The sequence below is a fragment of the Emys orbicularis genome, chromosome 5 (genome assembly GCF_028017835.1).
Source record: "Emys orbicularis isolate rEmyOrb1 chromosome 5, rEmyOrb1.hap1, whole genome shotgun sequence".
Taxonomy (NCBI): domain Eukaryota; kingdom Metazoa; phylum Chordata; order Testudines; family Emydidae; genus Emys; species Emys orbicularis.
This window is the reverse complement of record NC_088687.1, coordinates 78,490,039-78,562,127: the sequence shown is the minus strand read 5'-3', so window position 1 is coordinate 78,562,127 and position 72,089 is coordinate 78,490,039. Positions and strand designations below refer to the sequence as shown.

The 72,089-nt window shown below is 40.9% G+C and overlaps 1 protein-coding gene across 2 annotated transcripts; it reads left to right on the top strand.

Annotated features, from left to right (window-relative positions):
* The first annotated feature begins 53,822 nt into the window (after positions 1-53,822).
* On the top strand, positions 53,823-70,386 carry AGA (aspartylglucosaminidase). 2 transcript variants are annotated; one of them, XM_065404962.1, is made up of 9 exons: positions 53,823-53,852; positions 58,096-58,249; positions 59,130-59,242; positions 62,406-62,518; positions 63,582-63,699; positions 64,854-64,929; positions 66,017-66,124; positions 68,208-68,341; positions 69,208-70,386. In XM_065404962.1, the coding sequence occupies exons 1-9, from the start codon at positions 53,846-53,848 to the stop codon at positions 69,306-69,308; spliced, it is 924 nt and encodes a 307-aa protein (XP_065261034.1). In that variant the 5' UTR covers positions 53,823-53,845; the 3' UTR covers positions 69,309-70,386. The 2 variants fall into 2 exon arrangements, with proteins under 2 accessions (XP_065261034.1, XP_065261033.1); XM_065404961.1 differs by having other exon boundaries at positions 53,846-54,008.
* Positions 70,387-72,089: the final 1,703 nt, after the last annotated feature.

Genomic DNA, 72,089 nt, shown 5'->3' with positions numbered 1-72,089 from the left:
CAGTTAAGTTTATAAACTGTGATGTACTAACTCTATAAGAGAGCAGCAGACATAATATCTTCTGTGAATGTACAATTATAGTGGCTGTGCATTATAGAGAAACATATGAGGAGCTCAGGAGCTGGAATTCACTGATTGTTACCTGCCAGGCAAGTTTTGAGCCTTAACTAATTAGATTGTGATGAAGACAGACTCATGTTGCAGGGAGCTGACACAGTCTAATCTCCAGCAAAGGTCACTGTTGAGGCAGAGCAGTAACAGTGACTCAGAGCTCTGGGTGTCCCCAGCAGAGTGACAACATCCTATGCTAAGATAAAGTGTAACAGCAATTTGATATCTTGTTCACTTTATTGTGAGATTATTACTGTACCTGCAGGGGGATTGACTCACTAATACAGAAGTTTTATTAATCATAAGCATCAGCAGGCATTTTCCATCTCTAACTTCTATGAGCCTTTTATATCTTCTCTCTTTTACTCATTCTCTCACCTTATCATAAGGCAAAAGCAATGCACTTATTAAAAAATAACTGCCTATAGTACTTTTTATTTTCCTATAATTTTCTACTATAGAAGATTTATTCAGCTCTAGATTCTTTTGACATATGCAATAAAGTCTCCACTAGTAAATACAATTAATACTGTACAGTACCCTATTAAAGCATACTAACATAGTAAGGCTCATTAGTATCTAATTATGCTCAACTGCTCTTAAATTCAGCATATCCCTTTGGGAAACAACATGTCATAGGCCAGTAACAACAATCATCTCAATCAAAGCAATGTTTATGAAAAAATACTGTATTTGTGATGGTAGCTTGGAAAAATATTGATAATAAAAAGATACATAGTCAATAAGCATATTTGTCCATTCAACAGTAGACTAATACAGAATATATTCAGGCTCATTAGTTCAACATGTCTGTTCATATAAGAGAACTGCAGCAGTATCACTCTTTTTATGATGTATCTGTGCATATGTTTTGCCTGCAGAAGACAGTTCTCAAGTTCTATTTATTCTTATGTAACTATGACATTGCAAATATGATATACAAGTTAACAATCTTTTAATGTAAACAGGATTCTTACAATAAAACTGCTAACATCACTTGGCAACTAGACTAACAAGCCTCTATTCTGACTGCGTTATTGTTCTACGTTGAAAATTCCAGCCATATTTTTAAAGTGGTTTGTGCACCCGAAGAGGCAGGGAGCCAAGATTGTGTGATTAATGATTTTGTGTGACCAAGAAGAGATCCCTTAAAGGGCCTGACTTTTCAGGGTGGAGGGGGCTTAATATTGAAGAACCGGCACGTTAGGTGTCTCAAACTTCAGAACTAATGTATGCAGTGTAGCCATGTTGGTCCCAGGATGTTAGAGAAACAAGGGAGTGAGGGAACATCTTTTACTGGACCAACTTCTGTTGGTGAGAGACAAGATGTGTGGCTCAAAAGCTTGTCTCTCTCATCAACAGAACTTGGGCCAATAAAAGATATTACCTCACCCACCTTATCTCTCTACTTCAGAATTGAGGCATTCAGCATTACTAGTCACTTTGGAAATTTTAACCTAATAAGGTGCATGTGATGTAAGTGGCATAGGTGCCCTTAGTATTTGTGTATTGTGTGCCTGGTCAAGTGGTTAAGCACCCAACTGGGATTTTCAGAATAGGTAGGTGTGTTGGGTGCAGGAGGAGTAGGGAAAGGGCACTTTGCCAGAGTTAGGCACTGGAATTAGATCAATCTAGTATATGTCTATATGGGCAAGCGCTGGTTCACGTTCCTGCCCTGCAAGTGATACTGCTTATGGGAACATTAGAAAGTATCTGCTGAGGAAGGAAAAGGGTTAGTGCAAGAAACACAAAGACAAACATCTGGGTCAGTGGGGCAGCTGAATTAGGGGTTGTGGTGCCACCACCAGAGGTGGTCACTGAACTACTCATGCATGAATGGTTTTCCAGGTAGCCTGCATGCATCTAGAGACTAGGTGAAGAGCCAGCTGATTTGCAGACTCCCTCAGGTAAACTTGTCAGGGTCTCCGCTGCAGTATGCAGAAGCCAACCACACTACACTGATGTTCTGTACACATCCAGGCCCACTTTACCAATTCTGTGAGTACCATCTATTCTTTATCCTTTGCTGAGCTTCTGCCTAGGCACCTAAGTTAGTGCAAGACACCAGCATTTCATTCATTAGAGGCAAAACTACTTGAGCAGGTAGTGCTGTGCCCAGCCTGGCACGTTCTACAGGACCAGAGGCTGAACACGGTCCCGGTGTTGTAGCAGAGAGACCTGTTGCTCTTCCTTGAGGATGGAGGTGACTGCCGCAGAATGCTGTGATGAGGTGTTGACAGTATGTTCCCCCTACACATACCCCCTCAGGTCCAAAGGGAGCTGGGACTACTTTTCTTTTGGGGGCTGAAGGGTTGGTGAGGGTAGAGTCAGCCCATAAAGAGCCCCCAAGAAACTGGGTTCCATGTGGCATAGAACTGCACAGTACCCACACAAGCTTCCCAAATCTTGCTCCTTCCCCACCCCATGCAGACTTGGAACCACAGCAGTTCTGCTGCTGGATAGTCCTTCACACCAGAGGAAGGAGGATTAGGATTTACCATCTAAATAGGCTCTAGACAATAAACAGTTCAGTCATGTCAATAGGCATATATGGGATAATCCACTATTGCATTCTGGATACAGTATGTGCAAAATGCATCCAGGGCCGGCTTTAGGAAGTGCGGGGCCCAATTCGAACATTTTTGGCGGGGCCCTGGCAGGGATGACTAAAAAAAAAAAAAACATGTAAAAAAAAGCCTTTCATTTCTTAGCAACCAGTTCCCTATAAAAAGTTCTGATTTAAGGGATGTGCCACAGTATATATTTTTTGTACCAATAGGGTTAACATACGTCCGTATTTTCCCGGGAGAAATTTTTAAATTTTTAAAATTCCTCCCGGACGGCGATTTAAAAACCAAAAAGCCTGACATGTCCGGGAAAATACGGATGTATGTTAACCCTACCTAAAGTTCTTTTTTAAAAAGATGGGCTTGAACTAGAAATGAGCTCCGTTTCACATGTGTGGGTCCCCGCCACTCCCTGGGGGTGTGCTAGGGTGACCAGATGTCCCGATTTTATAGGGACAGTCCCGATTTTGGGGTCTTTTTCTTATATAGGCTCCTATTACCCCCCACCCCCTGTCCTGATTTTTCACACTTGCGGTCTGGTCACCCTAGTGGTGTGCACATGTGTGGGTCCCAGCTGCTCCCTGCCTCCCTCATTGAAGCAGGTGTGCAGGGTTACTGCCCTGGGAACTGCAGGGCACCACTGGACATGGGGCTGGCTGGAGGCAGGGCAGGGGGTGCGGGTCTGGCTGGAGACAGGGGTGTGTGGGGTGGGCTGGCTGGCTTCAGGCAGGGCCGCAGCGGGGTGCGGCATGGGTTGGCAGGGCTGGAGACAGAAGAGTGCGGGACTGGCTGGCTTCAGGCAGGGGGGTGCAGCAGGGGTTGGCTGGAGACAGGGCAGGGAGTGCGGGGCTGGCTACAGGCAGGGTAGGGGGTGCAGGGCTGGTGCGGACGGGGGGTGGGTGGGGCTGGCTGGCTTCGGGCAGGGCCGCACGGGTGTGTGGCAGGGGTTGGTTGGAGACAGGGCAGGGGGTGCAGCAGGAGCTGGCTGTGGGCAGGGGGTGCAGGGCTGGCTACAGGCAGCAGCAGGGCGGGGGGGCGGGGCTGGCTGCGGGCAGGGCAGGGGGTGCGGGGCTGGCTGGAGATGGGCTGGCTGTGGACAGGGCAGGGCAGGGCAGGGCAGGGCAGGGCAGGGGGTGCGGGGTTGGTGTGGGCAGAGGGTGCGGGTACAGCCCACCCTGTACGGTAAGTGCCCCCTCCTCCCTCCCCCACTGGGGTAGCAGCAGCAGCCCGGGGCTATTTAAAGGGTCCGGGGCTCCCCTGCTTCTACCGCCCCGGCCCTTTAAATAGCCGCGGGAGCCCTGGGGAAGCGGCGGGGCTCCGGCGGCTATTTAAAGGACCGGGGTGGCAGAGGCAGCTGGAGCCCCGGCCCTTTAAATAGCCCCCAGAGCCCCCCATTATCCCCGGGCTCTGGGGGCTATTTAAAGGGCCCGGGGCTCCCCTGCTTCTACCGCCCCTGCCCTTTAAATAGCCACGGGAACCCTGGGGAAGCGGCGGGGCTCCAGTGGCTATTTAAAGGGCGGGGGCGGTAGAAGCAACGGGAGCCCCGGACATTTAAAATAGCCCCTAGAGCCCCGCAGCCCTTCCCCAGGGCTCCAGCAGTGGGGCTCTGGTGGCAATTTAAAGCCCCTGCTGGGAGCCCCAGGCCCTTTAAATTGCCCCCTGGGGAAGCCGGGCCACCCCGGTACCAGGGCTTGGGTGCGGGGCCCTCTTAGGGGCGGGGCCCGATTCAGGGGAATTGGTTGAATTGGCCTAAAGCCGGCCCTGAATGCATCAGCATATTCAAGACAGACTGATCTCTAAAATGTGGAATTTTTTAAAATGTAAAAAAACCACACCTTGACGGAGAAGAGGTGTGGGAGACATTTGCTCTGGGAGCTACTTGTGCCAGCCAGAATTTTCACAGAAAAATTAACTCCTGTTCATGTTGGATAGAATGTTGCCAGACTTAACATTTTCACAAACTCTTCAAAAACTGACAATGATAACTTTTAAAATGCCACTGATCTCTCAAAAAAACCCAAACCCTAGTGTGGCAGAAGCACCCCCTCATGGCATGGTGATCCACTGCAGCAGCTCTCCTCCCTTCTTTCAGGTGGACCCCAGCTGCCTTAATGCCCACCAACATGTGCCTGGTAATAAACCAAACTAGCAATTTATGTCAGGTCTATCCTCCCACAGTTAGACTCTGCCCCTGTCTTCAGTCTTGCCAGCATAGCTGGGCAGGGTTGATTGAGCCTACAGCAGTTTTACCCTTCTTAGCCGGTGTGGGTTTCCTGTAGCCCATCATACTGAAATTAATAAGGAATTTCAGAAGGAGATTAAGAGATCTGTATACAAATTCAAAAAGCATTAAAAGATGGAACCATAATATGTAGGGAGATGGAATGTTGAGGTAATGGGCTAGGCCAAGCTTGATGAGACAGAATTAATGGGGGAGAAATACTGAGCAATTTAGATGGGAGAAAATAAACGGGGAGTAGTTGTATGTAATGACAGAGAGCCAAGTCCTGCTCACCTCACTCAAATAAAACTCCTATAGATTGAATGGAAATTGTGAATAAATGAAGTAAGCAGGATTTGATCCACAATGTTGGCCTGATCTTCCTCCCATTGTATTCAGCGGGGTTTCATTAGAATCGGGATTGGAGCCTTCCATGAGTAATTGAAATGATCTTCTGGGAGAAGTTCAAGTGAGGGAGAACAAAAGCAGGGTCTGAAATTCAGAATTATAAAGGGAACAGAATATTAGACAAGCAATAAAATGTTAAGATATAAAATACATGTAAGAGGGTTGTGAAAAAGAAAAATCCCCTCAAGGCAATGATAGATTTCAAGTAGCTACCCATGCAGTGAAGTGAGAAACATTAAGTGGAAGGAATAAATCAGGCAGTAATATACCTTACACAGAATGTGAAAGGAAAATTGGAAAAGGAGCAAGGCTTGGTTTAATTTTGAGTAACACAGAAGACATGCTTGGAGAGTACACTGGAGGTGGAGGAGTAGTTAAGCAACAGAAACCATAAACAAGTAATGTTTGTAATTAGGACCAAAATTACATTAAATAGGTGGAAATAAAGGGACTAAACTGAGCAGAGCAAATTTTGTAGGAATAGAGAAAATGCTGGGTGGAACTGGATGGGATAAAGCAATGAAGTGAAAGGATACAGAAGGGAAATGAGAAGTACTCAAGGATAATTAATATATGCCCAAGAGTTATGTGGCTCATCTAGCAATGAATAAACTACAAGCTAAAATAGACTAGCTGATGAACAAGGAAGCACAAAAGTAATCAAGAGTAAGGAAATGGCATTAGGGAGGTCTGGAAAGATTATAGAGTTAAACTGAGAGCACGCGTGCACACACACAGGGGGAGTCAGATGATGGGAATAAAAAGAAGATCACACAAAAGGTTAACACAAAGCCTTTTAAAGTTAATAACAGGCTGACAATGTTTGCCTATTATGCCACACCCTGTTCCAGGTGTTGAGCCTGATGAGAAAGGATTCAGTGGGTTGTACTGACTCTGCAGCAGGTGACTCATTACCCCACACAGATAGAAAGAGAAGGATTTTTCTAGGGTGTGAGCTAAGTAGTTCTGAGGTAGGAACTATTAAAATGTAATGGTACAAAAAGAAAAAAAATATTTTCCTACTTTTTCATTTGTTTACTTTGTGCATTGGACAGCACTTGAATAATCCAGTTCACTGATTTGTTAACAGTAAACACTCTTCCCCGGGCTCTGCAAAAAAGGTATTTATCAACAATAGCATCAGCAAAGATGAAACTGAAGAGGTAGCAGGCAAAATGCATAATGTAGAGAAGTTTAAATGATATATGCTGAGAAAGTTAGGCACAGAGTAAATACAAGTTATCCTCCAAATTGAGCACCATGAAGTTACTAAGTGAAATATCATGACATCACTTAGATGTAAGATGGTCAGATCCCACTAAGTCACCAGCCATAAAGCTGAAAAGTTGTCACTTGTGAAGAGTTGGAAGTGAGAAAGCTAATGCCACTGAAAAAATGTTGATAAACTCAAGAAAGGCCTGAACTGGCTGGTTTAGGGAATGGGGAGAAAAGTCTGCCCTGCAAGGTTGGAGGGTCCCAGAACCTAGGCTCTAGAACAAGCCTGAATGTCTATACTGCAATTAAACAGCCTGTTACCCCGAGCCCCAGTCAGCTGGCATAGGCCAGCCACAGGGTGTCTAATTGCAGTGTAGACATACCTTACGTGGTTGCTTCTTACATTAATTTTGCTCCAGTTTTCAAATATAGAACACCATGATGGTCATTTAAGAAGGGAGAGACTCATTCCCTACCCAAGAGGATGCTAATTCTTCTCCCTTCCCTAGTCCATCCAATAATGGCCCTTTTCTTAGTGAGGACATGAGATTTTCAGCTTACAGCTTCAAGAATTGTAACATTTCAGCCTTTTGAACATATGGCTGTTTACGCTAAGGGCCACTGATTTAACAGGATCTGACTATGCACAGAGCCCCATGGCACAGGATGATATATCATGCAGTAATTTGCAAGTTAACTCACTAATGTAAAAAGACTGAGGTAAAAAGCAAGAAGATAGTCAGTGATCTAGGGCAAAACCCCTAAAACCACTGGCACAGAGCTTAATAGATTTGAAAATATGTAATACATAAGCCAAGAAATCAAATATAAACTGGAGAAAACAGCTCTAGTGTAAATAAGGTCATATTTTGACTAATGGGCAGAGTTCTGGTCACCTTATTTATAGAGGTGGACAAACCCCATTGGCTGACATCGGTCACTAGGTGTTTTTGGATGTCCGCCTGTTTCTTCCATTATTAATTCTGTGCCTGAGGGCAAATGCCAGTAGTGCTCATTTTAGTTTTTGCCTCCTGCTGCCATTTCAGCTGTCAGAGAGGCAGCAAGAGTCAAAAATGAAAGGAGCCACCTTAAAGAAATGTGGTGCCACTATGTCATTTTTAAACTGACAGCTCAGAGAAAGAAAAAAGGACTTTCATTTTCACCTCCCACTGCTGCTTTGACAGAGAAAGACATTCACCCATGTTTGAATGCTGGTGGGAGGCAAAAATGTAAAACTGTGGCAGTGTTTGTAAGTCAGCTTTTCCTGCCCTAAGGAAGTATAAGCTGATTTGAGACAACTAGAAATCTAACCTTTGCTTACCATGTGGCAAAAAAAGAAAAATGTGTCCACCTGACCTTAATGCAACAGAAGTAGATTATGCTGTAGAATATAAGTGAATGCAGTGATACAGGAATTCAAAGATTTTAGTTCATCAGAAGTAAGAAACGCTACTAGAGCAGATCTATGTTCCATAAGAAAATGGTAGTTAAGAAGAAATTTCACTATGTGTCTATAATAAATTGATGAAAGGGGTGGGGGGAAGAGATACTCATTTTGCTAGTGCAAATACAAAAAAAAAAAAAAAATCCCCAAAACATGGCCTCAGAAATTAAGCTAAAAAAGAATAAGCACAAAAGAGCATGAGGAGCATTTCTTCCACATAGTGTAGATAATATAATAGGATATAAAAGACAAAATATTTATGCTAGTGGAAGGAAAAGTACTATGGGATGAAGAGACTAATTGAAAGGTAGGAGTGTATCTATGAAAGATCCTCCTGCCATACCAAACAGTCTTGCTCCTATGTAATATTTACAAGAGACAGAAATTATCCATCACCCTATTCCTTTATCCAGTTCTTCATTTAGAGATTATCCCTTATATAAAGCTATGGTGCCCTGACTCCAAATTAATTGGAAGCAATAACATTATTCATGCTGATGAAGTTAATCCAATATCATTTAAAACTTTTTACACTATTGCTAATCTTGTATTCTTGTTTTGCGTCTTCACTTCCAATTGCGTCCATGACCTTGTATGCACCTGACTAGTACATGTAAAATGTTTGGCTTCCAAGGACAGCATTGTAGAGTGGGGAAAATATTGCCAAATGTACTGTTAATTGAGACTAGACAGCCAACAAAGCAGTCCTCTGAGAAACATGCATATTTACAAAAGGAAAAAAGGAAGGAGGTTGGGAGGTTTTGTGTGAGAGTCCAGAAAGCTGTGTCTTATAATGAAAGTGCCTCTTCAGCTATAATTTTAGTACCGAGTCCCTGCCATGAAGTTTAATTAATATCAGAGCCTGCCTCTGAGTGTTTTTTTTTTTTTTCATTTATAGGGTAGCAGGCTATCCCTCTTGAATTGAGCATCTGATTCAGGTTTTATTTTGTTTGCTTATAGCAGGGGTGGGCAAACTTTTTGGCCGAGAGCCACATCGGGGTTGCAAAACGGTATGGAGGGACGGGTAGGGAATGCTGTGCCTCCCCAAACAGCCTGCCCCCCGCCCCTATCTGCCCCCTCCCACATCCCTCCCCCTGGCTGCCCCCTTCATAACCTCCAACCCATCCAAATCCCTCTGCTCCTTGTCCCCTGACCGCCCCCTCCTGGGACCCCTCACTCCTGACCGCTCCTGGGACGCCACCCCCATCCAACACCCCCTCCCTGTCCCCTAACCGCCCCCTCCCGAGACCCCCTGCCTAGGGTTACCATACATCCATATTTTCCCAGACACGTCCGGCTTTTTGGTTCTCAAATCGCTGTCTGGGAGGAATTTCCAAAAAGCCGAACATGTCCGGGAAAATAGGGAGGCATGGTAAGTCTACAGTTACCTGCAGGAGCTGCGTGTCTGGGATGCACGCCCAGCCCCACCTAAACGTGTAACCCGCTGTGCAAGGGGGCGCTGCGGCTTTGATGGGCTCCGGCCGGCCAGGAAGTGATGTCATTCCTCTTCCCGCCCCACCCCGGCCGGGGGCGTGGCGCTGTGGGAGCGGGAGCCATGCGGGCCACCGCCTGGCCCTGGGCATGGGCCCTGTTGCTGTGCTGCTCCCCTGGCCCTGGGGCTCCCGCAGCTGCTGCTGCCCGGCGGGTCCCCGGCTGCTCTGCTGGCCTGGGCTGAGTCCTGCTGCTCAGCTCGGGCTGCTCCGTGCACTGCTGCCCCGAGCCGCTCTCCCCGTAAGTACCCGCCACCCTGCCCGCAGCCAGCCCCTGTCTCCAGCCCCTGCCGCACCCCCTGCCCTCAGCCAGCCATCCCCACACACCCCCTGCCCTGCCTCCAGCCATCCCCACACCCCCTGCCCAGCCCCTGCCTCCACCCATCCCTGCATCCCCTGCCCGCAGCCAGCCCCTTCCGCACCTCCTGCCCTGCCCGCACCAGCCCCGCACCCTCTGCCCTGCCTGCAGCCAGCCCCTGTCTCCAGCCCCTGCCGCACCCCCTGCCCTGTCTCCAGCCAGCTCCGCACTCCCGGCCCTGCCTCCAGCCAGCCCCACACACGTCTGTCTCCAGCCAGCCCCTGCCGCACCCCCTGCCCTGCCTGCAGCCAGTCCCTACTGCCAGTCAACCCATGCCCTGCCTCCAGCCAGTCCCGCACCCCCCTGCCTCCAGCCAACCCCGCACCCCATCTCCAGCCAGCCCTGCACCCCCTGCCTCCAGCTAGCCCTGCCCCATGCCCCTGTCTGCAGCTGGCCCCACATCCACTGGTGCCCTGCAGTTCCCAGGGCAGTAATCCTGCACACCTGCTTCAATGAGGGGGACAGGGAGCAGTTGGGACCCACACATGTGAAACGGAGCTCATTTCTAGTTCAGGCCCATCTTTTTAAAAAAGAACTTTAGGTAGGGTTACCATACGTCCGTATTTTCCTGGACGGGAAAATAAGGACGTATGGTAACCCTATTTAAATATCTAAAAATGTCCAGGAGGGCAGCTGCAACATAAAGGTTACTCCCCCACCCCCGTGGAGTGTCCTCTTTTTTGAATGTTGAAATATGGTAACCCTAGCCCTGCCCCTAACCATCACCCTGGGACCCCCCCGCATCCACCCCCCCCCAGCCCCTTTCGAAATGTGGCCCTGCGAACATGGGCGGAGGACTCAGGAGGAGCAGGGACAGCTGCGCAGTCGGAGAGAAGCGGCGGTTTCCCCTTCAAAGCGCCGCTTCTCTCCGGCTGGCTGCACCGACGCCCGGTGCTCCTCCTGAGTCCACTGGCCGCGCTCCCACCACCCGCACCTCCGCCTGCTCCCCTGCAGTGCAGCCCCTCCCCCCCTGTGGGGGATGCGACAGTGCTGAGCTGCCCGAGTGCCCGGCCCTGAGGCCCCCTGTTGTTGGGGGGTGGTGCCAGGGCACCCTGTGTTCACCCCTGAGCCATGCCGCCTGGCTGGAGCCAGCCACGCCATCTCACTGCTGGCATGGTGAGCTGAGGCTGCGGGGGTGGGGGGGACAGCAGGGGAGGGGCCAGGAGCTCAGGGGCCGGGCAGGACCGTCCCGCGGGCCGGATGTGGCCCACGGGCCATAGTTTGCCTACCTCTGGCTTATAGCGATTCTGAAAGGCCAGTTCCTTTAAGAATGTTTTATTTCCTGTTTTTTTTTATTCCTTACATTTGATAACTTCACATGCAAAGTTCCTACAAGCTGAACTCTCCCTGCTATTCCCCAAAACACTCAACTGCTGCCATGAGGCCAATCATCCTAAAACAATACCCCAAGGTCAGTCCTTTGCACTGGTCTGTCTTTCAAGTCTCATTTCTACCCAGTATCCCAAGACAAATGGCCGTTCCACAACTTTATCCTACTGTGCTGGCTTTCTGCCTGGATAGTCTCTTGCTTTTAGTGCTACTGGGCAAGGAACTGATCCAACCTCCATTGAAATTAATAGAAGATTTTCCATGGATAAGGCCTCAAAGGTCTATTTATCGCAACTGTTCATTATCACCACATTTAACCTACAATTAGGCATCTTTGATTCCTTGTTTGATCCCCGATGCATAAAGCTAGTGCCCTAAGTATTCCACAGTTGCAGAATTTGCTATAGAATTCATCCCTTGCTGCAGAATTGTGCTCCAAAAACCTCAGCTTTCATTATATATATATATATATATATATATATATATATATATATATATATATATATATATATATATATATATATATATATGTAAATATATGTAATATATATATATATATATATATATATTTCTAGCCCTTGCTGTTGCAAGGAAAAGCCTGGTGACACAAACCAAGCATAAACAGATGTAATGGTTTCTTTAGAGGTTTGCTGACAGTGTGAAACAATAGCAATTTCTTTCATACCAACGGGCTATTGACTCAAGCCTTACGATGACAATATGGGGCATATGAAAACTAAAACATGTAGGACCCTGTTAAATAAACTTTAATGTAACAATAAGTTATATGGTGGCTATTGTATTGATTGCACTATTCATTTTCATATTTCATTCAACCACCTCATTTAAGAACATTTATCTGAAGCTGGTGCATAACTTCCAAAATTTCTACCAGAATGCAACAGCATCTAAGAGCCTTGTGCAGCAGAATTTGAGTCCAGCTTGCTGAGTGTATAGAGCATACGGTAAAGAATGCTACTGCAGGGCTTGTATTCAGCCAGTATGCACCAGTTACAGCATACCAGTACCTCCTTCATGATGCCTTCTTATTCTCCAGAATCTAAGCTTTCATTAAAAAAAGTCTATGGTTGCAGAGATAGCCTTGAATCTCAGATAGTAACTCAGAGGTGTTAGCTGTCCCATTAATCTCAATGGGAACCAAAGCTCAGATACTTTAAATGGTAACAGTGTCATTGGGTATCAACTATTTCACTGTTCAAAGCATGTGAGAAAGGAGAGGGAGGATTATATTATGAATATCTGCACAATCTGTGAGTGATAGCTCATTTTAGCAGCACTGACCAGCTGGAGTACTGTGTCCAATTCTGGGTGCCATGCTTTAGGAAAGATGTGGATAAATTGAAGAGAGTCCAGAGGAGAGCAACAAAAATGACCAAAGGTTTAGAAAACTTGACCTATGAAGAAAGGTTAAAAAATTGGGCATGTTTAGTCTTGAGAAAAAACTGAGGGGGGACCTGATAACAGTCTTCAGATATGTTAAGGACTGTTTTAAAGAGGACTGTGACCAACTGTTTTGGATTCTTTGACCATGGGATAGTGTTCCAAAAAGAAGGAGTGCTAGGCAGAGATGGGCTCCCCCTAACGAAGAGAGGGAAGAGCATATTCACAAGCAGGCTGGCTAACCTAGTGAGGAGGGCTTTAAACTAGGTTCACCGGGGAAAGGAGACCAAAGCACTGAGGTAAGTGGGAAGTGGGATACCGGGAGGACGCATGAGCAGGAGAGCGCAAGAGGGGAGGACTCCTGACTCATACTGAGAAAGCAGGACGATCAGCGAACTATCTTAAGTGCCTATACACAAATGCAAGAAGCCTTGGAAACAAGCAGGGAAAACTGGAAGTCCTGGCACAGTCAAGGAATTATGATGTGATTGGAATAACAGAGACTTCGTGGGATAACTCACATGACTGGAGTACTGTCATGGATGGATATAAACTGTTCAGGAAGGACAGGCAGGGCAGAAAAGGTGGGGGAGTTGCATTGTATGTAAGAGAGCATTATGACTGCTCAGAGCTCCGGTATGAAACTGCAGAAAAACCTGAGAGTCTCTGGATTAAGTTTAGAAGTGTGAGCAAAAAGGGTGATGTCGTGGTGGGAGTCTGCTATAGACCACCAGACCAGGGGGATGAGGTGGACGAGGCTTTCTTCCAGCAACTAACAGAAGTTACTAGATCACAAGCCTTGGTTCTCATGGGGGACTTCAATCACCCCAATATCTGCTGGGAGAGCAATACAGCGGTGCACAGACAATCCAGGAAGTTTTTGGAAAATGTAGTGGACAATTCCCTGGTGCGAGTGCTAGAGGAACCAACTAAGGGCAGAGCTCTTCTTGACCTGCTGCTCACGAACCGGGAAGAATTAGTAGGGGAAGCAAAAGTGGATGGGAACCTAGGAGGCAGTGACCATGAGATGGTGAGTTCAGGATCCTGACACAAGGAAGAAAGGAGAGCAGCAGAATACTGACCCTGGACTTCAGAAAAGCAGACTTTGACTCCCTCAGGGAACTGATGGGCAGGATCCCCTGGGAGAATAACATGAGGGGGAAAGGAGTCCAGGAGAGCTGGCTGTATTTTAAAGAATACTTATTGAGGTTGCAGGAACAAACCATCCCAATGTGTAGAAAGAATAGTAAATATGGCAGGCGACCAGCTTGGCTTAACAGTGAAATCCTTGCTGATCTTAAACACACACAAAAAACACAATCTTCCACTTACAAGAAGTGGAAGATTGGACAAATGACCAGGGAGGAGTATAAAAATATTGCTCAGGCATGCAGGAGTGAAATCAGGAAGGCCAAATCACACTTGGAATTGCAGCTAGCAAGAGATGTTAAGAGTAACAAGAAGGGTTTATTCTGGTATGTTAGCAACAAGAAGAAAGTCAAGGAAAGTGTGGGGCCCTTACTGAATGAGGGAGGCAACCTAGTGACAGAGGATGTGGAGAAAGCTAATGTACTCAATGCTTTTTTTGCCTCTGTCTTCACAAACAAGGTCAGCTCCCAGACTGCCACACTGGGCAGCACAGCATGGGGAGGAGGTGACCAGCCCTCTGTGGAGAAAGAAGTGATTCAGGACTATTTAGAAAAGCTGGACAAGCACAAGTCCATGGGGCCAGATGCACTGCATCCGAGGGTGCTAAAGGAGTTGGCAGATGTGATTGCAGAGCCATTGGCCGTTATCTTTGAAAACTCATGGCGATCAGGGGAGGTCCTGGATGACTGGAAAAAGGTTAATGTAGTGCCCATCTTTAAAAAAGGGCAAAAGGAGGATCCGGGGAACTACAGGCTAGTCAGCCTCACCTCAGTCCCTGGAAAAATCATGGAGCAGGTCCTCAAGGAATCAATTCTGAAGCACTTAGAGGAGAGGAAAGTGATCAGGAACAGTCAGCATGGATTCACCAAGGACAAGTCATGCCTGACTAACCTAATTGCCTTCTATGATGAGATAACTGGCTCTGTGGATGAGGGGAAAGCAGTGGATGTGTTATTCCTTGACTTTAGCAAAGCTTTTAATATGGTCTCCCACAGTATTCTTGCCAGCAAGTTAAAGAACTATGAGCTGGATGAATGGACTATAAGGTGGATAGAAAGCTGGCTCCATGTCTAGTTGGCAGCTGGTATCAAGCAGAGTGCCCCAAGGGTCGGTCCTGGGGCCGGTTTTGCTCAATATCTTCATTAATGATCTGGAGGATGGCATGGACTGCACCCTCAGCAAGTTTGCAGATGACACTAAACTGAGAGGAGTGGTAGATACGCTGGAGGGTAGAGATAGGATACAGGGGGACCTAGACAAATTAGAGGATTGGGCCAAAAGAAATCGGATGAGGTTCAATAAGGACACATGCACAGTCCTGCACTTAGGATGGAAGAATCCCATGCACTACTACAGACTAGGGACTGAATGGCTAGGCAGCAGTTCTTCAGAAAAGGACCTAGGGGTTACAGTGGACGAGAAGCTGAATATGAGTCAACAGTGAGCCATTGTTGCCAAGAAGGCTAATGGCATTTTGGGCTGTATAAGTAGGGGCATTGCCAACAGATCGAGGGACGTGATCATTCCCCTCTATTCTGCATTGGTGAGCCCTCATCTGGAGTACTGTGTCCAGTTTTGGGCCCCACACTACAAGAAGGATGTGGAAAAATTGGAAAGAGTCCAGCGGAGGCCAATAAAAATGATTAGGGGGCTGGAGCACATGACGTATGAGGAGAGGCTGAGGGAACTGGGATTGTTTAGTCTGCAGAAGAGAAGAATGAGGGGGATCTGATAGCTGCTTTCAACTACCTGAAAGGGGGTTCCAAAGAGGATGGATCTAGACTGTTCTCAGTGGTACCAGATGACAGAACAAGGAGTAATGATCTCAAGTTGCAGTGGGGGAGGTTTAGGTTGGATATTAGGAAAAACTTTTTTACTAGGAGGGTAGTGAAGCACTGGAATGGGTTACCTAGGGAGGTGGTGGAATCTCCTTCCTTAGAGGTTTTTAAGGTCAGGCTTGACAAAGCCCTGGCTGGGATGATTTAGTTAGGGATTGGTCCTGCTTTGAGCAGTGAGTTGGACTAGATGACCTCCTGAGGTCCCTTCCAATCCTGATACTCTATGATTCTATGATTCTATGTTCTCCGTGTCCTCTCAAGGGAGGACAAGAAGCAATGGGCTTAATCTCCAGCAAGGGAGATTTAGGTTTGATATTAAAAAAAAACTATCCTTACAGCTAGAAAGTTAAGTACTGGAATAGGTTTCCAAGGGATATTGTGGAATCCCCATCATTGGAGGTTTTTAAGAACAGGTTGGACAATCACCCGTCATGGTTTAGGCTTACTTGGTCCTGGCTCAGCACAGGGGGCTGGACCATGACCTCTCAAGGTCCCTTCCAACCCTACATTTCTGTAGTTTTAAGATTGGGAGATATGCCTGTGAAGAATGTAGGAATTATCTGCATTAATTTTATGATTATGTGATTATACATGGGTTTGATGAATAAAGTTTGTTAAGTATTAAAGTGAGATCTGGTTACTTTTTAGGTTGCAAGAATCAAGTTAATGATTGTAGACAACCTTAACAGGCTGGTGCTCAATTGGACATTACCAGGAATCCACCACATGAAACTTACCCCCAACCCCACTGCAGAATGCATAAGCCAATCTGGTCAGATGGGTACCTTGTTCCAAACCCCAGGATATCCTAAAGTGGGGATTTTGAAGGGCATCTGGTCACGTAGAACCTATTTCAACTGGCAAGGAAAGGCTAATTTTAGGTGAGACGATATGCATATAGGCTTGTTATTTTTAACCCTGTTCTCTCTGCTTCTTAAATTTCTATGAACAAATACATCACTTATGGTATGTCTTCACTACCCGCCAGATCGACGGGTAGTAATCGATCTATCGGGGATCGATATATCGCGTCTCGTTAAGATGCGATATATCGATCCCCGAACGCGCTCCCCGTCAACTCCGGAACTCCACCAGAGCGAGCGACGGTAGCGCAGTCGACGGGGGAGCCGCGGTCATCGATCCCGCGCCGTGTGGACCCCCAGGTAATTCGATCTTAGATACTTCGACTTCAGCTACGCGTTGCGTATCTTAGATCGATCCCCCCCCAGTGTAGACCAGCCCTTATTTTTGAAAAAGCCGTTCTCAGTCACTTCAATTCCATGATTGTAACAAGCTCCCAAAGAAAATGCTAGAGCAAGGGCCAAACCCCTGGGACCTACTGGAGGTTAAAATGGTTGGTAAGCAAGGGGTGTTGTAACCTGGTTATCCAGTCTAAAGTGGGGTAAACTGTACAGTTCCACCCAGAGAAGTAAATGTAGAGAATTTTCAATTGATTCAAGTGCCCATAGAGACTGACAGTTGCAGCTCACCCTTGGGACTGTAATATTGCCACTTTTCCCCAACCCCAGTCAAGAAAAAAACAAACCCAAGAAACCAAGAAAAGCATGAGAGTCCCCCGCAAAGAGGGGTCAATTTCAAGAAGCCCAGAGCAGAATAAACATCTCCAAGGTGAACACAAACACATGGAGCCAGCAGAGCCCATGGGTGTTGTCACACTCTGTTCCCCAAAGCAACACCCTGGCATCCTCATATTTACCACTGTCAGATAAATATGATATGTTTTGTACAAAATATGCATTGTGGGGTATTGTTCTAAATGTCTTGATCTGTTAAACATTAATGTCTCATTGGATTGTATGTGCTATCATTGTATGCAGATTTATGAATATTAACTATGTATCTGTATTTCAAATGTGGTTACACCTGGGTGATACCCAGTAGTCAAGATGCTTCCAGTCTAAACAGCTGATTGTGAAGGGTCAATTAAAGGTAATTGGACATTAAGGGAAACAATAGGCCTTAGAAGAAGCTTATCCCCCACCTGGTGACCCTTCCTGGGAACACTTCAGACAGCCTCTGGATAATGGCTGCTATGACTCAGCAAGGTATGCAAGGGCATGTTACCAGACCACATGACACTGAACTCCATGTTGGTACCTTTATTTTTCCACAAACTGGGCTGGGGACTTAGCTTGAAACAGAGTCTCACCATACAGCAGGAACCCTTCATAAGGTGGGGAGTGACATGATGATTTGTCTTCACTCCCCCACAATTCAACAGCTGAAAGAACCTCTGGAAGACAAAGGACTTGGAATGTGGGAGGGGAACCCAAGCTACAAAGCAGATACAACTTGTGCCTCAAGAATCTGTAAGCCTGCTTGTATCATCAGGGTGAGATATTGTATTTCACGGTGAGATATTGCTAATTCAGATCTTATCTATGTTAGTTTGCCGTTTTGTTCAGGAGCGGCTCTATGGTTTTTGCCACCCCAAGCACAGCAGTCAGGCGGCTTTCGGCGGCACGCCTGCGGGAGGTCTGCCGGTGCCGTGCCTTCAGTGTCCCCGCTGCCAAATTACCGCCAAAGCCGCGGGACTGGCAGACCTCCTGCAGGCATGCTGCCAAAGGCTGCCTGACTGCCACCCTCACAGCGACCAGCAGGCCGCCCCCTGCGGCTTGCCGCCCCAGGCACGCACTTGCTGCGCTGGTGCCTGGAGCCGCCCCTGGTTTTGTTTATTTACTAGGTAATCTGCTTTGATCTGTTTGCTATAACTTATAATCACTTAAAATCTATCTTTCTGTAGTTAATAAACTTGTTTTATGTTTTATCTTAACCAGTGTGCTTTAAGTAAAGTGGTTGGGAAAATTTCAGCTCAGCTAGCAAAGTCTTGATGCATATCTTTCCCACATTGAGGGGGAAGTGAACTATATTAATGAGCTTGCATTGTACAGATCCCTGTGCAGTGCAAGATGGTTTCATTCTGGGTTTATACTCCAGAAGGGGTGCAAGGCTGGGGAGCTGGGAAATTGGCTGGTGCTCTATTATTGATCTATGAGTGGTTTAGGTAAATCATTCAGATTCCTCAGTTGGGTGTGTGGCGCCACCTGCTGTCATGTTGGGTGATAACAGACCCTGAAGACAGTGGCTGTGTATCATTAGCAGAGCAGCATGAGAAAGGCCAACCCAGCTGAATTGTTAGGGGGCACAGTGGTTCCAATGGCTCCCAGACTGCACCCCGGGGGTACAACCAGCCACAGGTGTATTTGGGGGAAGCCGAGCTCAAGGAGTCCAGAGAATATGCATGATCATATTTTGAACATTTTCACAATCTACTGTTAATATTGTCTTCTGTGAGCAAAGCTTATTTTATGACTGGTGCTTGCAAGAGTACCACCACTTTCCCTCACCCTCCCCCCACCCACCCCTGCAATCTGGCCTCTGGATGCCAGTACTCCAGAGAAACAGAGAGGTTTATAGAAAGCTGGATCAGATATGGAAGGATTTTCTGGGGTCACAGAAGGGGGAGTAATCAGGTTTGGAGGAACAATTGTTTCAGAAGTGGATCTCAGAAAGGGCTAGTGAAGAACTTAGGTATCTTCAGATGCAGTTGGGTGGGGGGAAATGGAAATAGGTTGGTCTTAAGTAATAGCCTTAGGAAAGATTCTTACTATTGTGAAGTAGTGAAAGCTAGGTGTGAAAGTTAACTTTTTAATCCTCAAATTTCTAATCCAAACTCTTGGAAATTTCTGATTGGGTTCAGTCTGGCTTGTCCCACCCATGCCACCATCTTACTCATTTACCCTGAATTTTGTACTTGTATTGTTGTTCCATTGACATTCAATGAGATTTTAGCTCATAAGGGCTAGATCTACAAAGGGACTTAGCACCTAAGTCCAGCAGTTAGGCACCACTGGCATTTACAAAACCTCTGGTGAGCTGCCACCAAGCCCTGCAGGCACCTATATTTCCATCAGAGTCCAGACAGCAGGTTGCTCAGTGCCCTAGTTCAAGCCTAAGCTCCTGAGAGATTTTCAAACTAGACATTTGCCTATCTTGCCGCGGAGCCCTTAGCATTTTTCACTAGCTAGCTTAGGTGGCTTCCTCCTCAGCTTGCTGGCTTCTGTAAATCCCTTCTTAGGCACCTTATTCTCCCCATGCATTGTATGGGAGCCTGGGTGCCTAACTCAGAGACGAGGATACCATTGGGCAGCAGGGTGCCGAGGGGGTAGGCATTGCAATGCCTAATTACTTTTGTAACTTTAGGCCTAAGTGCCTAAATCACTTTGGAATTAGGATTTAGCCATCTAACTCACTTAGGACCAGATTTTTAAAGATATTTCTAAACCTAATATGCAGATGGGTGCTTTTGAAAACCCCAGGAGATACCTATCTGCATATTTAGGTGCTGAAATGCCTTTAAAAATCCAGCCCCAACATCTTGCCATGCTGAGTGGAGCAATACCTAAATTTGTTTAAAGATCTGGGCCCAAGTCAATAGTCAGTCTGTGCTCTGCTGCTAGTAATAGCAAAAAAGAGGAAGAAAATATTGACACAATATTGTTTGCTGACCTTGCATAGACATGATAAGAACTTTAACTCATATGATGCAAAAATTTCATAGTATTACTGATGCCTAGCAGCATTTTTCTGATTGACTAGAAGTTGGCTCATGATCTATATACTCTATATACTGTTTTACAGGAACAGCATGAATCTCTGGTAGCAAACCTCCAGTAAATTCTATCTCTTTGTTTTCTTCATCCTTGATTGTTGAAACCCTAATTCATTATTTTAAATCTTATTTCTATAGTTCTTTCTTAAAATATAAACACCTTCACTTTCCACTTAATCTCAGGTGATTTCATCATGATTTCCACTTATTAATAACAAATTTGCCAGCTCTGGACCTCATCTTGTAAACTCTCCTGCACAGAAGTAATCCTACTAGTTTTAAGGGGACTATCCCTGGAAGTAAGAATTACTTACTTGAGTGAGGTTTGCGAGATCAGGCTTATGTCTGGCAAATTGGTCAGATTCTGTTATTAAAAATAAGTGACATATCAACTGGCAGATCAGTAGTATGAAATAACTTCAGTAATATTGAGCCCAATCCATCCATGGTATAACTCCTGTGATTAAACTGCTGAGCAGTAATAGGGCCGCAGAAACCACTGACACAACAGTTAAAGGTCAATCAGCTGCTGATCTTTTCCGCTGGCTGAAGAGGGCAATAGCTGGAGCCAGAAGGGGGCAGTTTGTGGCAGCTAGGAGTGGGTTACAGTGGTGTCCAGGACCCTGGGAGGAGCACTGTGCTGAAGGCAGTTGGGGAGTGCATATTGGGATGTAACAGATGTTAGAGCCCATATAACCTTACCAGTTGAGTGCCTATAACACTTGCCTAAGGTTGGTATATCTAGAGCTTTAGAGGGTAACCAAGGTCTTCCATACACCATAAGGAGTCAATGATTACCCTCCATATTTCTTCAAGAGCAGGGCAATCCTTCCACAGCACAGACTGGGCCCATAGAATGCCATCTTGTGAGGGGGGATAGCCATGCCACAGAAGCAGCTTAGTCCCTCTTTTTTGGGTAGAGATCCAAATGCAGAGGGTTCCTCATGTGTATGGATATTGGAGGGATATTTGGTCTTGCTATGGATGAATTAGGTCACATAAAAGAATCCTCTGCTTCCCTGAACTTTATCCAAAACTGGAACTGAACTAAACACCTTTGAGTGATTGTTAAACATTTCCCCATTAGTCTTCCTTTCAATGTATTGCTCTTTTTCTGGGTTTCAGCCAGACCTCAAAGTGTAAGCTGCAAACTATGGAGGGGGGAGGGAATAACTAAAAATACAACATGTCACAGGGTTTTCAGGGGTTGTTTGAGAATGTGGAACGAACTCCCCCAGGAACTAAGTATCACAAACCTCACCTCTTTCCACTCCAAGTACAAGGCATATTTCTTTGACCTAGCCCTCTAACATGAACACATAGCAACAGGTATATTTAGCTAACAAACAAACAAACAAACAAAAAAACCAGTAAAAAACAAGATGATACAGTACTCCACTCCACACACTTCTGCCTCTGGGGAGAGGCTGAGAAAACAAACATGTGACAGAGGGTCAGTCACGTTGCTGAATGCAGCACTGGAAGGCGCTCAGATAGTATGGTGATAAACACAGTATAAAACCCTATATAGAATAGATTGGACCTTACTGAGGTCAGCGTAATACTGGTATGTTTGAAACAGCAGTACTTGAATATATTGTAATAATAAATGTTTCTATAGCACCCTTCATCCCAAATGATCCCAGTTTTAGAAGTCTTGTTCAGGCACACACTAAAATAAAGCCACTTAAGGCTGGAACACAAACACATTTCACAACAGTTTACAATATGGTGATGAGTACAATATCAATCTGATATTGCAGGGAACTTATTTAAAAAAAAAGGTGGGGAGAATTGGGCCAGGTCTAGAAGTTCCTGTGAGAAGTCTTATATCTTTAATGACCAAATAAGGATCTCAATTCAAAGACTTCAGTTTTGTACATCTTTCTTTCATATATGTACAAGAGATTCCAGCAACAAAGCAATTAATGTTACTTCCATATTAATAGTTAATTTCTAATTAAGCCAGAAAAAAGCCCATATTAAAACTAATCTGCAATTTTGTAGCATTTACTGGTCAATGTATGCCACAATTTACTGAGAAATTATACCAGACACATTGTCTACTGAGGCATTTTTCTTTGTACGGAAGTCTGGAGTCTGCATAAGTGCTGAAAGCCTTCTAAAAATGTTCTTGGTCTCAGAATATTTAAAGTCCATTGTATCTTTATTATCCCAGAAAGAAGAACCTTGGGAACACGTGATTGTTTATTTAGTATACTCATACTTGACTAATACATATAGAAAAACATACACATTCTTTGAGCAATCCAAATGAAGATAGTATTTTTTTGGAATCATATGTTATAAGTAATATTTCTAGGAACTAAAGATATAATTGATATGCTTATTTTTAGTCAGTTTTAAATATGTGAGGACATAAAACTGTTGCACAATTTAGTTGCTATCTTTCTCTGTAAGCTTCCAGGCAGTAAGACAAAGATAGCATTAGCAAAGTTTTACTATTTTAAATCAGTTGGAAGCTTCTGTGGTAAGTTTCAACTGCTGTGATGGGTTTGATGAAAATCTTAAAAGCAATTGAGTACTCTTTCATGCATTGTTGACTTTCATGCATTTGTATCACACATTTCACTTTGAAGGCTCTTTACTTGGGAGGCTTTGAACTGCCATTGTTATGCTAAACCTCCTGTATTTTCAGATAACAAATTAACTTTTCAAGGATTCAGTGGTCTGGAAATTAGAAAGTTACTTAAGAGGTTTAGTTCCAGGAATACATTAAGACCCCCAACCCTTAATTATTGGGAGCAATCTTTATTTGCTAATTGTCCATCTAAACACAGTTCTGTTCATTAGTGTTCTTCAAACAGATAGTCTAAGCTACTTGTGTGGATTAGTTTGACATTTGTTTTCATGGAATTTTATGGATAATTTGATTTTGGTTTTGAAAGTTGGTGGTGAAAGCTAAGGCCTTTGCTGTATTTACCTCTGTGGATCTGTGTCTTGTAGCTACTCTTGTGCTGTTAATGACATGGTGTGCTTATCCCTTTTAGATTTGTTGTTAGTCTCTTCAGTGGTAAAATGTTTTCTTTTAATAGACTCACAGACTTTAAAGTCAGAAGGGTCCATCATAATCATCTAGTCTGACCTGCACATTTCAGGCCACAGAACCTCATCCACCCACTCCCACAAATTAAGGATCCAAAATCCTGTGAGGTGGTGATTGTTTTCAACTCCCATCAAAGTCAATGGGAGTTGAGGGGGCATAGCACATTGCAGGAGGCACCAAACTCAGGACTGGGCTCTGACTCACTTAGGAAGATATTGAGGGCTTACTTCACACAAACCAGTTTTTACATAGGTGATTTACACCAACATAACTCAGAGGAGACAGACTCACAATTTCAGTTTCTTTTATATGACATGGATTTAATAAATTCACAGGGTTCATTGTTTAATTAATTGCAGCAAAACTGCTGTTGCAATGTTCAATTAGCCTGGTAACGAATTACTGTAGATGCTGGATAATAACTTTTGGTTAATAGAAACATTTTGCATGGAACCTATAATGTCCTACTGATTTTAATTGTAATTGGTCTGGATATTCACAACTTTTTTATTGAAAACCCCAGCCAAAGGCAGGCATGCAGGGCTACAACCAGGAAGGAAGCTCTGGGATGTGTTGAGCAGCAGCTGCAGGCAGGTTTGCGGGACCGCAGCAAGGGAAGAAAGTGCTCGGGCTGCACGGTACCTCTCCCTGCACTCTCGAGGCTGTACCCTGCCATGGCATTGGGGCCCAGGCTTGGTACGTCCCAGCACCTCTTTCCCTGTCTGCAGCCTCGCAAACCTACCTGTGGCCACACCCTCCAAGGGGAGCAAGCCGCTGGGACATGCCCAGCCCAAGCCAACAGTGCCTGGGCAGGACACAGCCTGGAGAGAGGTACAGTGCAGCACCACAGACCCCCAGTGCCCACGGTCCTTGTTGAAAGCCCCAGCACTTGGGCAGCAGCCTCCCTTGTGGCTGTTGCCCTGCTTGGGGCTGCAGCCTACCCTAGGGTCCAGGATCAGCATGTCCCAGAGCTTCTATTCCTGGCTGCAGCCCCAAAACCTGCATTTCACTTATTGGCAACTGTCAGGTAATGACATTTTGCTGTCCACTCAGGAGTTGCCAGTAAGCAGAATCTACTGTACTTACATGTTAATTACAACTAGGAGAACTGGGGAAAGCTTAGCTGGAGGCTCACTGGGTTCTGCTCAGAAGGAAAGATGAAGACCATAACACAAAGGTAGGTGGGTGGGTTGGTTGGTGTCACAGGGTGGTCTCCCAACAGTGCTCAGGGAAGAAGGAAACTCCATCCTCCCACTCAGGTAAAACTATGTCTCTTCTTCTTTTCATCTCTTTGGGGTAGGACGAAGGCGGGGGCGGGGGGAGGTAGAAAACTCCCATTAGACTAAAAAACATTTTCTGGAACCTTTTCTACTTCAGAACAAGGAAGCACAAAAGCCTTAAAATAGGCTGCAAAAAAGTTCTTTAAAGTTCTTCTCCTCTGATCAAGGAGATAATAAAACGTTTCCAGGCTCATGGGAAGCAGAGGTTTTGGATCCCTTTACTTTTAAGAGCATAGAAAAAGTCAAGCCTTTTATAAAGCTGGTAAAAAAGGTCTCAAAACAGTCTTTAAACAAAGCAGGCTTATACTGAAGTTAGAATATTTGATGAAACTTTGTCAGAAATCAAGACCAATGGTCCATCTAGCCCAGTATCCTGTCTTCTAACAGTGGCTAGTGCCAGATGTTTCAGAGAAAGCAAGTGGAAGAGGACAATTTTTCCAGTGATCCACCCCCTATCATCCAGTCCCAGCTTCTGGAGGTCAGAGGTTTAGGGACAGCCAAAGCATAGGGTTGCATCTCTAAACATCTTGGCTAATAGCCATTGATGGACCTATCTCCATGAACTTATCTAATTTTTTTTAACCCAGTTCTACTTTTTCCCATCACAACATCCCTGGCAACAAGTTCCACAGGTTGACTGTGCATTGTGTGAAGAACTACTTCCTTATGCTTGTTTTAAACCTGCTGCCCATTAATTTGAATGGGGATAAATAACACTTCCCTATTCACTTTCGCCACGATTCATGATTTTTAGACCTCAGTTGTCTCTTTTCCAAGCTGAACAGTCCCAGTCTTTTTAATTTCTCTCCTCAGAGTCTAGTCAGAACAGTGACTTGAATTTGGGTCTCCCACATCCCAGGCAAGTGACTGGCAAGTGCCAGGCTAGCGGCTATTCCAGGGTGGACCACTTTTGAAATATTTCCAAAGATCTCATTTTCATTCTGCATCAGAACAAAGCCATTTCTGAAGTCTCAACATATTTTGTGGAATAGAAATGTTTTCCCGACAGCCCTATCAATGATGGAGTCAGCCATTCCTAGCCCTTTGCTGTTAGCTGGCACTTCTATTTATGTGCTTCAGGCCAGCATTCAGGGAGGCTAATTGGTGCTTCTTGTTTCATGACCTCATTTATTAACTCTATGACCCCACAGAGAACCCTGGTCTTGTTCCCTAGAGCTTTTTAACCCAATCATAGCCCTGCCTCTCCCAGGACCCAGCTGTGGGTCTGCACGGAATTCTCAGGTTTCATCAGAGAAGAAACTACTTTCCCTAGAGCAGCTGTGATGCTGGCAGACCAGATGTCAGCACATGCCAGGGCCCCCAGACCTCACTGAACTCTGAAAAATGCATAGCTGGAAACCAGTCTAGCGTGCCTGTGTGTTAGTACAGTTAAAATAGATATTAGAGTTAAAAGACTGTGTTTAGGCTTGAATGCTTCTAGGATGCTGCATGTATTCATCCAACTTATAATATCTGTATCCAGTGTTATAAGGTAATGTTTAAATATTTGCTCTGTAATTATAAATGTTTGCTAAGACTGTAAATCCCCCACAGTGGAGGGCAGGGGGAGCATTACCAAGTATGATATACTAGTTCACCCCAACAAGAGAAGGTCTACAGATATCCAACAAGCCTTTGTGGACAAAATACTTAGTTGATTGCTTCCCCCACAGCCCTGAAAAGGGTAATAGCCCAAATCCTTGTCCCATCACAGGTTGAATGCTGAAGAAAGGAAATAAAAATGCCTGCTAAGGAGAAATTATTCCTAGGCTGTTTGAACTCTGAGGGATGAGGATTTCCAAGCATAAGCAAGGAGTCCCCAACTGTTTTGCCTGGGTTAACTCTAAAGGATATACAATCTGCTTACTACAGAAGTTTCTAATACCTTTTGAAACCTAACTAACTCATTTGTGTGCGTATGCTTATCTGCTTTAACCTTGTAAATAATTCATTACCTTTTCCTAGTTAATAAAATTTAGTTAGTTTGTTACAGGATTGGCTACAAGCATTGTCTTTGGTTTGAGATCTGAATACAAGTGACCTGGGGTAGGAGACTGGTCCTTTGGGATTGGAAGTAACCTGAATATTGTGATTTTTGGCATAAAGCAACCATCTATCACAAATTCAAGCTTGCCTGAGGGATTTTCAGTGACTCCATTGTAAGACTGTCATGGTGCTTTAGGAGTTCACACTTGTTACTGGGTTGGTGAAATCTAATTACAGAACATACAACCCAGTTTGGGGTTTTTGCCCTGTTTCTTAACAGTCTGCTCTGAGGTTGGCATTCACAGTCATGAGCCACTCCAGACAGCGTGATAGTAGCAACTAAGAAATAATTCTAGCTCTTGCTGTAATGTGTCCAGGGAAATGAGAGGAACCTAAGTCATCACTGATTTGTCATAACATGGAAGAGAAGTCATCACCATACTCATAGCCATATGTATTGTCTGTGTTCCTATAAAAGTCCACTCCCAGGACAACAAAGAGTGGTGCAACATAACAATTTCAGGTAAGTTCTTGATGAAGAATGCAAAGTCAGCCATTAATAAAACCAGCACCACTTATGGTCACACTTTGATTATACTATATTTCTGCAATTTCCAATGCCATTCTAGACTTGATCTCCAGAGGCTATTCCATACAATACAAGCTAAGAAGAATCCAAGAACTAGTCAAAAAATTTTTTAAAAAAGGGAAATAGATATAAATCCTATTCCGCTCCTATCTCCAGTGCAAAAAGGTGTCTTATCCCAGAAGGAAGTGATTTGAACAAATCCACGTGTTCTGTGAGATGAAGAAAAGAAAGAACATAGGACTCCTATTGGTCTACAGGAATCTCATCGAGAACCACAAAGACTTAGACAAATGAACAAATCTGTTGCTCAGCATGCTGATAGAATCCTGCAAGTTTATCTTTCTTGGAAATTTCAACATCCATGTTCACAATGCCAGGGAAATCAGAGCACCTCATCTTTCATTCCGCATGGAAGCCATTGAGCTTTTACCAGGACTAACACAGTGTCCAACCAAACTGTGGCTACATGCCGCATCCTAACTTTAGCTAAGGATTGGACATTAGGAATGTAACATATGCTTCACTCCTCTGATCCAGCCTTTACCTTATCTAAGTGATCATGGCCTTCCCTCCATCCCAAAAAGTAGAAAAGGCTGGTTCACATGCAGAGACTTTTGAATCCATCTAGCTTTCAGCATACCCTGAAACAGCAAATTCTCCAGCTACAAGGCTTCATTGCTGACAAGCTGGATCAGGACTGTAACACTTGTCACCACATACAGTGACACCTTGACCCCAAGCCTTCTGCTTCCCTCACATTAGAAATCATAGAGATCTTCAGAGTCCATAAGCTACATCAGATAGAAGAATGGAATGGAGATGGCACAAAATCCACTCTATCTTCACACCACATAAAGACTTCTTCTGGAGCAATGCCACCATAGTCAAGGAAACAAGATATCCTTCTTTTCCCCTAAAATCACAGCTTTAAAATTACAACAAGAAGTTCTATTTGTCCTAGTGATCAGCACCTGTTTCATCCAGACTCATGCTAAATCTTGCCAAGACTAAAGTGGGACACTCTTTTCTTCTTCCTTTGGAAGCATCTGACCTATGTTCATCAAAGCATAAGAGAGTCAGCATTGGTGTCACTTATATATCATGAGCTGTGGAAAGGTGTAAACTAAAAATAACATGGGGCTTCTTAACTTACACCTTCTGCCCGTTCCTTGGTATGTAAGTTACATTGATAGACTCCCTTACACATTAATAAAGATGGTCTAAGCGGATCTAGCAGAGTCTGAGTATAAGGGGGGCAGTGTACTGGGCTCTAAGTTAGTGGAATTGGTTGTAACACCTTATATATCAGACCATAGATCCAATGCAGTAGAGGACAAAGTGGAAGAACTCTGGATATGTATTGACAGGACAAAAAAGAGAAGAAGCAGAACCAAGAAGATAATCCATCCTACCTTGCATTCAGGATCACACTATATAAGAAAAAAACATTAAGCTCTTTATGGAAGAAATCCAATAGGACTGTTGATGATAAAGTGCCTCCAAATCACAGCAAGCCACTAAAAACCTTTGAAACACAGACCTTCTTAACACAATTGCAGATAAGAGGACAAGGAGCAGTGAGATGTTGAAGAAAGTCGACAAAGCTAATGGTGACATTGATTTTTTATGAGAAGAGGTCTACAGAACTAGGTTTCTTAGCCTTTAGTACACTTGTAAGACATTGGGGAAGGGATATATTGGTAGGCTCCCTTAAGACCAATCTGCAGTTTTGAGATGCCCAGCCACTGCTAGTACTAGTATTTAGAATGCACAAGTAGCATGTTGCTTCAGCTCAGTTAATAACAGTATTAAACCTGTACCTGTGTATATACCTGTGTTTACCTTCTGTCATACATCAAATACAGGAACTGAAGTCAAATGACAGAATGACAATTTCTCTCTATTGCAAATAATACTCCAGAATTGCAACTGCCCAGAAATAACTAGAAAGTGGATTAAATGACAGATACATGGCATAATCTCTGCCTGGAAAAAGTCATTATATATGTTTAACTGAATATCAACTGTTGTCAAATGCCAACAGCTGTATATCCAAAGTAAAATGGCAGAGAACAGCAACAAAGAAATATAGTGTCCCTAATCAGGCTAAAAACTAATGCAAGTGCACGTCACATGCACTTGGATTTCATGTTTTCAAAACCTGTTAGAACAATAGATTTCTGAGATACCATTCTGAAATAAAACTACTATGGGTTACCATTATGGTGACACACCAAGTACCTGAGGTCACTAAGCAATGCATCCACAAGTATCTCCATTAATTTGCAAAGTGTTGAATCAAGAAATGTAGTGAGGAATATTGAAACTAAAAAGGAATGGGGAAAGAGACTGTCACAAAAACCTGGGACTGAATCAGGTCTTCAATTGTAATCATGCAAGAGTAAAGAGTTTAATGAGTTTTAATTTTGCAGAAAAAAAGTTTAATTACGTGTTTTAACTTAACAGATGTCCACTTACATTTGCACTGAAAATTATACAGCCATTGACACAGAGTGCACCATTTGCACAGTGAGAGTCAGACTGCACCCAGCACTGCATGGGAGCACGACTTACAAATTCCCCTGAATCACTGTAAGCTTCCTAATAATATGCAACTGCACATGAAAATTGGACACAACTTCCTCCTACACACCTTTGACATATTAAGAAACTGGTGTATAATATTTGGCTCTCTTTAAAATGTCCATTTGTATACCATTTGTTGTCTTATTACCCCGGGATTCTTAGATACCCTGGCATGCCAAGTAAAGAGTTCACGTAGCCTTATTGCTAGCATTGAAAGTCCCTTTTGAAGTATTGGGATGCTATAATACTGAAAAGGTTAAAAAAAACCTTAGAACATTTCATTAAATGTGTCCTGACAGAGGCAAAGAGCTGGGGTTGAGAGAAAGCAAAGTTAAACAACCTACTTTAGTCTTGACCTCAAGTCAATGATAGGACTGACATTCTGTATCTCTGTTGGCAAAGTGTATTTCATAGCTGCATGAAAAAAAGCTATGGGACACTGTGATTTATAATCATAGATCTGAACAAATGGAAGCCCAACATTTTTACACTTGAGTAAAATTGGGCCTGGACAATAGGGAACCAAAAACTCATTTGGATACATGCGGTGTTTTAAAACACAATCACCAGGATCTTAAAAATCGATCTAGTACCTAAATGGCAGCCAGTGCTGAGATCTCAGAACAAAGACGTATGATGCCCAGCTACTGTGCATGTTTAAAATCTCAGTGGTTGAATTATTGTACAAGTTATGTTTTGTGAAAGGAAGGCAAGCAGGGAATTATAGCAATCCAGCTTGGGTGTCACAAAAGTATGAATTAACATTTCAGTATCTCTATGTAACACTCTCAAACTTGCTATATTTTTAAGCTGATAATAGGAATTGTGTGTCCCCAGAAGGCATGTGATCCCCAAAGAAAAGCCCTCAATTAAAGTTCACCTCTACATTTTGCACAGATGAAGACCAAGCAGTATTTATGTGAGGTATGGGGAAGGAACAAATCTTCAGGCACAGTGTTAACACCATTATTAAGCACAGTGGTCTCATCTTTATGTTTTAGGCAATTTTGAGGCATCCATAGCTAGACTGCACAAGAAAAAGGGACCGGAAGCTCCTGTTGAGTTTGTAGTGAAATAATCCAAACATCATCTCTAATAGTTGTGCTAACTTCTCAGTTCTACTGCCCTTATCTTTCCCTGGATCTTATCTGTTCTGTCCATAGTGCTCAGTGACATGCAATTTAATCTGCTAAAACCTTTCCAAAAAGATGGCCTCATCACCTATACATTTTTACAACAGGAATGAGTGACAGCTAAATTACATAAGAAAGGCTAGACAGTGATCTGGGTGGGTAATGTCCAATCCTGAAGTCATTACTCCAGTTTTCCAGGCAAAATCTCAGCATCTGACTGAGACACTTATGGCCGGATTTTAAATGAACCCACCTCCCAGTTTGCTGAACTCTTTTGAAAATCTGACTCATTATTGCCCTTAGGAGGTGGGGTTTACCACTTCCTAATTTGGGGCTAAATTGTGCCATTAAGACAGAGGCCTGCAGTCATCTCAGAGAGCTCCACAGTGTGCTAGGTAGGAAACCATCTGCAACCCATTTAGTTTGCTCATCAGTGTGGAAGGAAGGCATGGCACTGTGTCCTCCCACCTTTGAGGTGATTTGAATTTCAAGAGTTTCTAGAAAACAGTAATCTCGTGGCTAGGAGAGGGCCTGACATTATTGGGGCTCCTCATTGCTAGAGTACCACAAACCCATAGGGTACCAGAGTGTGTCAGGTATACTGCAACCTGGAGGCAAGCACTGTTGGTGCTTCTGCAGCTAGACCCTGGTAGGTCCCCACAACAACTCAGACACATGGCTAAGGAAAAGGTTATTTTATTAGGACTTGCAGGAAAGGGAAAAGTTTATTGGCGGCAGGTATAATAGGTCAGGGCTATACTTACCTACATGCCTCCAGCTTCCATCCAGGACACACCACACAATCCATTGTCTACAGCCAAGCTCTACGATACAACCGCATTTGCTCCAATCCCTCAGACAGAGACAAGCACCTACAAGATCTCTATCAAGCACTCTTAAAACTACAATACCCACCTGCTGAAGTGAAAAAAACAGATTGACAGAGCCAGACGAGTACCCAGAAGTCACCTCCTACAAGACAGGCCCAACAAAGAAAATAACAGAACACCACTAGCTGTCACCTTCAGACCCCAACTAAAACCTCTCCAGAGCATCATCAAAGATCTTCAACCTATCCTGAAAGATGATCCCTCACTCTCACAAATCTTGGGAGACAGACCTGTCCTCGCTTACAGACAACCCCCCAACCTGAAGCAAATACTCACCAGCAACTACACATCACTGAACAAAAACACTGACCCAGGAACCTATCCTTGCAACAAAGCCCGATGCCAACTCTGCCCACATATCTATTCAAGTGACATCGTCATAGGACCTAATCACATCAACCATGCCATCAGGGGCTCGTTCACCTGAACATCTACCAATGTGATATATGCCATCATGTGCCAGCAATGCCCCTCTGCCATGTACATTGGCCAAACCAGACAGTCTCTATGCAAAAGAATTAATGGACACAAATCTGGCATCAGGAATCATAACATTCAAAAACCAGTAGGAGAACACTTTAACCTGTCTGGTCATTCAATGACAGACCTGCGGGTGGCAATTTTGCAACAGAAAAGCTTCAAAAACAGACTCCAACGAGAAACTGCTGAGCTTGAATTGATATGAAAATTAGATACAATCAATTTAGGCTTAAATAGAGACTGGGAATGGCTGAGCCATTACAAACATTGAATCTATCTCCCCATGTAAGTACTCTCACACTTCTTATCAAACTGTCTGTACTGGGCTATCTTGATTATCACTTCAAAAGTTTTTTTTCCTCTTACTTAATTGGCCTCTCAGAGTTGGTAAGACAACTCCCACCTTTTCATGCTCTCTGTATGTGTATATATATCTCCTCAATATATGTTCCATTCTATGCATCCGAAGAAGTGGGCTGTAGCCCATGAAAGCTTATGCTCAAATAAATTTGTTAGTCTCTAAGGTGCCACAAGTACTCCTGTTCTTTTTGCGGATACAGACTAACACGGCTGCTACTCTGAAATCTGCCTCCACTGCCACTGAACGCCCGATTGTGGGTTTGGCAGAGGAAGTTTTTGCTTTATTATGCCCCATGCAGGTTCTGGGGTGGCTGAGGAGGCAGTTCAGCTTCCCAGGTTCTCAGTAATCTCTCTGGACTCCAGAGAGATTACTGATGAATCCAGGAAGCTGAATAGCCGATACCACCTCCTTAGCCGCCCTGGAACCTGCATAGGGAATGACAATAGCTCAGGTTTGTCTTCAGGAAGAGATGCTGCGGCTTTTCCTGGGTGGCTTGGAATCTGGGGAAGAGAGGTGCGGCTGCAGCTGGCTCAGGGCTCATCCAGGCAAGTGGCAGGGCTCAGGACTCCTCCGGGCAGGCGGGGAGGGCTTGTGGCTCCTTCAGGAAGGTGGGGAGGGGGACTCAGGGCTTTGACCAGCCTGTGGCTCTTCCGGCCAAAGGGGAGGCACTCAGGGCTCCTCTGGGCAGGGGGAGGGCTTGTTGCTCTGGCTGTGGGGGGGCAGGGGATCTCAGGGCTCTGGCCATGGCGGGGGGGGGGGGGTCATGGGCAGAAGGGGCGAAGCCGGGGGCTAGTCTCCCCAAAGGGGGGCTCCACCCGCCACCCATGGAAAAGTTGCAAATACCCTACGTTCAGAGGCCTAAACAGTTGCATATTTCATTCACTACTGTTTATCTGTAGTATAAGGCATATTTGGACTTTCTATGTTATTTTTCAGCCACGATATTGCAGTAGCACCTAGAAGCCAACAAGGTCAGGGCCCCATTGTACTCAACACTGTACATAGGGCACCACATGCTAGCCTTCAGGTAGGGCACCACATGCTAGTCTTACCCAGAAGCAACAAGCAAGGCACAGTTAGCAAACAGTACTTTAACATCCAGCCTATCTTCCCTCAGAGAGGCTATGACAAGCAGCAGCTTCTCCAAGAGATCCTGATCCCTTCCCAGTAAAGCTTCTGTTACCGAGTGCAAGCTGGAGGTCTGCTCTCCTTTCCAGTCAGCCCCCCACTGAGCTGGGCTTTTCTGCTTAACACCTCCCTCCAAGTCTCACACCTATTGTAGGTGTAGCAGGGTGGTGCTGATTGACCCCAGAGTGGCTTATTGACCCTTTCGTGGCCAACATGGAGTTTGTATACCCTATCACAAGGGTCAGTACAAATATTTAGAACTATAGTCACCATGAGTCACCACACCTCAGATCATAGCTAAAAATGACCAGATGTCACTTCTCATTTCTCTTAATCTTTATACATTTTTGCTTTTGGTTCATCATATACTGTAATTTTTTCAATTTAATATATCCATATAACCTTAATGCGGGCATGTTGCATATTTAGGAACACTTACAAAGTTAAAAAAAAAAAAATCTTAAAACACCGTGAATTATTCCTTATTCAAACACCATTGCACCTTTGTAAAATATATTAAAAACTGCAAATTTTAGCTGCTTTTATCATCTTGTATCTTTCACACAAGAACAAGGTCCCAATCCTGCAAACACATATGCACATGCTAAAAGAAATCCCACTGACTTCAGTAGAACTACTCATAAACAACATTGTTAACTCCAAGCATTCCAAATTCATAAATCAGCCAGCCCAAAAAAATCATTAGATTAGCTTAAAAATCATGAAGCTTTAAAAATAATAGATTTGGGGTTGTTTTTACTTGCTGTTTGGCTTTTGAACCTTTAGGTTATACTCAAGTCACATTTTCAAGCTTTTTCTCTACAACCATGAGGGCTAGAAAGTTACATTTTTCTTGAAATGAAAGCAGAGATTATTTCATGATCACATGACTCCATGAGCCAGAGCTTTAGGAACACCACCAAATATCCTGATACTCATGAGAAAATCATGACAGCTGGCAACACTGTTAAAAATTAAGCACATGCATGTATTTTTGAAGGGTTGGGGCCATAGTTGGTTCATTTGATATATCTGGACTCACGTTTCTTAGTACCCATCACAGTCATGTAAAGCAAAGATGTCAATAGATAGTAGACCTCATATATGTCACATGTAGGCATTAGATAAAAATAGGGGATTGCAGGCATCCTAAAGGATATGCAATTCTCAACTCATCTGTATTTTAATTTTCAAAATTTTGATGTACTAGTCAAGTAGTTACAGCAAATCACAACTCTATTTTTTGGATATTATTATGAAAGGGTCGCACACTTGGTGGTTCTGTAGGCAGAGCATTTGGCACCCACTAGGGGCACCTTGCATTCTTCCATTCATCACACACACACACACACACACACACCTCTGTCTGCCACCCTCCCTTGCTCCTCTATTTCAGTGATTCCCCACAAGTCCATGCACCCCTTGTCTTGTGCCAGGGGCTCTGTAGGTCTTTCATGTACCCCTCCCCACACATGGTAGGGTGTCCCATTGGCCCCCTCCCCCATGCTCGGGTCTCTATATGCCCACCCCGACCCTTCCCCATTTCTTCACCCCTCCAGGGCCAAATTCTCCCTTCCCCATCTCCCCTTTCCCTACTTCCAGGTCTCTGCTGCCACATGTGTAGGAGTAGGATTTTATGTTTGTATTTTGTATAATTTAGAATAAAGGATAAAGAATAATAATATAGCATGTATTACATGCATTGATGTATAATTTGACCATATCCTGCCAGCCATCCTTTTTGAATACCAGAAAGGAATGGCCTAAGGGGCCATGGTAGAGATGAATCAGCCAGAATCTATGTGTGGGCTGATTTCAAGGCAGTAACAGACCTTTTAGGGTCACCACTTTGTTGTAGGTTTAGCATTTTAAAATAAGTAAAAGAATGCAATGATTGTTTTTCTGTTGCATTGCAATTTGATGTTCCTGTTCAAATGTTCTGTGTAAATCAATTCTGTTCTGTGTGTGAATGAGGAATGTGTGTGTTAAGAGATAAGTGTGAAGGCCATCACCGAACTAGATGTTCTAGGGAGGAACCGAAGACAGATGTAAGGGCGCCAGGAGGTTGCAACACACCCCTATTGAAATGTCAGAGGAGAGCAGATTGACGACTCTAAAGATGAGACAGGCACCTATCAATGGGGACAAGATAGCTGAGATCAAAACCAGCATGGGGTAACTCCCTGAGAGACTTAATGAAAGAACAAGATAAAGAATAAAAAGGACAATTTAAGAAAACAAGCGTTCAAACAACAATTAATTACAGCATGATGGTGCAAAACTCATTGGTCCCAATGAAGGAAAATCACTATATAAACAGGGTGCCTTGCCATGTAACTTTGGGTTCGTCCTGCCAAGACTTCCCTGGAGCATCATGTCACGACCGACAGAAATTGTTCACCATCTACTAAGCAAGAAAAGCTTTGAGCAAACTTCTTATTCTTCCTGAACAAAAGGTTCTTCACTTTTAATTACAAATATAAAATCAACAGTTAACACTACAGAACTCCAGTTATTACTTTGTGGCTTCAATTTATACAAGATTAATTCATTTGTATATCTACAAGCCATGCAAAGAAGCACTATACCACAAAAGAAATTTCTTTAAGATCAGAGTGCAAACCTTTTACTCATACTGGAGAGCAAGTGGTCTCACTGTGTTAATGGGATTACACATATGATTTTAGCAATAAGGTGGTTACAATCTGGCCCTTAGTGATCAAGTTATAAATAAATAAATAATAACAATAATAATAATTATTATTATTAATAATAAATTAATATATAATTATAAATCCACCCAGAAGATTCAGACTATGAAATGTTAGCTACATAATCACACAGATTAATAGTTCATGCTTTTAATCAGTTTTCCAAATGAGCTAGTTTTGATTATGTGATTGAAATTTGATGTGATACTGAGCATAAGACTACCAAGAATAGTTACATGACATCCTACCTTTAGTTTTGACCATATGTTCAAATTATTTTGTAATTATTTTATTGGGCAACTCATAGAAACTCTCAGCTAATTTACACCAAAACTAAGGCCAGGAGAATTTTGCACAAAATACTGGCATGATTTGAGATGTTATCATACTAACTGGCATATTGCAAGAAAGATGGCATTTTGTAACCATGTGCGCTCTTCTGTGTCAGTAGCTCAACCCCTTTGAAGAGATTTGGATAGGATAATGTGTCATATTAACAAGGACTCAAATAAGAATGTCAAAACACTGCTTTATATATGTTGTAAGAGTCTTTTAAAGTGATTTTTTTTAACTTTTAGTATATAACAGTAAAACCTAAAGAGAATGAAAGCACAAAACACTCAGCAAATTCTGCTGAGTTATAATATACATTTTAAGGATTATCTATAGGTAGTTCCAAGCCAACACAAACCAAATAACAAACAGTAGAAACTTGAACATGTACTACAGACTGAGTCTTCCCATAATTAATGTACCTGATATATTAGGGTCACTAAGGAATTAGGAATCCATCTGACAATTACAGCAGAGGCACAATCCACCAAAGTAATAGAGGAATAATGGAGGCAATTTGACAGAATGTGCTCAATCCAAGCTGACACAAGGTCAGGCAGAATAAAACACCAGTATTATTTGAAGCACCAAACTGGCTTCTAAACATAAACGTTGTATATTGTCTGAAAGTAATACAATGAACAATTTAAAACACAGCAAATTAACCAATGAAATTTATATAGTGAAACTTAAGAAAGCAGAAGGCTGCTCACAAAGAAATGAACAGGCGTTTAGCCTCACTTGAGATCACTCTAAAAAAGCAGGAATATTGCATCTATCTGATCCAGAACATTTAACTTGTATACAAAGCAAATTAGAAAAAGAACAGTTTGGCCATATAAAATGTGATATCTATCTTTCCACTCTATAAAAATGTGATATTAATTAAAGAAGGGTTTAATATTCAAATGATCAAATTATATAAGGAATAGGTATAGTTGAGGTTTCCTCTATCCATTACAGAGCAACCGTTTGTCAGTTTATAAACCTTAGGATAGGAGTGGAAATTTACCCTATATACTTTTTTTTCTTCATGGGAAAAAATTAAGCTTTCCTTTTTGAGGTTAGCATTTAAATACGACATGAGTTGTGGTGTTTGACCAAGTGGGTTTCAAAGCAAAAAATATGATAATGGATTAATCAGCATTTCTTCATTACAATGCAGTATCTTGATGTGGCTGCCTGTCCCAAACCCAAATAACATGGGTAAGGTTGAGCACAAGTCTAGCCCCTACCCTTGTAAAAAAAAAAACCCTCACTGGTTATAGAAATGGAACCAGGATAGCAACCCAGTAAAAAAGACAGAGAACTGAAAGAGACTGGGTTCTTCTTTATCCACCAACACTGGCACAGAAAGTATGTAAAATATATTTATTTAAATGTGGCAATTACAGAATTCTCTAACCAGAACTTCCCCACTACAAATTATATGGTTTTGTGCCACCTACTGACCAAACTTGGAAGATAAAATTAGAGGCTGTGCAGCTATATTTTAAGAATGAGACATACATGCAAAAGGTTTCCAAGCTCCATGGTTATACTATATCTATCTATATATCTACATATGCCAGTAATATTTATATTGATCCAATTCTGCAACTATTACAGGAGTGATATTCACACAAGCAAGTAATCCCACTAAAGTGGTAAGGGTTGAAAAATAATGTTAATTACTGTGCGCCAGATGCTGAAGTCCTTATTTAAATCCCAACTGTTACATTTAGCCATTGGGGGTGGGGCAGAGCTCCATCATCTCAGGAGGACCTTTAGATGGGACTGTGCCTCCCCAAGGCAGAATTCCTCCACAAGTGGCCTGGTATCTAGGGGTAGTTTGTGAGAGCACCATCCCCGAAGATGTTGCTGCCTGCTCCCCTAGATGGCCCTGACCTCTGCTTTTTCCTGCCTTTGGCACAAAGGCCACTCACAGTTGCAATACCAGCACTCAGGTAAGTGTAGGGGACTGCTCAGAAGGAGTCTCCTTGAGCATGCTCCTCCTTCCCCCCTCACTCCTTTCCACTCCTCACATAGTCACATGAAAGCCAGCCACAATCTAGCCTTCAGTTTGTACTCAAGTACAACTCACTGCAGTTGTATGATATTGTCAAGGCTGTATCCCCACTTTGAACTTTAGGGTACAAATGTAGGGGCCTGCATGAGGACTTCTAAGCTTAACTACCAGCTTAGTTCTGGTCCGCTGCCACCATTCCCTACCCTGGGAAGCTTTTAGAAACCTCTCACCAATTCCCTGGTGAATACAGATCCAAACACCTTGGATCTTAAACAAGGAGAAATTGACCCTTCCCCCCTCCTTCCTTTCACCAACTCCTGGTGAATACAGATCCAAACCCCCTTGGATCTTAAAACAAGGAGAAATTGACCCTTCCCCCCTCCTTCCTTTCACCAACTCCTGGTGAATACAGATCCAAACCCCCTTGGATCTTAAAACAAGGAGAAATCAATCAGGTTCTTAAAAAGAAGGCTTTTAATTAAAGAAAAAGGTAAAAATCATCTCTGTAAAATCAGTATGGAAAATAACTTTACAGGGTAATCAAACTTAAAGAGCTCAGAGGACCCCCCTCTGTCTTAGGTTCAAAGTATAGCAAACAAAGATAAACACTCTGGTAAAAGGTACATTTACAAGTTGAGAAAACAAAGTAAAACTAAGACGCCTTGCCTGGCTTTTTTACTTACAAGTTTGAAATATGAGAGACTTGTTTAGAAAGATGGGGAGAACCTGGATTGATGTCTGGTCCCTCTCAGTCCCAGCGAACAACAACTTAAAACAAAGAGCACAAACAAAAGCCTTTCCCCCCCCAAGATTTGAAAGTATCTTGTCCCCTTATTGGTCCTTTGGATCAGGTGTCAGCCAGGTTACCCGAGCTTCTTAACCCTTTACAGGTAAAAGGATTTGGAGTCTCTGGCCAGGAGGGATTCCACAGCACTGTACACAGGAGAGCTGCCACCCTTCCCTTTATAGTTATGACAGATATACTTTCAGTTCCACTGTTGCTGAGGTTGTAATTAGAGCTGTGCATTATACTGTGTGGGAAAAGTTCCCTGTGATGATGTGGAGTCTGTCATTGTTGGTGGAAACATACTGTATATGCAGTAGGATATGGTTAAGAGGTGTCACATAACTTATTTTCTTGTTCTTTAGAGTTTAGAATTGGGGAACACTACACTTAACCAACCTTAATCTCTTTTATATTAAATTTTAGTTTATGTAATCTATGCATATTTTAAATCTCAAGAATAGTAGTGGACAGCAGGGCCAAAGGCAGGTCTTTCAGTTGGGCATATTGTTATTAAGTTATCTGTTGATCAGTGATCATTCTGAATGGTGTAATTCCATGGTTGAGTAGACTCTTATTGGTCTGAAAATTGTCAGAGAAGCACTACAATTGAATGTATATGGTGTATTGCACCAGCTGCTCCTTATGTTCCACAAGTTCAAATAATGACAAACTCTACTTAAGAATCTACACACATCTTCTAATGTGAAATGTGAAGGAAGTTCCACATCCCGTCTGGTTTTCAAGTGAATTTGATTACTTCTCTTAGCTGCCTTTTTTTTTAGCTTCTGAAGATTATGTTTATTGCATGGATTAAGTTGTAACCCCCTGTTTCCCCTACTGGAACCTATTTTAGTGAGTTACACACTGAAACATATGCTATTTCATTTGCCAATCCTTATGTACTGTATATGGGTTCATAATTTGATCATTTTAATAGCCTGGCACAGACTCTGTACTACTACTCCAAAAATAAACAAAAATATGCAAAGTTAATGAATTCAAGTTCATTGACATAAGCAGAAGTATTACTTATAATCAGTCCCTGCATATTTCTAGGGTTATAACCCTATCACAGAAGACACCTTTGCTGGAATAACTTTTTTGCTACAGAAAAAAATGGATAAAAATGGGCATACCAAACTTTAAAAACAATTCTTTAACTTATTTAAAATATAATGACTTTTCTAGCACAATCAAAATAATTTCCATTTTTACACTGTTTACAAAACTTCCTAGTTTACTGAAACACTACTGTGTTATTTTCCAGATAGTATAAATTTCCCTACCATGCTTTGGATTTTGCATTTTATTTGCCTTCTGTTATGCATGCCACATACCCATTCTCTAACTTACTTCAGTAGAATTTCTGTCTTTAGAGTCAAAGTAAAACCTAGCATCTGTTGTTACCAAATGTCTTCTAAAAACAATGATACAAATTAAACATGAAGATCTCACTCCTGAATCACTCTCATGGAACATATAGCTGAGATTTCCATGTACATTATGTAACTTAGGCAAGATCTCTGTTTCTTAAATGTACAGTAACATATTTTACAATTTTTCTTTTTGGAAAGAATTGCCATCGTAATTTCCCTTAATTACACCACAAAATATGTACACCCCTAAAATAATGGTGGGAATCACACAATATGTGGCTTAATCCAAAACGAAAACTTTATTTGCCTTTTTTTCCTCATTGTCTAACATATGGGTGAGAAAAACCCTCACATCTATTCATATATTATTTTTATGTGTAGAATAATAAACGTCCCTTTAATTATTATTATTTTTGTATTGTGGTAGCACTGAGAATCTCCAGTTAGAATTGGTTGAACAATTGGAGGGTGGGGGGAGGGGAAGGAAGGGAATTGCAAATATTTTTGCAAAAGATTATTCCTTTTTTGTTGTAAAAATCAAAATTCAGAAAATTTCATACAACTTCAGCCTCAGTCATGGAATGGGTTCCAAGGTACTAAGTGCTGTACATACATTAAGAAAAAGGCAGTCCCAAGGTGCTTACAATTGTGGCTATTTGTTAACAGCCTGTTGCTGCAGAAACATTCATCCTCCAGCTTCTGGAAATTGCAGATTATAAACAGAGCAGAAATGTTAAAGCACACAAAAGGAGATGCCTGAAGAAAAGAAAAAAGCAAATAGTGAGGTTTAACTTTGTATCCATGAACTGCCACAATGAAAGTTATAGTGGAACAGTTGAGGTGCCTGTCCACAAAACAAAATAATGGTGCATCTAACTACCTACAGAATGGGGATTAAAGGGATGGTTAAAATCCATGTCCAATCAGTCAGAAGCACTGTATAAAGTTGCTACATGTGCAGGGCCTAATTCTAACACCTGGGTGGGGGCGAAGGGGGGAGATCTTGTGTCAAGATTTATCAACATGTATATTTTAGCAAGTTAACATGGGGAAATGCCTTGGAGGATGCTGAACACTTCATAAAACCTCATAGTGTAGCTGATCATCTAGAAGAAAAAAATGAAACACTGTTTCAGAACACCTACCGACTCAAGTCTTGGCTACAGTTTCCTTTTTCCTTTCTCTCAAAATCAACGGGGAATATTAGCACATTTTCAGTGCTGTAGATTTGACTTAAATTTGACACTTAGTTGGGCTTTAATCTATTGTCAGGTAATATTTGAAATCTTGGCAACCATATATGTTCTCTAAGGAGTTTTACCACGTAAGTAGCCGCTATTCAGTCCTCAATATTACCATGAGCGTCCTACGGCCTCCAAGTTAAGGTTGATTAGAACTGACTAGCAGTGGTTACATAAGATCTCTAGACAATACAATTTCCTTCTAAACAACATCATAACATCCATCTTGATTCTAATCTCCTGAATTCTATCATATGAAATTTTATCTCAAAAAGGTACTTGTTATGGGTTTTTGAAATTTCATTCAATATGATATTACCGATTATTATTGCTATTATAATTTGTGTAGCATTATAAATATACATGGCAATTTATGAAACATGGAGTTACGCAACACTTCCTGCCTTGAAGAAGTCTAATATAGATCAAACAAAGACCCACCATAAAACACAGAGCAAGTAAGGAAAGGTATGAAGATATTATTGATGTGGACAAAAGGGAAGGAAGAATTTTGGAAAGCAATTAATTTTAAGATGGTTTCTGTAGGAGGAAAGAAAGGGTACTAAGCTTATGATATCAGGGATCAGTGTTGTGGTACCAAAAGTGCTCTTGAAGTAGTATAGGCCCATTCCTGAAGTTCTTAGACAAAATTCCAACTAACTTTGGCCCATAGAAGGCTGCAAGCCGCTAGACTTACTCCACAGTAGTAACATGCTACTTAATATGAGTAGTTGGCTAAATCTGACCATTAGTGTATAAAGCCATTGGTGCAGTGGCTGTGTCTTCTTTGTATGTATTGTAAAGCACCAAGTTCACTACTGGTGGTCAACAAGTAGTACATGACAATAGTAATAGTAATAATTAATAACATTACAATTTGTCAAGCATTTTTAAATGTTTTATATGAAAAATATTTTCCCCCTTTAGTGGGAAAATACTCAGAATTCAGGAAAAGGAGAGAATTTACAATAAACTGAAACAATAATCTTGATTTTGATTAGAAAGTCTGAAGATATACTTAAAAAATGCTTAAGATGCAGTAAGGGAAAAGGGGAGTTTATTTAAAACAAATGAATTTCTACCACATTTATCCCAGTATTTGTTTCAGACAATTTTTTACCCCTTATTTTGATATTTTATCCCTCCCTTCCCCAAAGCTCAATCTGAAAATATGTTTCTCACTAGTTATTAAATCATCTTCATGAAATCTGCCAGGGCTAAAATTTAGCCTAGGCCATTAAACTAAAAAGATCTTCTCAATGCATTTTTTCACTAAGAAGGATGGGGAAAATACAAAGAATAAACATGGATATTGAAGATTAAACTACAAACTATAGACAATAATAGAGAGAGAGCTGATGGCTGCCTCTCCATAATTAACTGTAATTCCATCACACTCTTAACAGGGGCATGAATAGGAAAGAAATGGTGTGTCTTCTTTAGATACTTACATGTTAGTCCTTTTATTCTTATTTTCCCCAGTAAAATATGGTTCATCTACTGTGCATTAAATCTTTTATTCCAAAGAATAAGTCACCTAATGAACTTTTTTAGCTGCCTTCTGTGTAATATTCATGGATTTTGTATGTTCTTGAAACAAACAAACCTGGAAGGGGAATTCTGAAGGAAAAGAATTATTTGGACCTAGCACTACAATGCCACATTCTACGCTTCAGAAATAGCAATAGCAGTATAAATATGCTCATTGTTGAAGCTCTTCCGAATACAGTATATCATAATCAAGAAATAGACGGCCCAGTCCTTTAGCACCCTCAACCCTATAAACTGAAGGTTCTGTACACTTTGAAAGAATTACTCTGAATGTTGCAGAATCAAGGATTTACGCATTGTAATTTCATGTGTCATGATATCTAACTTTTAGGCAGCTAGAAAATCACAGCATTGAGTTAGGCACCTAGTCTCCTATACATTAATGAGGAGAGATAGGTATGGTGATTTGGGTGTTCTGAATTGTGGCTGATTTTATGAAACTGTATCATGAACCTACTGGGTCATAGAAAGCCTATAGGTATGTGAATCCACAATGAGTTAACGGGATAGTATTATGTCTCTTTAAGGCCAGAGACAATGGTGAGTGATCATCACTCAAAAATCATCTATTCAAAATAAAACAACTTGAGACAACAGATTTGCTCAAGCTGGGAGAAAACACTTCCTTCTCTTATCTGAAGGGAGGAGGTTTTTTTGAGCATATTGGAAAGTTACCAGAAGGAGACCTGAAGAGAGCTCTGTAGAGCTCAAAAGCTTGTCTCTTTCACCAACAGAAGTTGGTCCAATAAAATATATTACCTCACCCAACTTTTCTTTCTCTTATCCTGGGACCAATAATGGCTACAACAACACTGCAAACAACAAAAGAAGCATGTGACTCAGCAGGAGTCTATAAAAGGATTCACAGGGGTGGGTGTGTAACTGGGTGGAGAGACATTTTGCACCAAATTAATATGATAGGAGCTGCTGCAAGGGCAGGGTAGGGAAGAGGGAGAAGGACCTTGCCTGACTGATGGAATGAATAGGAGATGATCCTGCCAGGAAAGAATGAGCTAGTTAGGGAGATTGTGTTTAGGATGTATTATTGATTTGTATGATCTGTACTCTCCTGTGCTTTATATGATTAAATATAAAGAGCATAAAGATGTTAGCCTGTACTAAGTGTATGTGTATTGACTGTTTCACAAATGCTGTTTGCCCCTGAAATCAGTGAGTATGTACATGGCATGGTTCAGCTGTGCCTCCACTACTGCTACTCATGTTACCATGGCTACACTGCTGTTTATACATGCCTAGTTTAATGAGAGCTAGCAGGACTAAATGTATAGAAACAGGGGAATCACACCCTAAGTGTAGATGTAGCCTAAGGCAGCTTTTACTCTGACAGAATGGTCTAACATAGAGCTGGGTGAAGAATGGATTTTTTTGGGTTCACTAGAAAATCCAAAAAATTGGTAAAAAAAAAAATCATGTTGAATAAAAAATGAACTTTTTCAGAAGTTTTGATTAATTGAAAATTTTTAAAAAATCATTTTAGGGAAAAAGAAACATTTTGTTTGACCCAAAAGGAGACACTTTGTTTCAACTTTGAGTATTTTTAAACATTTAAAAAAAATAAATTAAAGGTAATTTTGACATGAAAAGCAGTTCAAAAATATTGAAACAAAATTTTGGTGGGGTAAATTGTTTTAGGTTTTTGGGGTTTTTTTACTGGAAAAATTTGTTGAAATCCTGATGAATTCATGAAACATTTTGATGTTGCTGAATCTGCCTTTTTCACTGAAAAATAATTTTGAATCTTATCTTAATTATCTTAATAATTATGAAACATATTTCTCAGCTTTAGTCTAGTGTAACTGAGAATCTGGCCCAAGCTGTTCTTGATACAAGGCCTTTCAGGGTACCTCTGCATTGGCCCGGGTCAGCTGACTGGAGCTAGTGGGGCTGAAAACTGCAGTGTAGACATTTGGGATCAGGCTGGATGGACCCTGGGCTCTGAGACCCTGTGAGCCTGAATCTATTGACCAGAGTCTAAGACTCTGTGCCATGGATTTTTTATTGCAGTGTAGATGTACCCTTAGTCTGGAATTCACACCCCCTGTTGACCGGAGAGAGCCCTAATTTGTTGACCTTCTAGGAAAAGTATAAACCATAGTCATTTGTACTGGCTTTTGGTTTTGGTAAATCTAGGAGGGACAGACGTGAAGTTTTAGAGGGAGTTCATTTGATTTGACATTTACCTCCATGTTGTTTTTGTGATGGTGTATTCTAACATTTGTTCCCATGATGGGTGACTTTTAGAAATCTCAGAATAAATAGAAATGAGTAATTGGTTCTCACAAGTTTATAAAGCGTGATATGTTCAATTATCTTAAAATAATCACCTGCTGGTTCTCCTTTCCAAAGGATATGTTGTTGTGTTATGGTGTTAAAATACTGAGCCAACTGCAAACTGATTATAGGGATTTGTCATTTGAGTATCTCTAGAATGTTTGAGCCTTAGTATCAGGTTTTACTCTCCCTAAATTTAAAATGTGTTTTAAATAGGATCAAATTCATACCTGTAACTCTAACTTGAGCAGAGTCACACAAGTGATGCATTGGTGCCAATATGTGCAATGACTAGAGAAGGCAGATTCATGATGTTCTATCAATGAACATCTTTCGGTGAAAGCATTAATCCAAGCAGCATTGCACAATCTATTCTTGTTAAAATGCATCTCAATGAAACACCCCAATGGGATAATTCCTGTGGAATAATATGCACCCCTCAATTTCTGGTGTCACTGCTGGATATGAATTTAAATCTCCAGCTGGAATTCAATCAACGAGAACCAGGCACCAGATGTGTATCTCCACTATCACCCAACATATGTGCCCCGAGCTGCACAGCTGCTCTTCCATATTTGAATGACAAATATTTAAATGATAAAAATATGTAATATAGAAAATCTAGTTGGACATTCAGTGTAGTGAAGACTGAATTATATAGTCCTTCTCAATAATAAATATGTAGTATAAGTACTGATTCTAAATACTAATATTTGTGTTTATTGGCTTTGGCTGGAAAATGCAGGTTAACATATGGACCGTATCTAGTGTCAGTCACATTGTACATCTTCCTGTTTCTAATAGCTGCTTTGGGTAATCATCACGGTAGGTTTTCCTTTATATAAGAATAAGAACAACACAGTTTCTATTCTGAAGCTGGATCATGTTAAAAATGAGTCATAATGAATAGATTTTTCTACCAGACCAGCAGGAAATTAAGAGTCATTTGGAAGGAGGCATTATAGTAACTTCAGCAGTTCCGGTGTGATATTATTCATTTTTAAATCAAGTCTCAGAATATTCCTACTGTTATGCTGAACAAAACAAAGTGTTTAATAGATTCCTGGCTTTTCTGTAATATGATCTCAAAAAACATATAAAAGGCAATTTCTACAAGGCAAAATCTGTTTGTATTTTCCTTCAGACACAAATAAAACATTTGCCATATTTCTAATAGCAGATGGTTAATTGTGTTGTGTGCAGCGCTACAACTAGTAAAATAGTAAATAGCAGTGCATTTTCTATTCACAATTTTTATGAAGCTACTGAAACCTGATAAACAAACTCTCAGCAATTGTGTGCAAATTCTCTAAGCATATCTAGGAAAACCTCTTTTTAATCGCAAAACACATGAAAACTAGAGAACAAAGGTCTGATTCTCCAGTCCATTGCACCAGTTTTACACCAGTGTAAATCACCTTAATTAGTGAAGTTAAGATGGTGTAAAGCTGGGGTAACAGAATGAAGAATCAAACTATGTGGAGGAAGCAAGGGTCAATGTAAAACATACAGACAATATTTAGGGTAATAAGTATATAATAAAAATACACTTAGATTATAAAAAAATAAAAAAATAAACAGGAAATATCAAGAATGAGAGGCAACCCTTTTAAATAAAAAATAAGTGAAAAAGCCATCACAGTGTGCTTTTAATAAGCATACCAATGCTACATTTCAAAAGGAATTGACAAAGTTACTGCATTCAGGTTCAGGATTTCTTTCTAAACAAAGAGAAAATAGGTTATTGGATAAATAGGTATTTTGTATGCCAAACAGGTATCTTTGGCAAAGTGACATTTTTGTTAATTTTATAGAATTCTTTTCTGAAAATGTGTACAAATATTGATATATGGAAGACTGAAACTAAAAATTATTTCCAGACAACTAGGATTCTGAAAGTGTTCAGAAGTTGTGCCTAATCCTGCTAATTCCTACCGATGGGAGTACTGTAACAGATTTCTGTGAATAATCTAAATGAAGCCAATGGGACCAACCACAGGAGTAAGGGCTTGCTGAATCAGGTCCATTATTGTTCATTTGCAATCTGAATTCATGTGTCTGATACTGAAGCAACATAACTCCCACTGTTGTTGCACTCTAAAATCAAAGTCAGAGGTGAGGAAAATATTCTGCCTGAGACTTATGATGATTTTAATTCAACAAATTATTTCATAGGATAAATATCAAAGATAATCAGCAAATGTGTAAAATAATTACATTTATAGTCTGAATGCTGCCAAAGCTTCAGAAGAAATTAGACGTTATTAAAACACACAAAAATACTGAGCAGAATTCTGCTTTGTTACACCCAGGCAATTCCCATTGACTTCAGTGAAGCTGCACAGATTGACTGAGCAGAATGTAGCTTAATGTGTTCAAAGACTCAGACTAAATCCTCACAAAGCAAGGAATTCAGATCTGCAGCTGCTATTTAATCCTTAATTTATCCCATTTAGTGCAAGCATTGTAACCTTTTTCTAATCATTTTACTGGTGGGAAATATGTATGTTCAAGAGTGTAAATTAAAGATGTAGTGGCAGCCTTAAAGTAGGATTGCCATGGTCTGTGTTTGTCATCTCAATTTAAAATATATCTTGCCACCCCCAGTCTAGATGGAATCAGAAACTCTTGTTTGGAAGAAGCAGCACAGAATGCCTAATTGCCATTCTGCAGCCAAAGAAAAGGATGTATTTTTCCCCCATTTGGAATCAGGGTAACCTCCACAGCTGCATAGCTCTGGAGTTCTACATAGCTTCCACAGGGCAATAATTAGAATGGAAAATAACTACTGAATTAGATACTTTGATCTGACCCCTATACACTGTTGATGGTACAAAGAAGCTTGCCCGCTGCCAGATATCCCCAGCCGGTGTGTAGTGTGTAGACCGCATAGCTGATTTCTTTGCTACATATTTTCAGAAAATAATTCAATAAAATTAACAAAAATGTCACTTTGCTATGATTTCCTACAGTATTCTATTTTGTGGGCATGAGCAGGCACATCTATAGCACTACTGCATTCCAGCTGTACTAATGGGCTTTGAAGGCTATAGCCAATGGGAGTTCAATTAGAGTACACCCCAGCTGCTCTAAATTATATTGGGGTTGGCATAGAACTCGCTCCAGAATCAGGGAGCTGTAATTGGCTCTTTTGCAGCCCACCAACCCATGGCTAAAATCTGGGCCTAAATCTCTTGGCAGCTACAAAAGCATTTTCCAAATAAGCTAAAACTCACTAGTTAATAGACAACTCTAAAATATATTTTTATTACTATTCATGAGAAATGAATCCTGAGAAAATAGCACTGTTTGCCTTTTTCTCAATCAAATAGCCTACACAGAACAGTTTTGGGGGGTCTAAGGAGAACATTTTTAAATTAAAAAAAGCACTTGTTCAAAAGTAGCATTTTTTCCAAAATACAAAAAGGCACCAGTCTGCAATAAGAACAAAGAATTGCTAAGGCCCCTATCCTGCAAAGAGAAGCATGTGGGCAGAACCCATTGATTTCAACACACGTACATTTCCAAGATCAGGGCCTAAATGTTGTATGTTAACCCCCAGAGTAATTGTATATTGCATTTGGATACCAGGTACACAAAAATGTCAATGGAGCATATCATCCGATGTATGTTTGTTTTCAGTATTGAATGCATTCCTAATTCAGTGAAGTCCACATTTAAATTTACTGATACCAAATCATAACAAAGTTATATAAAATGGATGTAGATCTCATAAACTGCCACATTTATTCAATAATATGATTATAGTAGCCATATTTCTGGTTACCTCAACATGAACATTGAAATAGAAAGTAAACTGAACTGCCAAAGCCAAAGTAACTTTCAGGGTTGGGGGTAGAAAACAGTAAGTTGCAGGAGATGTCCGACAACTTTATTATTGCAATGGATCACATTAATGAAGACATAAAGTTACAAACAGTTGTAATAAAAAAGGCAGTGCTAACAATGTAAAGTGGTCCATTACATGTTCAGTATGACAACTTTATTACTGCAGTGGACCAGTATTGAAAATACAAATGGGATATATATTACACATACTGTAGCTTCTTTTGAGACAAAAGAGCACAACAGGCCAACTTATTACTGTAAGAACATATAAGACACAATAATTACTTTGAACAGCTACAAAAACAAGAAAGTGAGCCATCATAATCTGGGAATCTGGTACAACTTTTTATTTTTTTAAAAATGAAACAGAATTTTTACAACAGTAACAGGAAGGAAGGAAAACATGATTTCCTCCAATAGATTTTATTACGGACTAATGGAGGACATCTACTTCCACAAAACTACTCTAAATAGATCAAGATAATATAATAAGGTAATAAAAAATCTATTCAATTAGTAGCAAGATGGATTTAATTTAAAAATGGCTTATGTATCACAAATCTTCAGTGTTAGCAAAAATGTACAGCTATGCAAATTTCAACAACAACTGCTAATCAAATAATAATTACCTCTTTTGGTTCACTCAAGGAAAATATTCTCTAGTTTGGTGTTTTTGTCTCTGTATGGGTGTATTCATTTCAGAAAGTCATAAAGCCTAATCAAGGTTAAAAATGTCAAGTTACAAACTACAAATACAGAAATCAATTGGATTTCATGGCATCAAAATGTGAAACATTAGACAAACAAAGCATGGCTAGACGTGCAGTTTTTGAACAGATGGTCCCAAATGAGACTGCACAGTTGTAACTTGCGGCAGAATCTGGCCACTGTAGGAAGAGATGCTCTTAGTAGGAGAGGTGAGTTTCTCCCTGTTTTTATTATTTACTCAGTACCAATCAACCAAGGAGCTGACTGGTGCACATCTTATAGTGAACTGTGGATTTTTGCAAAGAAAGTCTTTCTCTAGAATATTGTCTCTTCTTATAATTTACTAACAGGATTCAATCTCTGGATCATCACTTTGTTCACTAGATGTGGCATCTCCTACCTCTACCAGCATTCTAATTTAGCTATGGTCTGTAGAGTGCAATTAACACTCAAGATAGTGGCAGACTGCGATGAGGTTCCATTAATCCAGAAAGAAAATCAGAATCAGAATACAGTCAACATCTGTGTAGGTACAAACAACTTTCAAAGGCAACAATATTTTTTAAAACTGTTTACAACAAAGGCAGAATTAAAATCAAGTGTTCAATAACTTACAGTAGATGGATGTAGCACCAATAGTTGGCTTTGAGTGATGCTAACCAAATGCTGCTTTCAGTTTTACTGGTGTAAATCCAGAGTAACTCTACTGACTTTACTATTAGTTTTACACTGGTATTAGTTAGGCCAGAATTTGACCCTATGTGTTTGTACAGTGCCTAGCACAAAGGAGCTCTGCAATACAAGTAATAAATAATAACATTCTTCTATATGAGATAGATTAATAATTTGACTCCATGCATCGGAAGAAGTGATTTTTTTAGCCACGGAAGCTTTTGCCCAAATAAATCTGTTAGTCTTTAAGGTACCACCGGACTCCTCATTGTTTTTGTGGATACAGACTAACACAGCTACTCCTCTGATACTTAATCATTTGTGTTACTAAATTTTGACTACCACTTACAAAGAACTGTCAGAGAGAGAAAACCAACCAAATCTACATTTAAACAAGCATCATGTCCCAATGCCATGCTGTCATGTGTCCTACCAAACATTCAGGTTCCTTAAATGTCCTGCCCTCTAGGCTTGCATGATGCAGATGCATTCATCATTATCTGTATTTTCCTGTGCACAAAAGCTATGTAGGTAAGTTCTTCATTACTTCATAATGGTCCATACTCCTTTTTTATTTATCTTCTTAAAAGATGAACTATACAAGCTGTTCAGTAACATAGCTAATTTAGAATAGTGGTTAATTTTGTCTTCCTTTTCATTTATTAACAGGCCTACTTTCTTGGTAGTAATTCTTTCTCCTTATTCCCTTAAGCTAGCAGTAACTCATACTTTTTTTGCCCTTATCTTTTCCCTGCAAGTCTTATAAAGAGATATATAGCAGAAATAAGAACTTTAATATCAGAAATGAATTAGCTAACAGGGTATTTACCTGAATAAGGTTTCTTGCAGTTTTACTCTCGGGAAATCTTGGAAGCTAAAGTCGAGTTATTCTTGTGTTCAGGCCCAATATTTTAAGTGTGTTTTATTATGTTGTTGACTTTTGTAATAAAGGATAATACTGTTGCTTGGTGACTACAGCAGCCTTCCAAAGTTTGTGGATTATTTTGTCATAATAATAATAATATAGCTGCAGGCTTTTTAAACCAACTTGGGTGTACTGACAATTTATGCATGCCTACAAACTTGACCTTGCCATATGTAAGACCCAGACATCTCATCTTCCTTCTTTCTGATGAATTGTCTAACTATATGAGGCCAAATACATTCTTGGTACAATTTCATTGAATTTGGCCCATGATGTATTCCAGAAGACCAATGATATTGAATGGAAAAGTATTTCTGCAATACCTTTATAACATCCCAGTTCTGAGAGCAGCAGTTGGTTTTTCTTGTTGTTCATAAGTATTAACTGGTTGCTTGTATGCAATTATTCTGAACACAATCAGTGTCTTGTATTGACTGTATCTGAGGTGCTAACATCATGTGAGCCTGGGGCTTTAAAATAATTCAAGCTGCTAATTCAAGTAACATGTTAAACACTTTTAAACTATTTGTTGCAGGTGTTTTTTAATCAGTAAATTTTTAGCACAGTTGGCAGGATTATGAAAATATGTGATATACATTGTGATTGTTTTTCTTTTAAAAAGAGAAACTTTATAAAGTCAGCTTCAATAAATGATTTGCCACAACAGTGAAAGATCATGAAAACTAGTTAAAGCCCATCACAGAAACACTCCCCTCTAGAAGATACACTCATACAAGAGCAGAATGGCACTTAGAAGCTGATGCATGAATCTTATGATCATACATAGAAAAAGCCTACTTTTTTTCCCCAAGAGCATGGGAACCTGATTTATTGTGTTCATTCTTAATCACTGACAAACTTCAGTTTAATTGTCAGGCCTCCCAAAATCATGACACTGGCTTAAAAATCATAAGATTTAAAAAAAAAAAAAACTTTTTATTTGCCTTCTGGTTTGTGAGCCTTTAGGGTTCCCCTTTTCAAGCTTTTGGAAGTTGCGGTTTTCAGACAAAAATCAAATATTATGAGAGGTGGCAACAACAGCAGTGCCCCAAGACCAATAATAATAATTGAAACATAATGAAATAAACAACACACATTCACATCTCAGGTGGGGGTGGCCTGCTCTGTGCATTGCAAGAGTCATCCAAGTTGCACAGGTGCTTTCCTGGCTGGCAACGGTGCCTGCCCTGAGTTAGGGTGAGGTGACTGCTCACACCTTAACCTAGCCTCAGAGCATGGGTCCCAATGCCTGGGACATAAGGCATCACCTGGAGGCCAGCTCCCCCTCTCCTGTGCCATGGCACCAGCTCTAACTCACAGAACTCAGGTGAGAGACCCTGGGTAGCCCCACCCCAGGGTGAGTCAGAGCTGGCACCTGGGCACAGAACAAGGGGTGGTCCAGCTCACACCTCAGCCTGGTGCAGGTGGGGGGCAGCCCCGCGGCCGCCCCAGCTCTGCCCTCTTGGCACCAGCCGCCTACACTGAGTGCGCTGGGCGCGAAGAACCTGAGCCCAGTCCACAGCTCAGCAGCACATGAGCTCTGCCGGGGGAGGAGGGGGTTGGGGGTGGTAACAGCGGAGGGAGGGAGCGCGGAACGGCGAGGGGGCGGGGCCATTCGCTCAGCCGTGGCAGCTCCTTCCCCTCCCTGGCGGTCGGGCGCGTCTTCCGGGTGGGATTGTGAAATTGTGGCCGCGTGATTAGTCACGAGCTCAGGCGCGCGCTTCCCGGATGATGTGTGAGTGCAGCCGGCGCGCGGCTATGGGGTTCGGCGCGCGTCGGGCGCTCCGCTTCCTTCTCCTGCTGCTGCCTGTGTCCGGGGCGGCGGGCGCGGGTCTGGCTGCGCTGCCGCTAGTCGTCAACACCTGGGCATTTAGGAAAGCAACGGAAACAGGTGTCGCTGGCTCCGGGCTTTGCCTCATGCTGGTCCGGCAGGGCTGGCCGGCTCCTGCGGGCCGGGAGCTGGGGTGGGGGTTGTTGGGGGCGCGGCCACTCTTGCTCTCCTTCGCACCTGTACAGCGCCCGGACCGGTGCAGCCCGGGGCATTCCCCGCAGCGCCTGGAGTGCAGTGGGGTGGCGTGGCTGTGACTCAGTCTTGCACTGCTGTCCTTGATCGCGTGGGGGAGGCTGGGCAGCAGGGGGAGATGCTGTTCTCGGGGGTATTGCTAGTTCAGGTATTCAGAAAACCTTTGGCCCTGGTCGTGCACGCCGGTGTACTGATAGAGCTAGAGATGGGATTTGTTTTTTCCTCCCAGTGCTGGTTTACCTAAATGGCTACAGTTGCTGTGGATAGACTATACCAAAGAAGTCCCTAAGCCAACTTCTCTACGTTTCGTGGGCCAAACTAGTAATGGTAGCGTTCAAGCAATAGGAAGTGAAACTATAAATGCCTCAGTTAAACACGGGGGATGGGATGTTTCCCTATGGCATCTGGCCCAAAATTTAAATTTTATTAAAAGCTTTGCAAACCAAAGAGTAACAGGAGTGTTTCTATGTTGTTGTCTGTAACTATAATAATAATAATTAATAAAAAACAACAACACCATTCACCCAAATAGCACACGATTAGGAACCTACACATAAAGGTAATTTGTTTATTTTCCTTTTTGCATTTTCTCAGTTTGGACCATAAAACACCATAAATTGGCAAAAACTTGAGTTTTTACATTACTTTCACTTCTAATAATCTGAATAGATATTAAAAAGTGTGCTTAAAATATATATTCAGAATCCATCCCACATACTTCTTTAGACAGCAGCATTTCTGACCATTATCAAATTTTTCTTTACTCCATTTTACCTCTTTTAGGAGGCATATATGGCAATTTACAGATAAGATGTGTATTGTTGACTCCTACTGTCACCCACAAAGATAGGAATAGCTTGTAGAGACACATTTAGAAAATGCACCTAAGCTAGACTACCGTAGTTTTGATATGAATTCTTTCTTGTTAGTTAACAGAGTTAAAACCTAATTTTGTCAGCAATGAAAGATCTCACTTGCAATATACGGCTCTGTTTCTGCCAACACTTACCCATATGCTTAAATTGATTACTTTTGAGTAGTCTCACAGAAACAATGGGGGAATTACTCAGAATAGTAAAGGTTGGGTATGCTGTCACCCGTGTCTAGTGGAGGTCAAAATTAGGGTGACCAGATGTCCTGATTTTATAGGGACAGTCCCGATTTTTCACAATTGCTGTCTGGTCACCCTAGTCACAATGGAGAGTGCCAGTATTAGGTCAGACTGTCGAAACTTGGCAAACACTTCCAAATTGGTGGTATATCCTATAGTTAGATTTGGCCAAACCAGCAAGGTAAATGTGCTCCTGGGTCACTTTACTAGCTCACCATAAAACCACTGACAGTCTAGCTCAGTGGTGGGCAAACTTTTTGGCCTGAGGGCCACATTTGGTATGGAAATTGTATGGTGGGCCATGAATGCTCACAAAATTGAGGGTTGGGGTGAGGGCTCTCCTGGGGGTGTGGGCTCTGGGGTAGGGCTAGAAATGAGTGCAGGAGGGGCTGTGGGCTGGGAGTGGAGCAGAGGGGTTCGGAGTATGGGAGAGGGCTCTGGGCTGGGGCAGGGGGTTGGGATGCAGGGCAGGTGAGGTCTCCGGCAGGGGTGTGGGCTCTGGGCTGGGGCTGGGGATGAGGGATTTGGGGTGCAGGAAGGTGCTCCAGGCTGGGACTGAGGGACCTGGAGGGCAGGAGGGGGATCAGGGCTGGGGTAGGGGGTTGGGGATGCAGGAAGGTGCTCTGGGTTGGGGCTGAGGGGTTCAGAGGGCGGGCAGGGGGTTAGGGCACAAGAGAAGATCAGGGGTGCAGGATCTGGGCGGCGCTTACCTCAAGCAGCTCCCGGAAGCAGCAGCATGTCCCCGCTCTGGCTCCTACGCGGAGGCGCAGCCAGGCTGCCCCGTCCACAGGCACTGTCCCTTCAGCTCCCATTGGCCATGGTTCCTGACCAGTGGGAGCTGCAGAGCCTGCATTTGGGGCGGGGGTAGCATGCGGAGCCCCCTGGCTGCCTCTACGTGTAGGAGCCAGAGGGGGAACAAGCCACTGCTTCCAGGAGCCGCATGGAGCCACGGTATGTGCGGAGTGGGGCAAGCACCCAATCCTGCTCCCCAGCCAGAGCTCAAGGTCCGGATTAAAAGATCTGACGGGCCAGATGCGGCCAGTGGGTCGTAGTTTGCCCACCCCTGCTTTAGCTAGTCTTCTTAGTGCTGCAGTCACATTTACTACCCAGACAAACTGGACTATTGTGCTGAAAGGTTATTAAAACCAAAAATCACCACACGCTGAGTTTTTACAGCCCCCAAAGCCAGTCACTTACCACCAGGTCAAGGTACACTTCAGATCTCACCAAATACAACGCTGCAGCCAATCCTTTAGTAAACGAACTAAAGATTTATTAACTAAGAAAATAAATGAGTTATGCAGTGGTGTAAAGCAGGTAAATTTAAATTCCGGATGAATTAAAGCGTGTAAATCCAAAATGCTAGTAGGTATGTTATATCAGATAATTTTTTATAAGTCTCTCTGGTTTGCCCAAATAGTATCGGGGACCTCAATCCTTTGTTCAAAATTTTCCGTTGTCAAAGTTCAGTAGTCCAGAGGTGTAGTAGGAAAGAAGAAAGAGGTAAAAGGTGCTTTTTGTTCTTGCCTTTTATATCTTGACCTCCCTTCTGGAAAAATTCTAGCTGTTTCCTAGCTTCATTTCGTAGTTGCAGGCTCAGCAGTTCTTCATATGAATTGTAAATTTTGCTTGCACCTTTTGTGTGCTATTGCTAGGGTGTCTTCACAGCTCCTTTTGTTATTCCTGAAGGGCTAACCTGTGGGTGCTTCTAAGACTCACAAGAAGTTTGAGTTACAAACACATAGCAAAATGTCATAACTCCATATCCAATATTGATACACACATTATAACAAGATAACAATACACAGCAGATTATAAGTTTTTCAATGATACCGTACAAGGTATATTTTATACAAGATTTATCACAATTTTGCAAAAGTGGTGGTGACCATATTAGTGTAGTCGATCACCTTCCCCATTATACAACATCACATATGCACATAAATATTTGCAGGATCTGGGCCCATCTCCTAATCCTGCCATTTGTTCCAGAGGGGAGGATCTCTGCACCCATGTGGGAATCCATTAACTTCATTGTGGCTTCACATACACTCAGGGCTCTGACCCCATGAAGCAGTTTGCATGATCAAGGTCTGTGGGCCAAGTTCAGCAGAGCCATTTGTGTTGACTCACATAAAAGGCTTTTTTCAAGCCACACACTAGATCTCAAAGGATAGATGACAGAGAGGGAGCAGGGAAAGAGATGGTTATTTTTAGTGCTGCATAAATATTGTTTTTAGTTAGTTTGTTTTTTTATATATACTTTAAACACTGTTAGGTTTAATTTTGTGCCTGGCACATTTTAACTATGGTTAATTCTCTCTGAAATGGCTCTTAAGAAATGCTTTCAATATAACATTTTCCTATTGTATATTAAAAAAAATCGTTAAATATGCCATGATCCTGCATAGCTACACAGACTTAATTTAGACTCCATGTAGGCTTGGATATACCTGTGTGAAAGAGTTTGTATGTGTTTCCTTAGTGCCCTTCACGCCTTGGAGAGAAGGAGTGCTTTAATTACACAACAATAAATTATTGGGTTTTTTTTACTTAGTATATGAAATACACTATAATTGTGGACACTATAGCAACAACTCCTCATTCACACAAATATCCCATCACTTCCCATTCAGAAACATTAGCCAATTATGCAAAAAATGATGACTTTTTATATCCTGAATAACACTTTCTCTAGATTTCACCTAAGAATAACAACATATTATACAGTTTACTTTTACCTGCCATACTTGGTGTAGTTTCTTGTGTATTTGTTTTTATAATTTTAAATGAAATATTAGACAGTAATTATTTTAACTTACCAGGTGTTTGTGTTGCTTACAGCATGGTATACCTTACAGTCAGGAGGCTCTGAGCTGGATGCAGTAGAGAGAGGCTGTGGTCAGTGTGAGACTGATCAGTGTGATGGAAGTGTGGGGTTTGGAGGAAGTCCAGATGAACATGGAGAAACAACATTGGATGCCATGATTATGGATGGGTAAGAAAGTTACTTAAAGAAGAGAATAATCCTAAGGATTTTTAGTACAATTCAATATGATGTAAGCATTGTTATATGTACCATGCCATCGTGTTGATGTGTTCAATAAACATTACAGTGCACTCAAACTCTAATATTGATGTGTTCATGGGTACAGTAGAAAGAGGGAAATATCCAGTCAAGCAGGGACTAGATTGCCGTGGCACCAGGATGTTTGGAAGCTAACTAAGCATTTTTGTTGCAATCCGACATTAATTTCCAATAGCTCCCATATCTAGCAATCAGGCTAAGGGATGCGTATGGAGTTCCTGGGAGTAGAGTAGAGATTCTCCCTGAAAATGAAGCATAATGTACAGCACCTATACGACTGTTTGCCTGAAGAGGCAGAGAAAGGCTTACTTCTGCAGGATTGGGATATCTGAAGGTTTAAGCATAATCTTAATAGAGGACCATTTGCTCTTTAATTTCCATACAAATTTTACTTTCATGACAATTTTGTGTTATGTCTTTTAGACCTTATTCATTGTTTAGGTCTGGCCTACACTTGAAAGTCTTACTAGAGTAACTGGTTTGCTTAGGGGTGCAATTATTTATACCTGAAATACTTACACTAGTAAAACTCGAATATGGATGCATTTATATCAGTACAAAGATGATTTCAACCAGTACAGTATAATGTACCTCTATACTGATATAACTGCTTTCAGGGATGTTGTACTACTTTAACTATACCAGTATAGATAAAATGGTACAACTTCTTACTGTAGACAAGCACAAAGTGTATATAGCAAAAGATATGTAATTGTTTTATTATCCTCTGTTACTGTTTAATATATGCACACCTTAAATATTTCTCACTTCCATATTCTTCTTGTTTCAGCAACACCATAGAAGTTGGGGCAGTAGCAGATCTCAGACGTATAAAAAATGCTATTGGTGTAGCACGGAAAGTGATTAAGCATACTAAGCACACATTATTAGTGGGGGAGTCAGGTAATTATGTACTTTATTCAGTTATTTCCAATTCTTACCCTTGTCTCAATTATCACTATACAATAAGGAGACTTACGATAGATGAATCTTGATGGTAGAGGAATCCCCCACATATATATTCAAATGAATGCTATTAAGTAATTGAAAAGCATTTATCCTTCTTTAAGTTTATTAAATATCTACAATTATCAGGGTTTTTTATTCTGCTATTTCTACTTGAACTAAAACAAAGGGTTTTGTATTCCCTCTACAGATTCAACTGCAACTGTTAACTTTTAATGCCAGAGCTGTTTTAATATCACTGAAAATACAGATACTAAGTGAAGATGTTTTGACATAAGACACTATATAAATGGAAGCTGGTATATGCCAATATTTCACTTAAAATACAAGGGAAGCTTTACTAAAAAATTGAATGGCAGAATTTGGTACCTAATTTTATTTCAAAATTCATTTTCATATTTATTGAGCACTGTCGCTGTACTTTGCAATTTAAAAACATACATGAAGACTTTCTGCCTCAAAGAGCTTTTAAATAAATCAGGTACTGTACAGCTTGGCACAACACACCACATGGTGATAAATTCTATAAACAGTGGAGGTTTCATCTTCTTAAGGTAACCTAATACTTTATTGGTGGATTAATATCTTTAAACTTTATGGAAAAAATGTTTCTAGGAAGACTTTGAATAGGGAATGGAAGATTAGTTGTCTTAAGGGTTTTTTAAGTGTAGGGGGCTGCATGGAGGAAGTCATGAAGGCAAAGATGATATTTAAAAAGAGGTGACGTGGTCATTGATAGGAGAGGACGATGGATTTGGCAGCAGCATTTTGGATGGAATAAAGAAAATGAGACAAGACAGAGATGACAGTTGCTGTAGTTGATGCGAAGACTTCTCTAGGTCTGGAAAGGGAGGGCTGGAGTTTGAGATGCTTTACAGACCCTTTTGATTTGACCAGGAGGCGGTCACTAGTGGCTGTGGTAAGAGGAGTATCAGTAGCATACAAGGGATCCAGGAGGGAATGAGTAGAGTGGGAAGTAAAGAAAGTCACAATAGACTTTGTGCTTCAAGGCGAAAGAGAGGTTTGGGATGGGGTAAACTAAAAGATGTTTGGGAATAGCAGAGCAAGCTAGAATACCAGGAATGAAGTCTGAGAATGACTGAGAATAAGGGAGGTAGGTTTGAAGAGCAAGTCAGAGGGGGTGACAAACTTCAGTGCTATGTGTTAGAAGGGTATAGAAGATGGAAGGGGGGAAAAACAAATTCTTTGTGAAGGAAGTTGGAATGGTCATACAATTTTCTCTGGAAGTGCTCAGCGGGATGAGAGCAGGGATGTTGGAAGCCAATATGAGGAGTGACACTGGGAACTGGTAAAGCAAACACTGATGGGAGAGGATAGCAGACTCACTAGAGTGTGGACTTGAACATTAAAATCAGTGGAGGAGAGGAAGGCAAATTTCTGTTCTACACAAAGTATTAGAAACAATTTTAAAAAATTTGTCCTTAAAATGTGCTTAGATTGAATGACTTCTTGTAAGAGTTTTTCTACAGGATTGTTTCTGCTTTTTATCAAGCTATATAGTCAGATACCCGCATTCTACATATTTCTGCTCTTGTTTGGAGAGTAAAAGATAAAAACATTTGAAACTAGGATAATCTCCTTAATTTTTCTGTCCGCACAGGGTTTTTTGTTTTTTGTTTGGAATGATTGACAGAAAAAAGAACACAACCATGCCCTTAACTGTTAAGCATTATATAAAATTTACTGTAATTGATGGTATTTGAATGTGTGGAAAGTACAGTATATTGTTTCTGGCACTAAAATTTTAATGGGAATTCATGTTACTTTTGGTTTTCATTATTGAAAATAATTGAATCTTATATTTCTGACTTCCTAAACAGTCCTCAGAGTCCTTTTCAGTTTAAGTGACTCCAAATTATCTCAGCTAGGGAGTATGAAAGATGCTTTTTTTTACAAAACCATGCTACCTTAGTGCACATTGCCCAACAGCTCCACTTCCTGGAATAAAAACAGGCTACAGAAGTCATAAAAGGAGGATCAATAAACATGAACAATCAGACTTTTCTGAGCTCACTTGCTCTCTTATTAGGTTACTCTAGATACTGAAACGTTGGTAAACATTCAGTAACTTAACTATCGCTCATGAAACTCCCAATACATGTGTAGCTTTAGAAAAGCAATTCAAAATTAACTACTAAATCAATTGAAAGTGTTTTTTGTAATATTTGGATAAGCGGAAACTCCTAAGAATCTTATAAAACTATGTATTATGTTCACATAAATATCTAAGGATTCAAGCATGGAAGGGATTGGTAACTTACAAATTTGTAAACAATTGTATCTGAATTTGATTTCTTCCAGACTGATGATGCCAAAGATTACTGTAACTAAAAGATGAATGAATAGAGTTTTTTCTGGGTTTTTTTTTTTTTCCAGTTCATTTACTTTGCATTTGGTTGTGCTTTGTGGCAATTGTTTTCATTTCTTCTCCTGTATAGACAGTCAGTTTCCCCTGCTATTGATGTTTGTTTTTCACACAGTAACAATTATTAAAAAAAAATTAAGAAATAAATAATCAAATTTATATTTTAGGAAAGTGTGATAGTAAAGCCACATAAATTGTCAGAGGTATTCAGGGGCAGGTATTGATATCTGAGTCTTTCTCTGCTTACCTCATATTTTAAAAATGTCTAGATATCAAATTGATAGTGTTTTTGTAATTAATTTGCTATTTACAAATTTTTGCTTGCTTAAATTAAAATTTTCCTGTTACACATAGCACAATCTTGGATTTGAATGGTATTTGTCCTGTTTGAAAAGTTTTGCTCCTTTTGTACAGCAACATGTCTGAAGAGAAAGCTCTCTCATCATAGTCATAGAGAACATATTTAAATGAAGAGACAAAAAGACATACTAGAAGTGTGGGATATAGTGCCCTCAGTAAAGGAGGAATTGGATATTGATGATATATCAGAGATTACACTGATATACCGTTTGTCTGAGGGACTATATTCTATAGTTTCAGGGGGATGAGCTATATATAAACTAATATATCATCTTGATCATAACATATATTGTATGATAAATCTAATGTACTCATGCTACAATATTGTTGAATTTGTCTTTTTGCCTGTTAAAGCCTCACTGTTTGCAGAAAGCATGGGATTTCCATGTGAAGATTTAACCACACAGAATTCTCTTTCAATATATTTAAAGTGGCTTAATCAAAACTGTCAGCCAAACTACTGGAAGGTACAGTATAATTGTTTTATTTTAGAAATTTGATCACACAACATTGCTTGTTACTCTTGACTTGTTAAAGAAAGAAATACTTCATATTAAAGGAACAAAGAATGTTCCATTAAACATTTAAAAAAAAATCCTGGAATTCTCGCTCACTTGATATACTTGGGGATCGGAAGCCTGTTTGCTGCCTGATTTGTAGAATTCTGTTAACGTTGATGTTAGTACAGTAATTTTTCATTTCTGAATTTGGGAGAAAATCCTAACCCTTAACAACAGAGGATGATTTCTCAGTGAGGCATGAGTGCAGAAACTTAAAATTGAGTCTCTAAATGAAATCCCTTACTGGGAATTAAGGCCTTGGTTTTGCAGGTATTTAAGCACATGAGTGACTTTTACGTATGGAAGTAGTCCCATTAAAATTATAGGGACCATTCATAGGCTTAAGTCTTTCCAAAATTGAAGCCTAAATTGGCAGCTGTAGATGATGATAAACATAAATTAGCATGTTTATCTCTGTGCACAGACTGTTACATACTTGCAGAGCCCACGCATCTGTAGATTGTGTTGTCTTTTTTGTATCTGAAATGTGGTGGAATTGAGACAGTTTAATTTGGTACATACTCTCTTGCCTGTTCATTTACTTGAAAAAGTGTCCTGCCTAAAGTATTACTTTTTAACCAACTTTAGTCATCCTAAATACAGGAGTCTTACTTTATCTCTTAGTGTGGTACTAACAGCAACTTTGTTTTTGTGGGTTCTTTTTCTTGCTGAAGAATGCAAACTTGTTTTGACCAAAGAATGAGTCTTGTGATTGTTCTGCTACTTTTCTCTAATAGGCACTATCAGATTAACAGACCCTGTATCACACATTATTGAAAGCCAATCAATGCATCTCTTAATAAGAATATCCATAGCTTTTGTAACTTCAGTACAACTGCACATTAGATATCTTAAAATATTGTACAGCGGTAGTTATATAGTGGAATTTAGATTTTTGTTGTAGTCGTTTGTTTAAAATGCATCTTTATTGAAACATTAAAGACTCATGTGAATAAAATATTGATTACAGAATGTAATACCAGATGCTTCAAAATCCTGTGGACCATACAAACAGGCTAAACAATTAAATAGTGAAGAATGGATCAACTCACAGAAAAGAATAAATATTCATAATCATGATACAATTGGTAACTCTCTTTGGTTATTTTATGCTAAAAGATGTATTCATTTTTTTGCTTCATGATCAACTCAATCTTACTGAGTTCAAATAAAAAAATATTTCAAACTGGTAGTATACCAGATGTACAGCACCATTTTCAAGTGTGTACTACTTACACACATGTTCTGAAGGAGTTGGTTGCAACTCCTCAGTCAATTTAGGGTTTGTAAGTCTAGAATCTATTTTAATCTTTCCTCTACTTTTTAACTTCTGATTTGAGCAACAGTATTGTTTGCAAATTGGTATGCTTAAAATAGGTTAGGAGTAATATTCTTGTAAAGACTTTCATACTTTACTGGTAAAGCTTTTTTGTTGTTGTTGGGTCGTAGGCAATTTTGTATGTTTATTAAATTATTTCTCGTATTTCATGATTAATTTTTCACATGTTGTTGGCATAGCAGACATTCCAGAACTGCAGACTTCAGAGATACATTTCCAAACTCCTCAGTACAGATTATCTATATTTTGTCAGTTAAATTTTGTCTTCTGCATTTTGGACTGGATCTTTGCCAACTTGGTGATTGATTGTCATGCAAAAAATCTTCAAAATTTTCATTACCAAAGAATTACCACTTAAGTGCTGAGACACACACACAAATTCATCAAAGTACTTAAGAACATGCCTAATTGACTTCAGTGGGACTACTTACTGCTTTAAGAATCTTTCTGAATTGAGGCCTGAATTACATAACTGCTTGAAGTAAGGGGGTGCCAAGATTGGTGGGTCATATGTTGAATGGTATGTCACCTCTTCATTTGTACTTGGTTAAGGTAGTTAGACTTCATTAATGTATTTTAGAGTGTTTATGTTTGTACTAGAGGCTTTTTGGACTCTTTGAAATTTGGATAAAATAAACACTCACTAGAGAATTTAAATTATACTTATAATTGTTTTACCAAGAATGATTATATATGGCCCAATTTTCAAATGTTTTAAAATACCAATATTTAGGTCCCTCTGGAAATGGCAATTCAGGTGTAAAACTTCATTTTAAAAGTAGGGCCCTTACAAGGGCTATAAAAATATGATCAGTTTTCATGCTGCTGAATTGTAACACTGATGTTTTAACAAATATATGAGAAATTATTCTTGTTAAGCTTCACCATTATTTAAATCTATAGGCATGATTGTAATTGGTGGTTCCGGAAACGTTGCAGTGGGGACATCTACAAATGGTGCAGTCCACAAAATCCAGGGGTTAGTATTTGTAGTTTGAGAAAAAGGCATCTGGTATTTGTAATCCTTGATTTCATGTAAGTATCTGTGTAGGTGAGGTGATATTTTGCTTATCTGAATGATCGTGTTTATACAGGGACTAGCACAACAGGGCCCCATTTTTTGGTGGGTCTTTAAAGTGCTGCTGCAATTACAATTTTTAGTGGGCTTGTTTGTTCAACTTTGTGTATAAATATAGTAGAAGTTACTTTAGGCCTGCTTTTTTCATTTTTAAATGGGAGCAAGAATAGGTTTTTTATGAGCATTGTCTAAAGAATTTGTGGATCTAGGATTACCCCCTGTATATTTGATGTTGAATTGAGTTTGTTGCTTTATGCTTGTAATAGCCTTTAAAAGCTTTTTTTTAAAAAAAATATGATAAACGACACACGTTTTCACTCTTTAAAGTTAAAGAAACTTTAAAAAACTCATGTCAGTGATAAGTTTGATTTGGTCTGACCCAATAAGCATCTCCAAAACTTTAGGAGTCACAACAGGATCAAGGAATGAGGGCTTGTTTACACATGGACCTATTCAGGACCTATTCCTGAATAACTCTGTATGAACTCTCTTATTCAAGAATGAGTGCCTTTTCCCAAATTTGCCTAATCCACCGTGGAAGTGGACTAGGCTGAACCAGAAACCTTCTGGATCTTGAAGGAAGAATACTCTGGAAGGCTGAAACTGTGGAACAGTCACTATTTCACCAGGTGGTTTTGCTTTTTTTTCTTGGCAGTGTGTCAGAGTGTCTAAGTGTCAGTCCTTGTTACTGAGAGTAGAGTGCTCTCGTTGCCACGATGTAAGATTAGGAGTTCCTGGAGTATGAAACTGTAAAATCCTGGTGTGTTCTCATTGCTGCTATATATTTATTTATTTTATTTATTGAAACAAGAACCCTGTCTAAGAATTTGCCTGTAAATATTGGGTCTAGCTCTGCTCTGGTACACTGATTCAACCCCACTGGCTTCAGCTAGGTTGCACAGTAGTGTAACTGGGACCAGAATTTGGCCCATTATAACTAACTGTCTTCATTTTAACTTGATGGGTTTCTTTTCCTTCCTCTATATAGTCGTGTAGGGGACTCGCCAATAGCTGGAGCTGGAGCCTATGCTGATAGTACAACTGGAGGAGCGGCAGCCACCGGAGATGGTGATATCATGATGCGCTTTTTGCCCAGGTTTGTCCTTTTGGGGAAGATTGCTTACATTTTTGCCAGAGAATTCCTGTGAAACAAATAAAAAAATAAAGTGTTGAATTAATAAAATTATCAGTTTTATTGGTTGCTTAACATATTTGGCCATCGCTTGCTTTTTTATTCATGCCAATCAACATGGCCATAAAAACCAGACTAGTCCCACATCCTCTGTTACAGACAACAAATCACTTAACAGTTCTTTAACATGTTTTCTGTTACCTCATTGCAAATCCTGTGAATGTTGCCAAACCTGGGCTTTGACCGAAGGAATGAGTGGATTCTGGATGTAAATGCACCCCACCAAAAATGCCTTGTGTCCTACACTCAAGTTTCAGTAGTGGGAACAAAACACTTCTTAAGTGTTAGGAAGAAGAGAAAGTGGTCTCAGAAGTGGCTGTTTTCTTCACCATTGGAATTGTATATTGTCAGCATCTTAATTTGCCTGCGCCTTTTCATTTCCAAAAATGGTGTAGTCTGTTTTAAAATCTGGGTGTCTGAATTTTGCAAATGGTCTTCATGGATAGCCTCAAATAGAATACATTACAGTACTCCATTCTGAAGGTTACAGAGACATTCATATTTACAATATAATTCACAGCAGTGATCCAAACTATTCGGGCAACTGAACTGCCCACTCTAAAACTCTGACAACACAAATTAGTGCCTGCCACCTCGTATTCACTTGTAAGTGGTGTAGACCTCAGTGGATCTTGAGCTACTCCAAATCAGTCTTGAAATAAGAGTGGACATTGGCATAGTTCATTGAGTTATTTTGAATTTTGAGAAGCTAGCTATAGCGCTACATTGATTTCATCTCACAAGCTAATAGTTAAGATGCTAAGTCATCTCTTTGGCAGCCTGAAGAACTGGTTGCAAAAGCTTGAAAAAGCAGTGCTTATACATACCAGTTTTGGTAAATGATTGGACTAGAAGACTCTGTCTGTGTCCTTTCTGTTTATGTCAGTATGCTTGTTCTTGTGCAGATTGACAAGGGTATATAGTCTACAGTGGAATAGCTCTGAATTGTCAAAAGTCCAGAAAACAGTAATTATTTTGCCCCTTGTTTTTTCACTTCTGAAATGTTGATGTATGGTATAAGTTAATGTCTCAAAATATCAGAGGGGTAGTCGTGTTAGTCTGGATCTGTAAAAAGCAACAAAGAGTCCTGTGGCATCTTATAGACTAACAGAAGTATTGGAGCATAAGCTCTCGTGGGTGAATATCCACTTCGTCAGACGCATGGGAAGTGGGTATTCACACACGAAAGCTTATGCTCCAATACTTCTGTTAGTCTATAAGGTGCCACAGAACTCTTTGTCTCAAAATAATTGACTTATGACGAAACAAACTATGGATATAGCTCTACATTCAAATTTTTATCCAGCTCAGGTGAATAGATAGGTTTTTTTGGTAACTTGTATCTCTGTGACAGAAGATATGGAGTCCAGAGATAAGGAACTTCCCAAAATGTGATAGTAGTCTCCTCCAAAGTGCCAGATTTGAAGCTCATTCCCTCCTTAGTTGAGTTTTTCTTATTGTAGCAAGACATAGTGGCTTGATATGTTCATGTTTCCTGAAAACAAAACAGAATACTCTTTTAGGCCCATGTTGTACTGTTACTCAAAATTGTTGACTGAGATTTTGCATTGTGGAAATGTAGAACTGGTCAGCAGTATCGTTAGTCTAATGATATTATTATGTGTTATGTATTGTTACTATTTATATGAAGGTATTTAAGTTTGGTTTTGCATTTAAAATAAAACACCTTTAAAAAAGAAAATGCCTTTGATGGCTCCCTGGTAAATCTGAGACAACTTTAAAAAAAAAAAAATCATTAATGAGGAAAAACAACAATTCAACAGTTCTTGGAGACTTCAAGCAGGAAGGAGTTGATCAGTAGCTTAGTCTCCAATTTTGTATTTGTGTTCCAAAGTAAATTATTTTGCTGTGTTCATATTAAGCGGACATGCAATTGATTGAGTTCTGATCTATCGTATTTTAGAATGTCTGTTCTGATTATATTCAGTCACAATGAGTAACACTTCTGATTTGTTTCCTAAATCAGCTATCAAGCAGTGGAATATATGAGGACAGGAACAGATCCAACTACAGCTTGCCAGAAAGTTATTTCCAGGATCCAGAAGTATGTTCCATACTTCTTTGGTGCTGTTATCTGTGCCAACACAACTGGAAGTTATGGTATATCTTACTGTTATATTTTGTTCAACACAAAGAACTTTGACACAAACGAGTGAAACATAGAGGTGGATTTTAAAGGCGCAGACTGCAACTTTTTTTAACTTTAACCAATGTTGGGGGCTGGAGGGAGCAAGGGGACTGTCCACTCTCACTATCAAATACCAAGCATTTTATTAGGTCCAGAGGTATATGATTAAATGGTATCCTACCAAATACCCAGTGAATCAGGTTGGCCCTCTTCAGCCTAATATCTAAGATTTGCACAGAACTTTCCTGGAGGAGTTAGTAAATACTTGAAACCATTTACAACCTCAATTTCTCATATTTTTATAGGTATGATTAATTTGAAGGTTGTTTAAAAAAAAAAAAAAAAAAGCCCAAACTTCTTTGGGACATGGCATAAGGCAGTCAGAATGTGTACACACCTTCAAATCAATCCAAGATCAGCCATTATGATGGGCATCTCATTAGTGAACCCTTAGATCAGTAGAAAGTAAAATTTGCTGATCAATATGGCTTATTGGGTAGACTGCTTGTTGTATATCTTTGATCTTACTTCCCACAGTTCTGTGTTTGAGAGATTAGAGTTGTAGGAACACATTACACTCATCAGTATTAAGATATATTTTTTCTAATTTACATTACTAAATTTATTAAGTGCACTACACTCGTAATGAGAACACTGTTTCCACCTGAAAAGTAAAATGCTTTTGAGAAATCTCAATGTTGGGTTAAACAGATTGTAAAAGGAAATTACACCATTGTAGCAGAATTAATAATTGAATCTTTAGAAGATGAAATATGACAGACATACTAATCCTATAGGGAATAGGCAAGTCACTTTTGTTTCTATTTTCCTTTCCCAGGTGCTGCCTGCAATAAAGTTCCAGGATTCACTCAGTTTCACTTCATGGTTTTTAGTCCTTTGCTAAATCAGCCATCTGAGCAAGTAGTAGACTGCATTTAATTTTTATTGTACCGACTGCATTTACAGTTAAACACGAAGGAGGAAAAGAAGGCGGAAAAGGCTCACTGACTGCCATTTTACAAAGTGTTTGCAGTTTCCTTTTGCACAGATATTTGAGGAAGAGTAATGTATGTGGAGATAGCACATATCTCTCTCCTTTTTTTAATGTATTTTGTTTTATTACCATGTCACCAATATGTTAGTAAACTTGATTTGTAGTTTCTCAAGCTAGCAAACTAATTTATTAATCTGGCAGGTTATTTCTAAATTCTGGTGGGCAAATTGGCTTCATCTACAGGATGAACAAATTTGATTTTTTTTTTTAGATACTGTGTAGAGATCCAAAATATCTACTAATGATAAAGTGGGATTTCAAAATACTCTGCTGGTATATGTTGATGACTATAGTTTAAAATGGGAAATGCCTTTTGGAACCAGTCTCAAAAACAGATGAAAGTTTGTATGACTGTTGTACCAAGAAGAACTGGAGAACAATTTCATGACTGAATGGAGAAGCAAAAGCTTCTGCTTTTGTGGTGATGCTTCATCGTTCCATGATGTTCAGTCACAGTGATGCACTATTACATTGCAAATGTTATCCTGCAGTGTCAGGAAATTACTCTATTTTGTGGCTTTTTGTGACTCAGGTACATTATATCTTCACTCCCTCCTTTCTTCTTTTATTTCTGGGAACAAGTGGAGATGTTTCTTACTCCCCTTCCAATCCCAAAGTGTTGGGTAGGATCCCAGCAACTGACTCATTTTCAGAAGATGGTTTCCATACTGTGCTTCCCTTTTCACTTCACATGTTGTGTTCTGTCAGTGTGGGCAGTGCTTCTGTGATCAGCATTCCATTGCTGCCTAAGCTCAGGTAAAGCATCCATCAGATGTACAGATTCCGAGCCCACAGGAGAACTGTGGATGGAATAAGACTGATTTTTCTGTATTAAATCTTTCACTGGCCATAATTTATTTTTGTAAATCTTTTCATTTTAACAGACCTTTTTGGCAGCTGAACCCCAGATTAATAAATTAGAGGTGATAAGTAACAGCATGGATTTGTCAAGAATAAATCATATCAAACCAACCTGATAGCTTTCTTTGACAGAGTAACAAGCCTTGTGGATGGGGGGAAGTGGTAGATGTGCTATGTCTTGACTTTAGTAAGGTTTTTGTTACTGTCTCGCATGACCTTCTCATAAACAAACTAGGGAAAAACAACCTAGATGGAGCTACTATAATGTGGGTGCATAACTGGTTGGAAAATTGTTCCCAGAGAGTAATCATCCGTGGTTCACAATCATGCTGGAAGGGCATAACGAGTGGGGTCCCACAGGTATCAGTTCTGGGTCCGGTTCTGTTCAATATCTTCATCAATTATTTAGATAATGGCATAGAGAGTACACTTATAAAGTTTGCGGATGATATGAAGCTGGGAGGGGTTGCAGGTGCTTTGGAGGATAGGATTAAAATTCAAAATGATCTGGACAAACCAGAGAAATGGTCTGAAGTAAATAGGATGAAATTCAATATGCAAAGTACTCCACTTAGGAAGGAAATATCAGTTGCACACACACAAAATGGGAAATGACTGCCTAGGAAGGAGTACTGTGGAAAGGGATCTGGGGGTCATAGTGGATCACAAGCTAAATGAGTCAACAGTGTAACACTGTTGCAAAAAAAGCAAATATCATTCTGGGATGTATTAGCAAGAGTATTGTAAGCAAGACAAGAGAAGTAATTCTTCTGCTCTACTTCGCGCTGATTAGGCCTCAACTGGAAAATTCTGGGCACCACATTTCAGGAAAGATGCGGACAAATTGGAGAGAGTTCAGAGAAGAGCAACAAAACTTATTAAAGGTCTAGAAAACATGACCTATGAGGGAAGATTGAAAACATTGGGTTTGTTTAGTCCTGGAGAAGAGAAGACTGAGAGGGGACAGGATAACAGTTTTCCAGTACATAAAAGGTTGTAACAAGGAGGAGGGAGAAAAATTGTTCTTCTTAACCTCTGAGGATAGGACAAGAAGCAATGGGCTTAAATTGCAGCACGGGCGGTTTAGGTTGGACATTAGGAAAAACTTCCTGTCAGGGTAGTTAAGCACTGGACTAAATTGCCTAGGGAGGTTGTGGAATCTCCATCATTGGGGATTTTTAAGAGCAGGATGGACAAACACCTGTCAGGGACTGTCCTAGATAATACTTAGTCCTGCCTTCAGTGCAGGGGACTGAACTAGATGACTTCTCGAGGTCCTTTCCAGTTCTGATTCTATGAAATTCTTGGAATTGTCCTTCTGATGCCTATGTATGGAAATACAGTACTTTCTCCCATATTTCCCCACTAGTCTTTATGTAAAAACTTATACTGATAGGTCTCTTGTCTGTGGTCTTTGGATATAGACAGTACTGCTTGAGATGTATAGATTTGTTTTCTTTCTTTAATTTACTAATCATCAGTAATCTGTCACAATTTAGGATGCACTACAATAATGCTTATAAAAATACTTCTCTTTATACTGGCAACAAAATTTTAGCTTGGGGTTTTTCAGCTGCTATTTATTTGTTCAGTAGTGTAATAAACTGTACCGTTTTCTGTAAACTTTTCCTAGCCACAAGCAGGCTGCCACTTCAAATATATCACTCCCTTAGTAACTTGTTACTTTTCTTGTGGTTACTTCAATTTTTTATAAATCAGTTTCTTCTCCCTGCTTTCTCAGGTTGTGATAATACCTTTACCCATAGACGGCGCTCAACTATGCCCATTTGCACAAGGTTTTAAAT

Bases quoted from the DNA above. Each gene is read 5' to 3' on its own strand.
- AGA (XM_065404961.1), top strand. From the start codon at position 53,846: ATGATGTGTGAGTGCAGCCGGCGCGCGGCTATGGGGTTCGGCGCGCGT. The intron at 58,250-59,129 runs GTAAGAAAGTTA...TTCTTGTTTCAG, and splicing joins GATGCCATGATTATGGATGG to CAACACCATAGAAGTTGGGG. The intron at 63,700-64,853 runs GTAACTCTCTTT...TTAAATCTATAG, and splicing joins TCATAATCATGATACAATTG to GCATGATTGTAATTGGTGGT.